This window comes from Eumetopias jubatus, unplaced genomic scaffold (genome assembly GCF_037043125.1).
Source record: "Eumetopias jubatus isolate StellerSeaLion01/CBP00866 unplaced genomic scaffold, mEumJub1_p1.0 scaffold_12, whole genome shotgun sequence".
In the NCBI taxonomy this organism is placed as follows: domain Eukaryota; kingdom Metazoa; phylum Chordata; class Mammalia; order Carnivora; family Otariidae; genus Eumetopias; species Eumetopias jubatus.
In genome coordinates, this window is record NW_028274818.1 from 94,552,500 (window position 1) to 94,616,828 (window position 64,329).

The 64,329-nt window shown below is 56.2% G+C and overlaps 8 protein-coding genes across 15 annotated transcripts in view; 3 read left to right on the forward strand and 5 right to left on the reverse strand.

Annotated features, from left to right (window-relative positions):
* Positions 1-305: 305 nt before the first annotated feature.
* ZNF668 (zinc finger protein 668) lies at positions 306-9,075 on the reverse strand. Of its 3 annotated transcripts, none has more exons than XM_028110260.2 (3): positions 8,980-9,075; positions 2,294-2,963; positions 306-1,742 (listed from the first exon to the last, which is right to left on the reverse strand). In XM_028110260.2, exons 2-3 carry the CDS (start codon positions 2,944-2,946, stop codon positions 530-532), a joined length of 1,866 nt encoding a protein of 621 aa, XP_027966061.1. In that variant the 5' UTR covers positions 2,947-2,963; positions 8,980-9,075; the 3' UTR covers positions 306-529. The 3 variants fall into 3 exon arrangements, with proteins under 3 accessions (XP_027966061.1, XP_027966060.1, XP_087885223.1); XM_028110259.2 differs by having other exon boundaries at positions 2,294-2,968; XM_088029097.1 differs by lacking the exon at positions 8,980-9,075 and adding an exon at positions 3,223-4,425 and having other exon boundaries at positions 2,294-2,972.
* Positions 9,076-9,728: 653 nt separating this feature from the next.
* Positions 9,729-20,956, forward strand: ZNF646 (zinc finger protein 646). Of its 3 annotated transcripts, XR_003610411.2 has the most exons (4): positions 9,729-10,120; positions 11,190-16,602; positions 17,894-18,360; positions 18,793-20,956. XR_003610411.2 is itself a non-coding variant. In XM_028110039.2 (3 exons), exons 2-3 carry the CDS (start codon positions 11,262-11,264, stop codon positions 18,013-18,015), a joined length of 5,463 nt encoding a protein of 1,820 aa, XP_027965840.1. In that variant the 5' UTR covers positions 9,729-10,120; positions 11,190-11,261; the 3' UTR covers positions 18,016-18,515. The 3 variants fall into 3 exon arrangements, 2 of the variants coding, with proteins under 2 accessions (XP_027965840.1, XP_027965841.1); XM_028110039.2 differs by lacking the exon at positions 18,793-20,956 and having other exon boundaries at positions 17,894-18,515; XM_028110040.2 differs by lacking the exon at positions 18,793-20,956 and having other exon boundaries at positions 9,729-10,018; positions 17,894-18,515.
* Positions 18,778-23,606, reverse strand: PRSS53 (serine protease 53). The gene is made up of 10 exons (XM_088029098.1): positions 23,549-23,606; positions 22,324-22,612; positions 21,720-21,985; positions 21,441-21,595; positions 21,056-21,275; positions 20,137-20,287; positions 19,807-20,051; positions 19,578-19,723; positions 19,126-19,342; positions 18,778-18,887 (listed from the first exon to the last, which is right to left on the reverse strand). The coding sequence occupies exons 1-10, from the start codon at positions 23,604-23,606 to the stop codon at positions 18,778-18,780; spliced, it is 1,857 nt and encodes a 618-aa protein (XP_087885224.1).
* Positions 23,607-24,996: 1,390 nt separating this feature from the next.
* VKORC1 (vitamin K epoxide reductase complex subunit 1) lies at positions 24,997-27,131 on the reverse strand. Of its 2 annotated transcripts, XM_028110048.2 has the most exons (3): positions 26,822-27,067; positions 25,944-26,053; positions 24,997-25,455 (listed from the first exon to the last, which is right to left on the reverse strand). In XM_028110048.2, exons 1-3 carry the CDS (start codon positions 26,992-26,994, stop codon positions 25,247-25,249), a joined length of 492 nt encoding a protein of 163 aa, XP_027965849.1. In that variant the 5' UTR covers positions 26,995-27,067; the 3' UTR covers positions 24,997-25,246. The 2 variants fall into 2 exon arrangements, with proteins under 2 accessions (XP_027965849.1, XP_027965851.1); XM_028110050.2 differs by lacking the exon at positions 25,944-26,053 and having other exon boundaries at positions 25,267-25,455; positions 26,822-27,131.
* Positions 27,132-34,223: 7,092 nt separating this feature from the next.
* Positions 34,224-38,437, forward strand: BCKDK (branched chain keto acid dehydrogenase kinase). 3 transcript variants are annotated; one of them, XM_028110281.2, is made up of 13 exons: positions 34,225-34,318; positions 34,663-34,740; positions 34,903-35,282; positions 35,381-35,449; positions 35,541-35,651; positions 35,970-36,017; positions 36,098-36,217; positions 36,300-36,398; positions 36,595-36,668; positions 36,965-37,093; positions 37,184-37,273; positions 37,730-37,888; positions 37,981-38,437. In XM_028110281.2, exons 3-13 carry the CDS (start codon positions 35,088-35,090, stop codon positions 38,123-38,125), a joined length of 1,239 nt encoding a protein of 412 aa, XP_027966082.1. In that variant the 5' UTR covers positions 34,225-34,318; positions 34,663-34,740; positions 34,903-35,087; the 3' UTR covers positions 38,126-38,437. The 3 variants fall into 3 exon arrangements, with proteins under 3 accessions (XP_027966081.1, XP_027966082.1, XP_027966083.1); XM_028110282.2 differs by having other exon boundaries at positions 34,228-34,318; positions 34,696-34,740; XM_028110280.2 differs by lacking the exon at positions 34,663-34,740 and having other exon boundaries at positions 34,224-34,318.
* A 3,829-nt stretch (positions 38,438-42,266) lies between these two features.
* On the forward strand, positions 42,267-52,488 carry KAT8 (lysine acetyltransferase 8). Its single transcript, XM_028110117.2, has 11 exons — positions 42,267-42,497; positions 43,831-43,905; positions 43,989-44,164; positions 47,781-47,834; positions 47,935-48,099; positions 48,895-48,984; positions 51,155-51,295; positions 51,395-51,488; positions 51,609-51,759; positions 51,899-52,053; positions 52,315-52,488. The coding sequence occupies exons 1-11, from the start codon at positions 42,287-42,289 to the stop codon at positions 52,377-52,379; spliced, it is 1,377 nt and encodes a 458-aa protein (XP_027965918.1). The 5' UTR covers positions 42,267-42,286; the 3' UTR covers positions 52,380-52,488.
* Positions 52,489-53,222: 734 nt separating this feature from the next.
* On the reverse strand, positions 53,223-56,480 carry PRSS8 (serine protease 8). Its single transcript, XM_088017118.1, has 5 exons — positions 56,396-56,480; positions 54,513-54,675; positions 53,912-54,183; positions 53,655-53,821; positions 53,223-53,531 (listed from the first exon to the last, which is right to left on the reverse strand). Exons 1-5 carry the CDS (start codon positions 56,478-56,480, stop codon positions 53,223-53,225), a joined length of 996 nt encoding a protein of 331 aa, XP_087873244.1.
* Positions 56,481-59,462: 2,982 nt separating this feature from the next.
* PRSS36 (serine protease 36) overlaps positions 59,463-64,329 on the reverse strand; it is a 10,817-nt gene continuing 5,950 nt past the window's right edge. Inside the window, exons 7-15 of the mRNA XM_028110030.1 lie at positions 62,779-63,019; positions 62,541-62,670; positions 61,845-62,101; positions 61,599-61,762; positions 60,994-61,231; positions 60,720-60,861; positions 60,181-60,446; positions 59,983-60,104; positions 59,463-59,741 (exon numbers count right to left, since the gene is read on the reverse strand). Coding sequence (XP_027965831.1) covers positions 59,463-59,741; positions 59,983-60,104; positions 60,181-60,446; positions 60,720-60,861; positions 60,994-61,231; positions 61,599-61,762; positions 61,845-62,101; positions 62,541-62,670; positions 62,779-63,019 — 1,839 coding nt within the window. The remainder of the gene's footprint in view (positions 59,742-59,982; positions 60,105-60,180; positions 60,447-60,719; positions 60,862-60,993; positions 61,232-61,598; positions 61,763-61,844; positions 62,102-62,540; positions 62,671-62,778; positions 63,020-64,329) is intronic.

The window sequence follows — 64,329 nt, forward strand, 5'->3', positions numbered from 1 at the left end:
ACTCAATAAAAGGTTTCCACGATGGGCTAAACAAAGATAAATAGATTTGTTCATTGTTGGACTTATCAATGACTTTAATACACTTTTGATCACCAACAATCCCCAAGAAGAGCATAGGGAATTTCCTGTACTTCCTTGACCAGGGAACTCTTTGTCAGGACATTCTGAAAATATACATTGGGAAACAATGCAGCCAAAGACCCTTCTAGTTTCTAATCTGTCAATCTAGGGGTCTCCACTGAACCTTACCCCATGCCCAAACTCCCACTCCCTTTCCCCCAACCAAAAAACAGAAGACAGCCCAGTATCAAAGTGAAATGCTTTAATGAGTGTTACTCAGAACCACACGTGTCTCTCAACAGCGCTGCCCGCCTCCATTGTCCCCAGCTCTTTGTTGGCAAGGAGAGCTAGCTGCCTGGGGTGGGGGGGCAGGGATCTGGAGTCTAAAGAGTGAGCTGGGGCAGAGAGGTTCAGGAGACACCCTGTGAGGTCTGGGCTCTTGGGAGTGAGGTGGAGGGGGCGATGGGCCTCACGCGGGTCCCTCTTCAGGCATTCCTAGCAAAGCCACAAGGGGCTCGAGGGGCGTGGGGGTCCCGATGGGCACAGGGTGGGTGCGCTCGTGCTTGCGCAGGTCGCTGGCACTCAAGAAGGCCTTGGGGCAGTGGGAGCAGGTGTAGGGGCGCACAGAGCTGTGGGTGCGGCTGTGTTTGCGAAGCCCTGCCCGGTCAGAGAAGCTCTTGCCGCACTGGGTGCAGGGAAAGGGCCGGAGCTCTGGGTGTGAGCGCTCATGCCGTCGCAGCAACGTCAGCGTGGAGAACGTCTCCTTGCACTCCCGGCACACAAATTGCGGTGGCTTCTCATCATTCTCCTCGCCCCCCACCTCGCCTGCTCCCCCCAAGGGACCAGGAGCCTCCCCAACCCCAGCATCTTGGCACTCCACATGTTCCACCGTCATGCCCACCACTTGCCACTGGGTGGCCATCACACCACCTGATTCCGGGGGCAGCCCCAGCAGCCCTGCTGGGGGGTCCCCTAGCCCTGCACCTGCTGCCGGGGCCGCGGGGCCCTCGCCTGCCACGCTGACTGGCAGTGCCAGCCCCACTACCAGCTCCTGCTGTGGGGGCGCCCCTGCGGCCTCGCTACTTCGATGGGTCCGCTCATGCTTCCTCAGGCTTGATGATACCACGAAGGACTTCCCGCAGGCGTTACAGTGGAAGGGACGCTCGCCCGAGTGCACCCGGCTGTGCTTAGTGAGACTGGCTCGCTCGGCGAAGGCTCGCCCACACTCCTCACAGCGGAAGGGCCGCTGGCCCGAGTGCACCAACGCATGGCGCTTGAGGTCCCAAGACGCCACAAACGTCTTGTCACACTGCAGGCACTTGAACGGCCGGTCACCCGTGTGCACCCGCCGGTGCATGGCCAGGTCTGCGGGCTGCCGAAAGTCTTTGCCGCACTTCTCGCAGCGATAAGGCTTCACGCCCTCGTGCGCCCGCTGGTGGCGCCGGAAGCTCGAGGGGTCGGAGAACATGCGGCCGCAACGCGGGCACAGGAAGGGCTTCTCGCCGGAGTGGGTGCGCTCGTGGCTCTGGTAGGAGCTGAGCTGCGTGAAGCCCTTGCCACAGGCTGGACAGCGATAGGGCTTCTGAGCCGCATGGATGCGCTGGTGGCACGTGAGCGAGGATGAGCGGGAGAAGCTCTTGCCACACTCTGAGCAGAGGAAGGGGCGCTCACCGGTGTGGGACCTGTGGAGGACGGAGGACCGGACGTGAAGGTGGCAGGCCTATCACCTGACCCCTGCTGCCTGTCTGCCCTGTACAGTAGGGGCTCCTAACATCCTCGGGGAACACAGGGCTGCACCCCCGGAGTCAGAAACCTTCAGGCTGGGTGTCTAGATCCCAGATAAGACCCCCTCTCTGCAGACCAAAGGCCAGGTTCCACTCCCACCTACGGGCCTCCACCAGAGATCCTCTGGGTGGCACGACTTCCGGCCCTGCCCCCTATCCAGCTGTCCAGGGACCCAGGCCAGTTAGATCCCAGCAGAATCCTCCAGGGCTGGCTTCCAACACAGTCTGCCCCGCCCCCCGCCCAAGCTGGGGCACCCGCTTCTCGCGTTCTTTCACTCGGCTCTCCCTGCAGCCCCGCCCCCCTCACCTTCCATTGGCTCTTTTCACTCTGTGAGACTCAACCCCTGTTCCCATTGGTCACAGGGCAGCCTTGCCCCACCTCCGCCCCATTGGCCGGCTCTTCCCGAAGCTCTTCCCAGCCGGGATCACCCACAGCACAACGCCCTCACCGCTCGTGGTTGCGCAGGTCCTTGAGCTCCGCGTAAGCCTTGCCGCAGCGCTCGCAGCCGTATGGCCGCAGGCCCGCGTGCGTGCGCCGGTGTTTGCGGAACACCGAAGGGTCGGCGAAGCTCTTGCCGCAGTCGGCGCAAGCGTAAGGCCGCTCGCCTGTGTGACCACGCTGGTGAATCTTGAGCTTGGAGAGCGCGCCGTAGGCCTTGGGGCAGTGAGCGCAGCGGAAGGGCAGCTCGCCAGCGTGCGAGGCCAGGTGCACGCGCAGGCACACGGGCTGCATGAAGCGGCGGCCACACTCGGGGCAAGGGAAGGGCTTTTCACCAGTGTGGCTGCGGCCGTGACTGCGCAGCTCGGGTGCCGTCTTGTAGGCCTTGGGGCACAGCGGGCATGCGTAAGGCCGAGGCTTAGCCGATGCACCTGACACCTTGTCCCCGCCAGCATCCTCTGCTTTGGGTTCTGTCTCCGGCTTCAGCTTCGCTTCCGCCACCTCCTCTGCGCAGTCTACAGGACCGTGTGTGGCAGCGTGACGTGCTGCCCTAGGCGCATTTGGAAATGTCTTAGTACAGGACAGGCACTTGTAGCGGCGACCCGAACGCTTGTAGCCGGGGGCGGGGGCGGAGGACCGGGCCTCCGCAGACTCCACCTCCATGGCTCCAATGGGCGGAACTTCTCTAGGAAAGACGCAAAGTTACACTCAAGCCACATGCCTTTGCCGTTCTCCAAGGCCTCTCCTTGCTAAGGTCTCAAAGGGGGGCTCTGTCTTATCTGCATTTCTCTCACCAGGGATGGCCATATCTTTCCTTCTAAGCATTCCTGGCTCTTACACTCTGCCCTCGAGTTTCCTCTCTGGTCTGTTCATTGATGAAAGAAGTTGGACCAGGTAACCTCAGGGGGGCCAAGAGAGGTTGGCGTCATCAAAATGCCCCCAGCCTCTGGGCTTCTTCAAATGCTGTAGCATTCCCAGAAGGCCCAGGTTCCATCCATCTCACCATCTTCCTTCTTCAGCTCAGAGGCTAAGGCCTTGTGCCAGGGCACAGGGTCCTCTGCAGGGCTGCAGACACAGAGGCTATCTGGATATGGGTCTGGCCTGAAGGTTGCCAAGTGCCCAGGGAAGACAGAGGTAGGTCCAGAAGAAGGCAGAATTAGTGGGCTAACTGGTAATTGGCACTGTCTGTCTGAAGCGAAAGGTCCTCAGTGTATGTATTTTGTCTTTCCCCTCTGGTTAGTCAGAGGCAGCAACTGTTTGCACACAATTCTGGCCTTGCACAGCTGGAAGGGACTCCACCCCAGGCAGGAATCCTGGTCCACCCTCTGCTCTGGAATTGCTGTTGGGCTCATGTTCCCAAAGCTCTGGAAATGGGGAACTCATTACCCTCAAGGCAGCTTGGGCCACTGCTAGCAGTTAGAAGTGTCTCAGTCATAATATGTCTGATTTAGCCTGGCCTCCTGGGGCACCCGCTCTAGTTAGGCCCCTTCTTTCTCATTCAGTGCTTGGACACCCTCCACCCAGCTGCTCCTGGGGATCATGGCTGGGAGGAAATAGGATTAATGGCTGCATTAGTCTTAACACCAGCTCATCCTCCCAAGGGGATGAAAAGAAGAGGATTATGGGCAGATCCACTTAGGGAGTACTCAGCAGCAGCTGCTGGGGGCGGCCAGTGTGAGGGGGTAAGGACGCTGCCATAGGCAGGGGAGGGAGCCAGGTGGGTCCCGAAGCTAGGCTGGGAAGAAGGAGACCTGAGTCTAGTGCTCCTTTCTAGGCCTGTTTCTTCATCTGTATACCTCAGGGTTTGGTGGCTTCCAAGTTATGACCCACGGGGAGCCCTTGGGGTAAGTGGCAAGGGCTGCATCTTTAGAGTCAGTGCCCTTATGCCCAGTGGCCCTGCCCCAGTCCCCTGCCCCTAGACGCATAATATGCTTTGTGTACAGGCAGCCAGAATCTTCATAAAGTATCATGTCATACTTTGTCCCCTGCTCAGTAACTTTCCATGACTTGCATCACACCATGCAAGCTCCCAGGTCCCTCCTGGCTGTTACAAATCCCACCAATCCTTCCTTTGAGCCCCACTTCCCCAGGATGCTTTTCCTGCATCTCCCCTATGGTTTTTGGCCCCAATCCCACACAACTCTGTTCTAACCTCAGCTCGTTCCCCCGCCCCGCCCCCCCCCTTTTCCCACCAAGTGCTGGGGCTGGAAGGTGAGTTAAAGGGCATGAGGCCTAACCTTCCCCATGGCTTGAATTCCCCCTAGAAATTCCAGCGGATTCTTCCCTATCTCTAGATGAGGCAGTCACACTACCTCCTTTCCAGACCATCTCTGGATAGTCTGATAAAGTTTCCCTTTAATAAAAATTATAGCTCCTATAGCACTTGCTAAATAAAAGGCAGTATCCTAAGCTCTTTACATGTATTAACTCAAACTTCACGTCAACACCACGAGAAGAGTTCTATTATATAGATTCCTTTTCTACAGAGAAGGAAACTGAGGCCCAGAGAAACAATGTAGCACTGTAGTTAAGTGTCCCATCTCTGAGGCCAAACTGCCTGGCTTACAATCTTGCCTTAATTAACTTCCTAGCTGTGACCTTGTGCTATGGTACCTCGATTTTCTCATCTGAAAAATGGAGGTAATAATAGTACTTACTTCACAGTGTTGGTTGAGTTATATGAATAACTGCCCTCAATTATTGAGAGTCTTCTTAGAGCCAGACACTTTGCTGAGCGTGCTACCTTATTTCTCTCACAGCTTCCTGAGATAGAGATTCTTGTCCTCATTTTACAAACAAATGAACTGAGGTTCCAAGAGGTTTAGTGACTAGCCCATGGTCACAAAGCTAGACTCACAGCTGGGACTTGAATTCAGGTGTTTAACTTGCCTTGAGTTACTGGGATCTTTATCAGCTGTCTGGGCCCCCCAGATTTGTCTGCTGCCTGGGCCTGCCCTACGCTGACCAGACCCAGAGTTCAGGCCACATCTTCATGTTCTCTCATCCCTGTGGAACTGCCTTGAGACCAGAACCAGCACCCTTTATGTTTCTGTGTCCCTCTCAGAGGGCCTGACCCCTGGGTTCTAAGCTCTGGGTTTCAGTGTTCCTATCTGTGAACCAGAAATCAGAGAGCTGGAGGTGTACATCTCTCCTCCTAAAGCACTTCCTTGGGGGAAAAGGTAGGGAAGCACCAGGTTGGTTGCAGCAGGTGCCCAGCTCCATGAAGAGCAGGGGACCACGTAGGCTAGGCCCCTATCTAAAATCCCACCATGAGGTCCTCACTTCATGGTTTACCAAGGACTCTTCCACCCACCACTCTCTAGACTGATGTTTCTCCCAAGTCAGGTCTGTGAACACTCTGCGTGAGGATAATCACCCAGAGAGTATGGGGCTGGACTCAGAAATCTGTACTTTAAACAGGCTCTTGGGGTCATGACAGCCAACACTTAACACTTAAGAACCAAAGACATGGGCGCCTGGGTGGCTCAGATGGTTAAGCATCTGCCTTCGGCTCAGGTCATGATCCCAGAGTCCTGGGATCTAGTCCCACATCGGGCTCCCTGCTCCTTGGGAGCCTGCTTCTCCCTCTGCCTCTCTCTCTCTCTCTCTCTCTCTCTGTCTCTCATGAATAAATAAATAAAATCTTAAAAAACAAAAAAACCCCAAAAAGAACCAAAGACATATCCTTAGGTCTTCACAAAGCTTCTAGGAGAGAGGCATTTTTACTAGGCCTCTCTTCAGATACGGAGATTCACCCCCCCCTCCCCCCCGTAAGGGAAAACACTTGTATAAGGACACCAAGCTAGTCAAGAGGCCAGACTCAAATCCAAGTCTTCAGGCCCCTGGGCTGGGTTCTTTCTCTACTAGTCTGTATTTACTTCAGGTTTATGAACCAAATCAGGAGATTTTCCACTGCTCCTAGAACAAAGACCTGTATCTTTTCCATGTGGAAGGCTACCTCACCTCCCACTCCTCTTTGTGGTCTTACGAGGCTCCACCCACACAGGCTCCCTTTCTTTTCTAAAAGAGCTATGGGGCGCCTGGGTGGCTCAATTGGTTAAGCATCTGCCTTTGGCTCAGGTCATGATCCCAGGGTCTTGGGATCGAGCCCCGCATTCGGCTCCCTACTCACCGGGAAGCCTGCTTCTCCCTTTGCCCCTCTACCTGCTTGTGCTTTCCCTCTCTCTGTCAAATAAATGAATAAAATCTTAAAAAAAAAAAAAAAGGCGAAATTCCTTCCCACCTCAGGGCCTTTGTACTAGTGGCTCCCTCCACCAGGACCACTGTTCCCCAAAGATCATTGTGTAGCTATCTCTTTGATTTCATTTGGGCCTCAGCCCCCTGTCACCTCCTCAAAGTAGGCTTTCCTGACCACTTTTCCTTCTTTTTTTTTTTTTTTTTTAAGATTTTATTTATTTATGTGAGAGAGAGAGAGCTTAAGGGGGTAGGGTCAGGGAGAGAGAAGCAGACTCCCTGCTGGGTAGGGAGCCTGATGTGGGACTCGATCCTGGGACTCCAGGATCATGACCTGAGCGGAAGGCAGTTGCTTAACCAACTGAGCCACCCAGGCGCCCCTCCTGACCACCTTTCTTTATGCTGTTTCTATTCTCGCTAATCACTATCTCCTCCTCTTTAGTTTCCCAAATGGTGCTCATTAAGATAACATTCCCTGCAAGCTTACCACGGGCCAGGTCTCATTCTATGCATTTTGTGGGTACTCCTCAAGCTAAGCCTCACAACTGCCTAGAAATTTCTTATGGACTGAATGCACGCATGCACAGAGGATATAACAAGAGGGTGGATATCTACAGGCCAGGAAGAGAGTCCTCACCAGGAACTGAATTGGCCAGCATCTTGATCTTGGACTTCCCAGCCTCCAGAACTGTGAGAAATAAATTTCTGTTGTTTAAGCCCCTTAAGTCTGTGTGGGGTTTTGTTGTTGTTGTTGTTATGCATAGCCTGAACAGACTAAATTAAACAGTATTATTTCCACCATTTTACAGACAAGGATACTGAGGCACACAGACATGACGTCGTGGCCACAACCAGTGTTCAAAACCAGGTGGTCCGGCTCTCAAACTTCTGCTTTCTGTCCTGATTGTTGCTTTGGTGCACTTACACATCTTATGGCTGGATTATTAATTCTCTGCCTCCAGCACCAGGGTCTAGGCTGGCAAAGAGCCAGGAACCTTCATTTTTTTGGTATCCTCTACACCTAGAACTGTGGCTGATGCCCCAAAACAAAGTGAATGAATCAACCTCTGAAACAGAACTCAAACCCACGTCTATTGCCTCTGCCTCCTCCATAGTAGGAGTTTGTGAGAATTTCTGTAAACAATTATTTATTAACTGAATTTCTCTGCCTTTCCAAGTTCACAAGGTCCAAATATCACCCAGTATCCTACAGTGGGTTCATTGCTCTGGTGAGGGAGGCTTGTCTTTGCTTCACTACTGGCTTAGGAGGGAGATGCAGGCCTGCGGCCTGAACATGCCAGAGATGCACTGATTTCATTCCCAGACAGCTTAGGCTAGGACCCTGTGAGCTGGGATGAGGTAAAAAAAGAATTACTTTTTATCCCCCCTGCACCTTGGTCTCCCCATGTGTAAACAAGTAGACATCAATAAGGCCTCACCGGCCATGAGACCTGGTGAGATGGTGAATGGGGAACTGTAAACCGTGCAGAAGTGAGGGCTAATCATCTCCTAGGCCTCCAAGCTGGTCAGTTGACAACCTAATCCTAACCTACTTTTTCAGCCTCAGCTCCAGCGGCAGTGTCCCCCTCCCAACAGCAAACTAAGCCCCAGCCTCAATTCTCAAAACTTTCTCACCTAAATGCATCTCCACTTGGAGTTCTCGCTGCCTCGGGAGCCCTTGCTTACCTTCTCCCACGGGAAAAACTCTTTTGCATCCTTCAAATACCCCCTTCCTCAGTGCCCTCAAGAATGCTTAATAGGCAGTAGAGGTAAGGACGCCACGGCGCTTTGGGCCTCAGTTTTCTCATCAGTAAAATGGGATCTCTCAGGTACGTGGGAGTTTGAAGGGCTTTAAGGCCTAAGACACGCTAAGGGGCCTAGAGCTGCAGAAACCCTGCGCCTCCAGTTCCCAGCAACTATCTACACGTCGGCGCCCCCACCAGACAGCCCCGCAGGGCAGATCCCTGGGCTGACTCGTCTCGGAAGGCTGGGAAAACGTGGCCTCGGAGAACGAGTCAGGAAGGAGTGAACGAAGAATGAGAGATGAACAAATGAATGGGCCAAGGGCCGGACGCTGGACAAAGGCCTGCAAGATGGCGTTCTCTAGGACCGCGGGAGGGGCGACTAGCACCTCGGCCGGGGAGGGGTGCCGCCGGCGCCGGGGACCTTGTGAGGCGGGCCGCGCGCCTGGGACAAAAGCCCGCAACATGGCGGGCTCTAGGACCCCCAGGGCCCGCACCGTGCGAGGCTGGCAGCCGCGCCGGCCGAGCCCAGGAGTCCGCAGCAGACGGCCCGCGGGGACAGCCGGCGGGTTCTAGGACCCGCTGGGCCGGAGCCCGCCGGCGCCCTCCCGGGGCCGCACTCCTCCCGCCCCGCCCGCTTTGCTCGCGCCAGGCCAACTCCATCCGTCCTCTGCACCCACAGGGAAACTGAGGCCTCTCGGACTGCGTCCGCGCTGGGGCGGCCCGGGGGTCCCCGCGGCTTCCCGCCGGCATTTCCTACCTTAACGAACTTGGGTTGGCTCCGTGGCGTCAGCGGCAGCTGCTCTCGCCGACGGAGCCCGGGACACTGCCAGGGAGGGGCAGGCGCTAGGACCCAGTGGGGGGAGGGGGAAGGCGGGGCCCGCAAGCGGAAGTGGGCGGGAGCTTCTCCCGCCCGGGAGGAAGGCAAAGTTGACCCGAGCAATGCAGGCGAAGGTGGCAGAGAGACATCTTGCAAGGGTTCTCTGTGGGTGCTAATGACAGGGGACGCCACACAGGTTTACGGTATACACCGGGCTATTGCTAGCTTGGGGCCAAGTCACCAAGAAGAAGGCGGGAGGACAGAAGGGCCATAGCAAGCTTTGTAGTACCCAAATCCGCTTATATTCCACCACATTTCCCTCAGCAAGGAGTGAATGAAACTCCCTCCATCCGTCTTGGGAAGGTTTTCAGGGAGCTCCACGAAACGTGTCGCTAAAGTACCGAGGCCAGAGCAGCAGAACGCATTTTTTCCTCGTCTGCTTTCAGCTAATATGCACCGGAACAATTTTCGCAGCTCTTGCCGGAAGTGTGGCTAAGACTAGTGGCAAAACAACCCAGCGCTTTGACCCCCCTGGGCGGGGTCACAGTCCCGTTTCAGCTACCTCTCCCTTAGCCCCGGAAGTGTGTCTGTGTAGAACCGCTGCTTGGAGGCGGCACAGGAAGTGTTCTCGAGGCAGAGCTTTCGAGGGGAACCTTTTGCGGCTAGGACACTTCCTGTTTCCTAGTAACAATAGGAAGTGTCCGCGGAGCTGGGGGTGGACTCTGGCTCCGGCCAGCTGCGCCCTCTTTCCTCTCCCTCTTTCCTTCTCCCTTTTCTCCTTTCCTTCTTTTCCTCCTTTCCCGCCTCCCAGGAACCCTGGCGAAGTGTGCGTGTGTGGGAGCGCGAGAGCCCCCCGCAGCCACCCCTTGGGGCGCGCGGCTGCAGTTAGGGTGAGGGTCCCAGTGCGCAGGCGCGCTCCCGTTCGCGGTCCCCAACGGACTCACCCGCGGCGGGAACGAAAAGGGGCCACCCGAGCGAGGTAGGGGTCCTGAGAGGAAATTGGCCGAGGAGATGAGTGAGGCGAGAAGACCTGGTTGGTGGCTGATCAGGAGAAGGGGCTCGAGCGAAGGGGCTTTGTGAGGTGAGAAGTCGGGGAGCAGGTTCAGTGAGGGGGTTTAGATCCGGAGATATGAGTTGTGTGTATAGAGGTCCCATGGGAGTGAAGAATCAGAGTCAGCGAAGGCCAAGGTGATGGAGGAGGCATAGGGGCCTGCTAGGGAGAGAGTAAGGGCTTTGGAAAGAAGATTGCCCCAGTCACTGGGTTTGCTCCTGTGTAAGCTGGGATAACAGGCGCTGCAGTGTGTTTCGAGGATTCAGTGACACAACGAATATTCTTTACTTAACACAGTGCCCCACACATGGTAATGCCCACTTAGCATGTGTTGATGTCACCATGCATATTTTAAGAGGAGACAGAAAAAATGAGAAGGGTAAGAAAGAAAAAGGTAGGGGGTGAAGAACAACCAGAAATGAGTTGGAATTTCCAAGATACAAGATAATTTGGGTTCAGGGGAAGTAGGTGAAGGAAGTGGCCAAGAGAGTCTTAGGAAAGAGACCTTGTGACCCTGAAAGGAATAGGGGAGGTGGGGGAAAAAGCCAGCCCTTTCTTTGAAAAGGGTCTAACCCTACCTCTCAGGTCCTCAGCTGTCAACTGAAGAAAAAGACTGCTTTTCAGTGTCTCTAGGCCACTCTGTTTAGCGGAGGGGTCAAGGAGAGAGGATTGGACTTCGCCCATTTGAAGGTCCTAGAAAAGGTTCAGGTTTCCTTTTAAGAGGTCACAAGAGATAGGTTGGTTGGTTGTTTCCGAATTATACAGAGGAGAGGGTTAGGGACAGTAGATTTTTTGGATTTGGTCTGATGAATAGAGGTAGGTAAGTCTGTGATCAGAGATGAGGTTGCATCCCTCTAGACTTCAATGTCCTTATCTCTGTCTCTAGGGATGAGTTAGGCCTAGGGGAGCTTCCATATTTGGGGAGCTTTTGTGCAGGGAGGCCTTAAATGATGGATGCTTTCAGATCTAGCAGAAAGCAAGTCCCTGGGCATTACTGCTTGGGGACCATTTCTGTGACCTCTGATGAGCTTGTTGCTTGTAGAGCCAAGAGGCAAAGTTAACTCAGGCCTTCCTTCTGACCACCACCCCCTCTTCCTAGGCCTCCCAGAGGAAGATGCTGCTGCCACCTGCCTGGTGTTCCTGAACCTCCAGGTTTCTGCCACACTGCCCCATGGAGGACACGCCCACCTCACTCAGCTGCTCTGACTGTCAGCGCCACTTTCCCAGTCTCCCGGAACTGTCCCGGCACCGCGAGCTGCTCCATCCATCTTCCCAGCAGGACAGTGAGGAGGCAGACAGCATCCCTCGGCCCTACCGCTGTCAGCAGTGTGGGCGTGGCTACCGTCACCCAGGGAGCTTGGTCAACCACCGGCGGACCCACGAGACTGGTCTTTTCCCCTGTACCACCTGTGGCAAGGACTTTACCAATCCCGTGGCCCTCAAGAGCCACATGAGGACTCATGCTCCCGAGGGCCGCCGTAGGCGCAGGCCTCCCCGCTCCAAGGAAGTCATTCCGCACCTGCAGGGGGAAACAGCATCCTCTGACTCTAGGGACCAGAGGCTTAGCCCTGGGGAAAGCTGGACAAGCCAGAAAAAACATGCCGAAGAGACATCTGGCTGTGAGTCTGGGCCTGACCCCAGGGCAGCTCTGAGCGCTAGGGAGGATCCACCCACCAGACAAAGAGAAGGCTGGGAAAGGCAGCCAGATTCTGAGGAGGGTGCAGAGGGCTGGGGGCCCACTACCAGTTCTGCCAGAGCCACCCCGCTCCCCACCGCAGCCAGCAGCCTCCTTAGCAATTTGGAACAGTATTTGGCTGAATCCGTAGTGAACTTCGCCGGGGGCCACGAGCCCCCTCAGTCAACTCGTGCTGAGGAGGAACGGCGGTACAAGTGCGCTCAGTGCGGCAAGACTTACAAGCATGCCGGGAGCCTGACCAATCACCGCCAGAGCCACAGCCTGGGCGTCTACCCTTGTGCCATCTGCTTCAAGGAGTTCTCTAACCTCATGGCCCTGAAGAACCACTCCCGACTCCATGCCCAGTATCAGCCTTACCAGTGTCCTCACTGTCCCCGTGCCTTCCGGCTCCCCCGAGAGCTGCTGGACCACCAACAGTCCCATGAGGGTGAAAGGCAGGAGCGGCTATGGGAAGGGAAAGGGACGCCCGCCACCAATGGGCACGTGGAGGAGAGCAGCCAGGACCAGCTCCCGACTACACAGATGCTGAACTGCTCCGGGGAGCGCAGCGCCTCTGGGGAGCTGGAGGACGGTGGCCTAGAGGAGTACCGGCCTTTCCGCTGTGGGGACTGCGGCCGCACTTACCGCCATGCTGGGAGCCTCATCAACCATCGCAAGAGCCACCAGACAGGTGTCTACCCCTGTTCCATCTGTTCCAAGCAGCTGTTCAACGCGGCTGCCCTCAAAAACCATGTGCGGGCTCATCACAGACCCCGGCAGGGAGCTGGGGAGGATGGGCAGCCATCAGTGCCACCAGCCCCCCTGCCTGGGGCTGATACCCCCCACAAAGAGGAAGAGGTCCCTGCCACCACCCTGGACCACCGCCCCTATAAGTGCGACGAGTGTGGTCGGGCTTACCGCCACCGGGGGAGCCTGGTGAACCACCGCCACAGCCATCGGACAGGAGAGTACCAGTGCTCACTCTGTCCCCGCAAGTACCCCAACCTTATGGCCCTGCGTAACCACGTGCGGGTCCATTGCAAAGCTGCTCGCCGCAGCGCAGGCCCAGGGGCTGAGGGTCCCCCCAGCCACCTCAAGGGAGAGCTCCCTCCTGACCAAGTGGAAGCAGAGGCAGCCCCACATACAGATCAGGGGCGTGGGTGCAAACACGAAGAGGAGGCGGCTGCGGCCGATGTCCCCCCAGCAGCAAATAGGACAGCACCACAGATCTGTAGCGTGTGTGGGATGCTCTTTGAAGACCCTGAGAGCCTTGAACGTCACGGCCGGACCCATGGGGATGGGGAAGACAGCAGGACAGAAACCAGGGCGTCCCCTCCTCGGGCATTTGCTTGCCAAGATTGTGGAAAGAGCTATCGCCACTCAGGCAGTCTTATCAACCACAGGCAGACCCACCAGACGGGGGACTTCAGCTGTGGGGCCTGCGCCAAGCACTTCCACACCATGGCCGCCATGAAGAACCATTTGCGACGCCACAGTGGGCGGTGGGGCCGACAGCACGGGAGGCGGGCCAGCAGTGCTGGCAGTGGGGGTGAAGCCAAACTCCCGTCAGGCGGGAACTGGGCCCAGGACTTCGTGGGAAACAGCAAGGGCCTGGACTGTGCGCGAGACCCTTCAGGGGGAGGTCCTAATGGAACCGCAGGCAGCTCGGAAAGCAATGAGGGCTGTCTGCAGACTGAAGCCGAAAGGGCTAGATGTGGGCTCGAGCGGGCGGAGGCCCGTATCCAGGGTGATAAAGAGAGCAGGGGTACTGAGGAAGGGCTGGAAAGGAAGGAGGCCTGTTTCCTAGACAACTTGGACATCCCAGGCAATGAGGAAAGCAATGGGACTCGCTTCTGTGATGGTCTCCCTGGGGTGGACGAAGACCGGAAACGAGCCCCTGGCCAGCCCAGCTCCCCGCACCACTCTCCTGTCACTGGCTGGCAGGCGGAGGTCTCCCACACGTGTTCGGACTGTGGGCATTCTTTTCCTCATGCCACCGGCCTGCTGAGCCACAGGCCGTGCCACCCCCCGGGCATCTATCAGTGCTCCCTCTGCCCGAAGGAGTTTGACTCTCTGCCTGCCCTGCGCAGCCACTTCCAGAACCACGGACCCGGGGAGGCCGCCCCTGCACAGCCTTTCCTCTGCTGCCTCTGCGGCATGATCTTCCCGGGACGGGCTGGCTACAGGCTTCACCGGCGCCAGGCTCATGACTCCTCTGGCCTGACCGAGGGGGAGGAGGAAGAGGGGGAGGAGGAAGGAGCCGCAGGGGCAGCCTCCACCCGGAGCCCTCCGCTGCAGCTCTCGGAAGCAGAGCTGTTGAATCAGCTGCAGCGGGAGGTGGAGGCGCTGGACGGAGCTGGTTATGGGCACATCTGTGGCTGCTGCGGTCAGACCTATGATGACCTAGGGAGCTTGGAGCGTCACCACCAAAGCCAGACTTCTGGGAACACCACAGACAAACCTCCCAGCCACTTAGGAGAGTCAGGCGATGCCATGGGAAGGGTTGCAGGTGACGACCGTGTCTTTGAGGGCACGGTGACCTCTCTCTCTGGGGAAGGTGGGGACACAAAGTCTGGAGAGGGAGTGGGTGCTATGGTTGTAGACAGCCTTTGCATGCGGGGGGAGGAAAGTCCGCCAGAGGCCCAGCCCCGCCCCTTCCGCTGCAACCAGTGTGGCAAGACCTATCGCCACGGGGGCAGCCTGGTGAACCACCGCAAGATCCACCAGACTGGAGACTTCATCTGTCCCGTCTGCTCCCGCTGCTACCCCAACCTGGCTGCCTATCGGAATCACCTGCGAAACCACCCGCGCTGCAAGGGCTCCGAGCCCCAGTTGGGGCCCGCCCCGGAGGCCGGAGGCAGCAGCGAGCCTCGGAACGTGGCAGAAGAAGGGCTGGGGCAGGCAGATGGCGGAAAGCTCCAGGAAGAACTTAAAGTGGAGCCCTCGGAGGAGGTGGCAAGGGTGAAAGAGGAGGAGTGGGGGGAGGCCACCGTGAAGGGGGAGGAGGTGGAGCCGAGGCTGGAGACTGCAGAGAAGAGCTGCCAGACCGAGGCCAGCTCTGAGCGGCCCTTCAGCTGTGAGGTGTGCGGCCGGTCCTACAAGCACGCTGGCAGCCTCATCAATCACCGGCAGAGCCACCAGACTGGCCACTTCGGCTGCCAGGCCTGCTCCAAAGGCTTCTCAAACCTCATGTCCCTCAAGAACCACCGGCGCATCCATGCAGATCCTCGGCGGTTCCGCTGCGGTGAATGTGGGAAGGCCTTCCGCCTGCGGAAGCAGCTGGCCAGCCACCAGCGGGTCCACGCCGAGCGGGGCGCGAGCGGGGGCACCCGGAAACTGACGCGGGAAGATCGGCCCTTCAGGTGCGGGCAGTGTGGGCGCACCTACCGCCATGCCGGCAGCCTCCTGAACCACCGGCGCAGCCACGAGACCGGCCAGTACAGCTGCCCCACATGCCCCAAGACCTACTCCAACAGCATGGCCCTGAAGGACCACCAGCGGCTGCACTCAGAGAGCCGGCGGCGGCGAGCAGGGCTGTGCCGGCGGGCAGCTGTGCGCTGTGCCCTGTGTGGCCGGGGTTTCCCTGGCCGGGGAGCTCTGGAGCAGCACCTGCGAGAGCATGAAGAGGAGACCAAAAGTGGTCAGAGAGGCACGGAGGACAGTGAGGGGACCCTGGCCGATGACCAGGGACTAGAGGAAAGGTCGGGTGGTCCTGAGTCAGTTCTCCAGCTGGAGGACAGAGCCAGGAGGCTGCGGGAGCAGAGGCCGAGCCCCACCGGGGCAGCAGGTTCAGAACCCACCGAGCCGGGACCCGGGGACGTGGGGAATGCCGAAGAGAGGCAAGGAGACGGGGGGCCAGTGAGTCGCGGTGGAGATTGGGTTCCTCGGGGTCATGTACTGACCAAGCCAGCAGATGAGTCAGAGGATAGTATCCCCAAGAGTCCTTGCCATCTTGGCAACACCCAGCCCAACGGACCTAGTCTGAGTTCTGTGGCTGGCTGGCACAGTGCAGACAGCCGACCTCAGCTCCAGCCCGAGAGTCCCCCATTTTCCTGCAGCCGTTGTGGCAAGACATACTGCCAGTCGGAAGGCCCTTTGAACCGCCACAGCACCCCCGAGACAGACTGCCACCATTGCCTGCCCTGCTCCAAGGAGTTCTCGAACCCTGTGGCCACTAAGAGCCACAGCCGCAACCACGTAGCTGCCCAGACCTTTGCCTGCCCCGACTGTGGTAAGGCTTTTCAGGCCCATCATGAACTAGCCAGCCACCTGCACACTCAGGCCAGCGGCCTCAGTCAGATGCCACCCCAGATACGGGAGGCCACAGGACCTGAAGGTGGGACTGTGGAGGATGAGGTAGATAGCCCCGGCCAAGGGGAAATCCAGAAGTCCCCACCGGAACCCCCCAGGGCCCCAGGAGAGAATGCTGGGAGAGCTGATGGGGGGCAAGGAGTAAAGTCCACAGTGGCTGAAGACGAGGAACGGCCCTTCCGCTGTGCCCAGTGTGGGCGGTCCTACCGCCACGCCGGTAGCCTGCTGAACCATCAGAAGGCCCACACCACTGGACTCTACCCCTGCTCCCTCTGCCCCAAACTTCTACCCAATCTGCTGTCCCTTAAGAACCATGGCAGGACCCACACAGACCCCAAGCGCCACCGCTGCAGCGTCTGTGGCAAGGCCTTCCGGACTGCTGCCCGGCTGGAGGGTCATGGGCGGGTCCATGCACCTCGGGAGGGGCCCTTCACTTGCCCTCACTGTCCCCGCCACTTCCGTCGCCGAGTCAGCTTCCAGCAGCACCAGCAGCAGCACCAGGAGGAATGGACAGTGGCCAGCTCTGGTACGGGGGCATGAATGGCTTGGGCAGAGGACAGAAAGGTCCCAGAGGAGGTGGGCACAGAGTGGGGGTGGGGGGGCGAGGAATGAGAGGAGAGGGTCCTATGGCTTCCAAGAGGTGTCGGGGGGCAGGGGGGCTTGGATGTGGAGAAGAGTAGTTTGAGTATCCTGCCTTGTGAGGGCTGAGATTGAAACCCTGGGCCAGGCCAACAGCATGGTGGGTTGGACAGTGGGGTGGGATAGGGTGTGCGCAGGGGCAGAGGCAGCTGCTGTGCAGGAGCCGAAGAGGAAGGGCCTTTTTGTTTGGGGAGGGGAGGCGAGGCAGCTCTCTGGCTACTACCTCTGGGAACTCCCCTGATCCAGCCAGTAAAGGAATGATTTCCAGAGAAAAATATGGTCTAGGTGGTGCTCTTTCCTTGAGGGGGGCAGGGAGCAGGAGAGTGAGGAATGGGGCGTGGGAGGCACCCCCAGACTAGACTGCTCTGTGGCTTTTGTGCTGACTTGGCCAGGGAAACCGGGCCACCGGTTGGCCCCCAGCTCCCTGTCCCTCTTCCCTGCATCTTGTCTCTGGTCCCCCTCCTCATTTCTTGGAAACTAGACCTTTGGTCCTTTGCTACTGATACTGCCCCATGTCTCTTCTTCCCCTTATTGAACCCTTTCTTTGCTGCGCATCTCCTTTTAAGGAGCCAACCAAACCACTCCTTCTACCTGCATACCCTCCTTCCCACCAACACACCTTTAACTGGAGAACTGAGTCACAGATAATTGTTTCTTTGAAGCCAGGCACAGCTGTAGCAACAACAGTCATTAGCCCCTATCTCCCGTCCTCTATCAGGGGGAATCTCCCTGGAAAGTCACTCCACCCAGCCCAGCTGGAGGATGAAGCTGCGGGGGAGTGGGGCAGCCTGTTGTTGAGCCCTGGGCTCACACCTTCAGCCTCCCCTAGAGATGTATAGGCCTTCTCCCAGGACCCATTCCATTTAGCGGCCACCAAGGGTGGGCGTCTCTGAGATGGCAGGTCCTTGACCAGAGATTGTCAGGGAAGGAGGGAATGGTGGGTGAGAGTCCCCTGAGAGAGCTGACGAGATAGCTTTCAGGGTAAAAGATTTCTTGTGACCTCAAGGGAATGAGCAAGAAGCCAGTTAATCAGGCCTGGAAAAGTAATTGGGAGTTCTCATGCAGGCCTCTGGGGCCATGCGGGATGGCGGCAGGGTGGCCTGCAGGCCTAGGGAATGGGGTGCAAGCTGTGTGGGGTTTGCCACCCTCAGTCAGTGACCACCTCTCTTTCTCCCCAGGAGTCCCAAAGGCACCAGCAGCGGGGAGAGGGGACTTGTCATTGCCCCCTCCTCCCACCCCCACGACCTCACTTCTGGATCCTTCACCCCAGTGGCCTGCAGACCTCAGCTTCTCCCTCTAAACTTCAAGTCTCCAAAGATCAGAATACGGGCGGGGGGGGGGGGGTGGCGGGTTGCAGGGAAAGGCTTGATCTCCATGTTTTGCTCAGGAGTAGTTAGGCATCCCCATCTCTCACTCTCCTCTCCCACTGTGCAGAGGGCCCAGATCTGGCTTCTTGCCCAAGGAGGGGCTAAGGTATTCCTCATGTCCTTGTCCTTGAAGGCTCTCCTTTCCCCAGCCTTTGTCACTATGCTCTTCCCTATGACCAGCCCTGCAAGAAACCCGGTGCCAGGCTCTGCCACGATGTGGGGCCACGGTCACCAGCCAGATTCCAACACCAAGGAGAGGCCGATTCAGAGAGCCACAGGTGGGAATGTTGCCTGTGGAAGGGGAGCCTTTTGCTACAATTTGTAACTTATTTTCTAAAGTCTATTTTGTAACAATTTATTTAAGTTTTAAAAAAAAAGGAGAATTGCTCCCCCACCCCCTTAAAAAAAAAAAAAGAACGAATTTTCAAAGTAAGTGGCTGGTGTGATCATATCTGAGGGGATGAATAAGGAAGGCTGGGGACGCCTGCATCGCACAGCAGAGCTGGGTGTGGGGGAGCATCCACAGGCGACATCTCCCTGTGCTGCAGGGTGGGGAGTAAGGGCAGCTGCCGGTCCAGGCAGGCTCCTTCCCAGAGCCCGCTGGGCTGTTGGGCCCACCCCAGTGCCTGGGATCACGGGGGGCTGCGGGGGGGTGAGGATGGGAGAGGGGCAGGGGCAGTGACGCAGGATTTGTCTCACTGTGTCTGCAGCATCCCAGAGCCACCTGTCAACAGCCAGCTGGTTTGCCTGTCAGGAAGAGGAAGGAGGGTGGGGTTGGCCTCATCCTCAGAACTTTCCTCCCTCCCTGGAAGAGGAAGAAGGTACTACTTAACCCCCATGACAGATGAGAAAACTGAGGTTTGAAGAAGTTGAGAGGCCTGCTCCAAGTCACAATGATGAAGAACCAGAATTTTGTCCACTTACCCCCCGCCCGCCGCCCTCCGGGGCAGCTAGAGGTGGGTCAGAACAGATCTTTTCCCTGGATTGAGAGAGCATGGGTCTGGAGAGGGACGGGTCAGCAGGGAGGCCCTAGGGCCACATACTCGTGTTGGCGGAGCAGCTCTCGGGCTCGGCCTCAGGCTCCGGCTCCTCAGCAAAATAGACCTGCCAGTCCAAACTGCTGACCCAGTTCTCATACGCAGGGAGCGCCACGAAGACCGCAGGCCTTGCGGGGCCTTGGCAGGCATCTCCAAAGCTGTGTAGCCCAGCCAGGAACCATGTGCCCCTCACCTCGTGCACCAGGGGTGCCCCGGACAGGCCCTGTCAGGGGGCAGGTGACACTGGGTGACTTCCTCTTCTCCCTAGGCCGCTGTGGGGGCAGAAGGGGCTAGGGGCCGGGCCGAGGCTCTGGCTGTTTGGGAGCCAGTTGGCAGAAAGGCCCCGTTTCAAGTGAGAGGCAGGTCTGGAGGCCAAGCCTGGCAGAAGGTCTGTTCGTGAGTTACAGGACAAAGATGCCAGGGGTTGGTGGGGTAAGGTTTGGGGGACCAGGGCTCACCTCACAGTGGGGCGGCTCACCCACAACACTGGAACACACCATCCCTGGCAGAATGGGGACGCTGTCGCTCCCAAGAGTTGCATGCAGCCGGTTGCAGGCCCTGGGCCCCAAGAGGGTCACAGGCACTGTCTGAGGGGATCTGGCGCCTGTAAGGCCAAGGGAAAAGACCCAGCTGCCCCAGTGGCTTCTGAGATGGATGGACGGTTGCTGGTGGGCCTGTCCTACGTACCTGCTCCGTGGCGGGGCAGCCCCAGGACCCAGCCACGTTCCCCATCGGGCAGATGGTGGTCGGAATAGGGCAGGCAGAGCGGCCGAAGGCTGGGGCCTAGTGTCACGGGTTGGGCCAGCAACAGGAGGGCCACATCGTAGCCCCCCTCTGGGTGGGTGTAAGCCCCATGCAGGACGAGTTGCTTCAGGCCCCACTCCTCTGGTCCGGCCCCCAGCCCGATGCTCCATTCCTCTGGGGTCTGGCGCCTGGGCAGAAGCAGCATTGACGGCATCGGGTGGCAGGGCTGCCGACCAGGGCGGGGGACACAAAGGCAAGAGAGACACGGCTCACCCGATGAAGCAGTGGGCAGCAGTCAGCACGACCTCCTCTGACACCAGGGCTCCGCCACAGGCCAGCTTCCCCTGGTGCTTCAGCCTGGCCTCCCAGGGCCATGTGGAGGGGGCTCCTGCCTGGGGACCTTCTCTCCTCAAGGATCCACAGGCTGGAACAGACGGGATGACATCACCTGCCTTCTTGCTAAGTGCTCCCTGCATGCCTGGCCCTGTGCTAAGCACTTCCCACGTACTATCCAATCCTCACAATATCCTTTTAAGTTGGATTTTGTTACCCTCGTTACTGAAGTAACCACAGTCCCAGAGAGGTTAAGTGACTCTCTAGCTCGGCAACCACAGGCAGGTAGCCAACTTGAGACACAAAAGCCGGGGCCCAAGCTTTTACACCCCGATTGTCTGGCCTCGTGAGAGTGGCCCCCATCTGTCTGCACCCCTCCGGGCTTGGACTGGCCCCAGAACTCCTGGCTCACTGGTACTTCTCTTACCATCAAGACACAGCTCTGTCCTAGGAATTCTTTCGCATGCAGTTTGCGTGTCAGTCGGCCTGGCATCCCAGGGCGTGGCTAGAATTTTGAGTGGGAGCCCTGCCCTGTCCCATCTCCCTGGGTCCCTGCTTGGAAACCTGCAGTTTGCTCCCACAACCTTCAATTAGATCTCAGATCCCTCTTCTTACCTAAACTCTAAATGCACGAAGTTCTAAAGTATCTTCTGCCTCTCAGCCCTAAATGGGGCCGTTCCTCTCTTAAGGGCCGAAAGGGGCCTCCAAAGCCCCTTAATTAGCCCCTGACTGTATGTGAATGCCTTGTCCCAATCCTCTATTCTGAGCTCAAATTTCCTTCACTGTGCTGCCCAGAAGTCCTTATGACGCAGGCCTGGGCGTCCCCGCCTGTCCCACTGCTAACGCCCCCTGCTCATACCTACACAGCTGTCCTCGTCACTGATCTCCGGGGTCCCCGGGTTCTGGGACAGGAAGGCCGCCCCCTGAGCTCGAGCCTGCAGCCAGGAGCTGTGAGCAGCCGTGCTGGTCAGCAGCACAGGGGTGTCTTCTTGGGCACAGCTTGATGCAAAGCTGATGATCCCAGCCTGAACCCAGTGTCCGTCAGGCTCACGGCACAGCACGGGGCCCCCAGAATCCCCCTGGAGCCAGGCAAAGGAGTCAAGGGTGGACAGTTGAGCCCCAGCCATGGGCAGACACCCTGTCCTCTAACAGTGGCAGCCCACCCATCCCTGTGGACTTGAGCACCGAGCCCACGGCTAGGCCCCCTCCCCTTCTGTTCCCTTGCCTTGTCTCCCGCATCAGACCTGACAGGGCCCCTGCACCCCAGGCTGGGCGCCCCCGCACAGCATCCCCGGCCGAGCTGGGTTGGCCAGCAGCCGCTGGTGCAGCTGGTTGTAGAGGCAGTTACACGTGGGGCGGCTGATGAGACGCAGGCGCAGATTCCGCAGAGTCCTGGGAGCTGGCACGAGAAGGGGGGTTGGGGGGGAGCAAGGGAGACAGCAGGCGGACAGTTGGCAGCTGGGGCTGTGTGACCTTGGGCGAGCATAGTGCCTCTCTGGGCTTCAGGCTGGGCCACCACTTACCACCATTGGTGTCCTGATCCCAGCCAGTGGCCCAGCAGGAGGTCCCAAAAGGAAAGCGATGGGTAGGTTGGGGCAGGCAGAGGGGTGTGTGGGCCGTGGGGTGGGCAAGTCGTAGCAGGGCCAGGTCTGAGCCCTGGCTGTAGTGGTTATAGGCCCTCGGCAGCTGCAGAGCCGTCACCCCCACCTTCTCGGCCCCTGGGCTCAGCCCCTCACGTTGCAGAGAACCCAGGACAACTGACCAGGAGTTCAGTTCTGTCATTGCTGCCCTGGAAGGGGAGGGACAAGGCCGAGGCACTGAATGCAAAGGGGGACAGTGACACCATGGGAGACACTACTGGGTAGGTGAAAGATGGGCAGAAATCAGCCCAGAGCTTTAAGCCAGGTCCTTCCCTCTCCCAAAACTGTTTTCTCGCTTGTAAGGCTTCTACCACAAACGGTTCAGATTAACTTGATAACGTGTACCGAGCACATGGCACACTCTCAGTAAATGGTACTTTGTTATTCTAGGGGCAGGGGTCAGTTTTACGGGGTTTGGGGACATATCACCCACTCCCCACCCCCCCGCAAAAGCCAGAAACTCAGCTTGACCCCAGCCATGACTCACTTTTCAAAGCAGTGAGCAGCAGTGAGGACCCAGGTGTCGGCCACCAGGGATCCACTGCAGATGTGGACCCCCTGCCTCCTCACACTCGCTTGCCACGGCCACTCGCCAGGTACTGTGATGCCCTCCCGAGGCTCAGGGGGGCCAGGGCCACGCTGCCCACATACTGTAAAGAGGGGTGGATCAGACTGACAGAAGACCCTGGTCCTGCCCTCACCACAGGCCTGAGCCAGATCCAAGAAAGGCCTGACCCCATGTCCCCAGAGCTTACCGTGCTGAGCCGCTTGAAGACCTGGGAAGAGAGAGACACAGGTGAGACGGGGGAGCCTTACCTGCTGGGCCCAGCCTTGGTGGAAGGCAGAGGTTGGGGGGGATGGGCCCCAGGTCCTTGTCTATGACTGTGCGGCTACCTTCCCAGCCCCTCCCAGAATGAAAATATATGAGGTCAAGAAAGAGCTTTTATTAGAACCTATTCAGAGTGTACACTCAGTAATTAATTCTCCTCCTTCAGCTGTGCTCAGCAACTCCTAGGCCTGAGAAGCAGGGCCAGGGTTCAGCTTGGGACGGGTGCAGCCCTCCTCCAGGCTTCAGAACCCCCAACTCCAGCCCCCGCCACTGAGTCAGGGAGGCGGCCTATGTATGTGCAGAGCATTAGCTTAATTGTGCCCTCAGCCTCGATGCCTAAGAGGAAGGATTAGAGGCCGACGTCATGTCCAAGGGGGGGAGGGCTCCAGGAGATGGAGACTCACCCCACCCCTGTTCTGACGACTCAGACTCCCCCACCTTTCCAGAATCTGCCGGAAACTCTACCAAAGGATCCCCTGCCCTGCCTGTGTCCCATCACAGGCACATCAACATCTGGGCCAGGAGAGGCCAGGAGAGATGGGACAGAGAGATGGAGAGACAGAGCCAAAGGGCTCCCAGAACCTGCCGAAGGTCATTCTGGAAGTAGAGAGGCAGAGAGGGACACAGGGTACACACAGGCACAGTGACTACAGGCACAGACTGTCATCTGGCCCGAGAAAGTACCACCCGTTTTGTCACAGGTGGCCACATCCACCTCCCCTCCTCCACAGCCAGACACAGGAACATCAGCGAGGGCCGACTGTCGCCCCGCAGGCACGCGCCCTCACCCACACCGAGCTGCAAGGCTGCTGGGACAGAGGGCGGCTGGCCCCTGAACGCCCCCCATCCCACGCCCCTCCCCGCTCACACACGGGTGGCTCACCCTCGACGAGGACCACTGCTCCCAGGATGAGCTGCCCTGGTCCCCAGCTCTGCTGCATGCTGCTCCAGGCCACTCTGCCGCCCGTGGTGCTCCGCTTTTCGGAGAGGCCACCTGGGTCTCCCTAGCTCCACCTCTGCTCCGCCCCCGGTTGGCTAAGAGTCAGGTGTCATTGCTTTTCCTCAGGCCCGGAAGGGAGCCAGCGGCTCCTAGCTCTGGGGCTGCGACTGTGTTACCCCAGGCTCTTCACCATCCCTCCGTGCGGCTCAGCCGTGGCCAGACTGCGTGGGTTCAAATCCTAGTTTCCCTAGTTACTGCCTGAGCGACCTCGGACAATTAGCCTGTCCGTGAACTCAGAATTGCTGAATGTGAAAATGCCCGGACCAGAGCCTGACATAGAGTAGACTTTGCCCCAGCGTGGAAGCTGTCCTCTGGGGACTGGGAAGGGCACTGTGGGCAGACTCCCAGGTCTCACTTTATTTCAGCTTTCCCACCTCTCTCCCAGGCCCACGTGCAGGTGGGTCACACATACCTTCTCCCACCTTGCTTCAGAGGCCGCGTGTGCAGGGCTGGGGACTGAAGACCAGGGCTCTCTACCGGCAGCATGACTGACAAATCTCAGCACCTCTCTGCTGCCTTCCCAGGGCCCAGGGTTACAGCAGCGCCCACCTTTCTGGCAGGTGGTGGAAGACTCAGTTGGGAGGGAAGAACACTCAGGGCGCACCCTTTTTCTCTTCCCCACTTCTAACTCAGGCCGGCCCAAACTGCTCAGGAACCCTGACCGCAACACAGAGACACGAGCCAGATGGCCCTGATGGATCCGAATCCCGAGGGCTCCTTAACCCCCTCCCTGGCACCAGCTGTGTGATCTTAGGTAAATTACTCACCCTCTCTGTACCGCAGTTTCCTCATCAAGATAGGGATAAGAGCATCTACCTCATACAACTGGATATGTAAGGGCTACATGAGTTAACATACGTCATGTTCTTCAGCAGTGCTTGGCATGTGGGTAAGGTGCTTAATAATATATCAGGAAAAATAAAACAAATACTCAAAACGTGTCCCTGGTCCCCCAGGGTTGCCAAGGCTGGCTTGGGGTGGTGGATAAGGCAGCTGGAGGGGTTAAGGTTAGACCATAGGAAGAACTTCCCGGCTAGCATGCACAGAACTAGAAGGGTAGTTTGCCCTTGCAAGTGTGTGCTTGGCCCTCCCAGAAGAGAAAGCCTGGCTCTCGTTGGGCAGCAAGGACGAGCTGCCAGCCTGTTTTTTTGTGGGTGGGGCTGATGGCGCCCCAAGTCTTACTCCACACCCCGGAGAAGGGACTAACCACCCTTTCCAGGCGGGCCCTCCACTCTCCCTCGGACTCACACCCTTCCAAGTCCAGAGGAGGCAAGACTGGGGGAGGCCCAACACTAGGGTCCCTCGCAGACAGATGGCTCAGACTTAGCCAGTTTATTTAAGAAATTTTATTGCTCAGAACCTTCCCTCCTTGGGCAATGGCAGGAGCTTCGGAAACCAGCCCTTGGGGACAGAGCCAGAGGCACTAGTGTGGAGGAAAGAGTGGCACATTTGGTCCATTGTCCTATGTGGGAGTGTGGTGGGGTCGGGTTGCAGACTCTTCTAAGGACCCGGACATGGCCCCCTTGGGCAAGGCTCACATGCCAAAGCAGGGCATGAGGTCAGCCTGGCTTGGGTGAGGGCTCAGTGCCCCTTGACCTTGCCCTGCGGTTCCTGGACCTTCCGGAAGCTGAGCACCACCAGGCCCACATTGATGGCATAGGTGGTGATGCAAACGATGCAGAAATCATAGAGTACGAAGAATAGGATCCAGGCCAGGTAGACAGAACCGACAAGAGACACCAGGGAACTCAGCACCAGCAGGAGAGATGCCCAGCGGGCCCGGAGGCAACCTGCAAGGCAGACAAGGCTCAGGCATGGGCTTCAGGGACTGGCCATCTCTGGAACACTGCCTTGACTTTATGGTACCACCCAGATCTTGGGGGCTGCTGGGGAAGAGGCTCTGATGGGCCCCTCACCAGGCCTTGGTTCTCCTATCTGTTCAATGATCCTTGGAACCCAAATAGTGAATTTTCCTGCTGAGCTCTGCATGTGATGAAAGAGAAGCAGTCCTTGGAGTCCCGTCAGAGAGTAACTTTTGAGATTTTTCCACAAAAGTGGAGTGAGTCCTAGGAAGTCTTTAAGGGCCCTTCTGGCTCTGACAGTACCGAAACCAAGGGAAAGACTCGTTAGTTCCCGCCCCCAGGAGGCTCAGTGATGAGCCGCTGGCTATCGGCCAGCTGGGTCGCCAAGACTGCAGGGGACCGGACTGGGCTGGCCCGGGGGGAGGTGGCCTGTCAGGAAGAGGTGGGGCCTGCAGGGAAGGGGCGGGGCCACTCACCCAACAACAGCTGTAAAGTGTAGAAGATGCAACCGAATATGCTATTGGATTGATTGAGGATGCTGTCCTGGCCGAGCACGTGTTCCACCAGTCCGAAGCCCCGGCCCCACCTGGTGGAGGGCAAGACCCAGGTTAGGAGTGGCAACGCAGGGCCTTGGCCCTGTCCTGGTGGGGTGATTTCCAAAAAGCCACCTAGGCTGGCCTTCCCCTTCCCTCCCCACGCCCTCCTGAGTCCAAGGGTCAGTGAGCTCCTGGCTGGCCTCCCTTTGGCCGCGACAGGATTCCATGTCACTGTCCCTGTCCTCCCCTATCCCCAGGCCAGGCCGGGCCTGGCCATGGCTCCACCATATGCCCCTCTTTTCATCTTAGACCTTCAGTAATTCTTAAGATGGCAAAGTAGGTAGAACGGTTGACCTTGCTTTACAGGGAATCAGGTGCAGACTCTCTCTGCCCTGGACCCCTAAATCTCCAGCTCCCTGGCCGCCCACTCCTCTCCTCTGTATTCGGTCAACCCCAGGCCCTCAAGCATAGACCTGGACACCTTATCCCCAGTCGCGGCCATCCTCAAGACCTCAAAACCATCACCAGTCCCTATACGCTATCCCATTCCCCCTTCGACCCCGGTTACCGTTATTCCTTGGCGTCAGGATCTCCGTGCTACTCCCCAGAATAACCACAGCGCCCAGCACTACCTGCACCACCGCGCCCCCGCCCCAGGCCCCACACTCCTATCTCGGACACACACCGTCTCCACCCAGGCAACGCCCCCTCGAGCAGCCCCGCCGCCGTGCGGCCGATCCCCAGCTCCAGAATCATCTGGCAACCTGGCCGCCAAGACGAGCAGCCCAGCCTCTCGAGCCTGCCACTCCCGCGCGCACCTGGAGGAGAAAACGCGCGAGCAGCTGATGGCGGTACCCACGTCGCAGAGCGCGCGGTAATCCCGGTCCCGGGCGCGCGCCGCCTTCACGTGCAGCGCGTAGAGAGACAGCACTAAACCCGCAAGGCACAGTGCGAGCCGCACCCATCCGGGGTTCCCCCAGGTAGCGCCCATGTCGTCTGGTCCCGCCCGAGGCACCCGCCGCAGGGAACCAGCCACGGAGCAGGGGCAGGGCAGGATGTGGCCACGCCTTCTCCCGCCCCTCTGGCCGGGCGATTGGCCTTCCGGGTCTCGCACTCCCTCATCCAATTGGTTGTTCCTACGACTTTGACAGGCGTTCTGTGGCAAGGTAGGAAAACAGAGAGGAACGCCGGGATTGGAAAACCAGATCAGGGACGGGTAATTACAGAGCACAGGGCCTGCCAGACATAATGGGAGTTGTAGTCGGAGCGGCCGCAATGCCTCGAGGGAAATGGAGTCCCCGAGGTTTTAAAAATTATATTAATGTAGCTAACAGCATAGCGTTTACGCTATGCCGAGCTCTGTTCTAAACTTTGGAACATCCAGGGACTAGGGACAGGCGGACCAGGGAATCCAGCGAATACTGCCATCCGATCAAGAACCAGCATTTTCACTGAAATTATTACTTCAGATACTCTTAGGCCTCTAATCTCCAGTCGTCCTATCTTGCTCAGCTGTTCTCTCCTGCCTCATCAGCGCCGCCTGCAGGCCAGTCTCTCTCCCTCTCTTCCTCTCGCTGTTAAATTCCCCGCTCTATTAGCACCTCCACACCCTTGACATTATCCTAACCTATGTTCTGTCGTGGCTCTAACCTGGCAAAACCTGAGTCTGGATCAACCCAACGGTCCCTCTTTTCCAAGCCTTCGGTGGGCTAGCTGCGCGCTTTCCCTCGCAGACATCCCATCTATTGATGACCCATCTCTCCTACACCTCTCCTTCCTTCTCATCTGCGTTGAAACTTGCTTGCTTCTCTTTCCCCATTTTAGAAACAGTAACAAATCTCCCTTCGCAATCAAGGTTTTGGGAAGATTTTTACACTTCCAGTCTGTACTTCCTCACTTCTTCCTTGCTGCCCAGCACACCATAAACTAGCTCCTCCCCCAGAGGGAGGAGCTGACGACTAACGACTGACGTCACCTCGATGCTAAATCCACTGGGTATGTATATGTGTGTGTATATGTATATGATCTCTACACCCAATGTGGGGCTCAAACTCACGACCCTGAGATGAAGAGTCACATGCTCCTCCTACTGACCCAGCTAGGTACGCCTCCAATGGATTTTTTTTTTCCTACATAAAGATTATATTTTTAAACTTTTTGCAGCAAAAGGAAATTGTAGTATTTGTACAGTATCCAAGTGAATAAAGAGCGTGCCTAAGGCTATCTCTGATCTGGTTCTTTCAGGGCCCCTCCCTGGAGTTCTGCTCGATTGGTGTGGGTTGGGGCGGGTTACCTTTCTTGGAAAGGGAGGTGTGGCTGCTCTGGCATCTGGCCCTACCAATGGATATTTTTGAGTTCTTACCATGCTTGACCTCTCAACGGTATTAGTCACTATTGCACACTCCTGCCCAGGAACTCTCTTTCTCTAGATTCTGTGATACTTCACTTTCCTACTGGCTCCTCTCTCTCTGGCTGCTCCTTCTCAGACCCACTCTTTTCTTTTTTAAGATTTTATTTATTTATTCGACAGAGAGAGAGAGGGCGGGAGAGGGAGAAGCAGGCTTCCCCCCAAGCAGGGAGCCCGATGCAGGGCTCGATCCCAGGACCCTGGGATCATGACCTGAGCCAAAGGCAGACGCTTAACAACTGAGCCACCCAGGTGCCCCTCAGACCCACTCTTCTTCCAAGGCAGCATGATCAGCAGAATAATGGTTCCCAAAGATGCCCAATGTTCTAATCCCAGTGACTCGTGGATATGTTAGGTTTCATGGCAAACAGGAATTAAGATTGCAGATGGAATTAAGGTTACTAATCTGCTGGCTTTAAAACAGATTATCCTGTGCAACCAATATAATCACCTAAAAGTGAAAAAGGGCAGGGGAAAAATAAGAAAGGGCAGCAGAAGAAGGGAGTCAGAGGGAGGTGTGACTGCGGAAGGAAGACGCAGAGAGGATGCAGTGTTGCTGGCTTTGAAGATGGAGGAAGGAGGTCATGAACTAAGGAACGTTGGGTGGCCTCTAGAAGAAAGAAAAGGCAAGGAAATGGATTCTGCCCAAAAGTGTCTGGAAAGGAACTGTTGATTTTAGCCTGGTAAGACCCTTGTCAGACTTCTGAACTGCAGAACGACAAGAGAATAAATTTGTGTGGTTTTAAGCCACTAAATCTGTGGTGATTTGTTAGAGCAGCCCTAGGCCTGTGTCTCTTCTCCCTTATCCTATGGGGTCACATCAGCCCTAGTCAGTGCTGGAAGAGACTACAGAGTGGTGCGAATACCAGAAGGTGGGAATCATTGAGGACATACTGCTGTTCAACAAATCATCACAAAAAAAGAATGGCTTGAAACAAAAGCGGTCATTTAATTTTCTCTTAACAGATTTTATAGGTTGAGAATTTGGGAAGCGAGTTTTGGCTGAGAATTCTGGTTCCCATAGTTGCAGTCAGATGATGGCTAATACTGGAACAATGGGAGATTGAAGTAGCTGAGGGCTAACCTAGGAATTCTTTCTCTTTCTCTTGTAGTCTCAGGATCCATAGAGTCTCTCTGTAGGGGCTAGTTTGGGTTTCCTCGCAGCATGGCAGTCTCCACGCTACAATAGCCAGCTTTTGAAATTGTCCTGAATGATTTCCATTTTCTAGCATCCATATCATTCATTGTGTGGTCTCTTTCCACACTAGACAGGGCTGACCTGGGCCCATAGAATAATCCAGAAAATATGGTGTGTCACTTTCATGGCTAAGTCATAAGGAGATTGTGGCTTCCATCTTGCTCCCTCTTAGATTGCTGGCTCTGTGTGAAGCCAGTTGCCATGTTAGGAGGACACTCAGGCAGCCCTAGGGAATGGACCACTTAGTAAGGAACTGAGGCCTTTTGCCAACAACCAGCATGACCTTGCCAGGCATGTGAGAGAGCCACCCTGGAATTGGATTCTCCAGAATCAGTCAAGCCTTTAGGTGGCTCTAGTTTTAACCAACATCTTGACTGGAACTTCATGAGAGGTCCTGAGCCAGAACCACCTAGCTTAGCTGCTTCCGGATCCCTGACCCAAAGAAACCGTGTAAGATTCTAAATGTTTATTGTTTTGAGCTGTGATGCTGTGGGGGTAATTTGTTACACAGCCATAGATGATTAATACAGGGCAGTCAGACTGCTTGCATGGCAGCTCAGGATTCTAGTACAAGGGCTCCAGGGAGCGAGGGGGAAGCCGTATCATCTTTTATGATTTAGCTTAAAAGTCACACAGTAGGGTGCCTGGCTCAGTTGGTGGAGCATGTGACTCTTGATCTTGGGGTTGTACGTTTGAGCCCCACATTGGGCATAGAGATTACTTACAAATAAAGTTTTTTTTTTTTTTTAAAGTCACATAGTATCCCTTCCACTGTAACACAAACGTCCTCAGTTCCAGGGGGAGGAACATAGAACTCCATCTCTTGATTTGAGAAGTGTCAAAGTCGTATTCTAAGAAGTTCATGTGGCGTGGGCCATTTTTGGAAATACAAACTGCCACATGGGACAGCATTATTTTCTCCCCTGTCTTCTCTTACTCCCTACAGGTCATGGCTTCCAACCTCTTTGCCCTGAGCCTACATCTCTCTCCTGGGCTACAAACCCCACAGTGGGATCCCCTCTTGGCTGTCACCACCTGGATGCCTCACAGGCCATTCAGATGCAATGCAATGCACCCCAGAGTGAACCCCTTAAACTTCCCCAAACCTGTTCCTTGTCTGGGGTTTCCCATTTTAAACACGGCCCCTTCATCCACCCAAGCCACCCCTCCTGGATTACTCTCTCACTCCCTTTAATCTATGCAGACCACTACCTGGTCCAAGCTACCTTCACCTCCTGCCTGAATAAATGCAGTAGTCTCCTCACTGGCCTCCCAGGTATCCTTGTCCCTCATCCACAGATTGATTCTCTACACCACAATCAAAGTGATCCTTTCAAAAAAAAAAAAAAAAGAATGATTGTAGGGGTGTCCGGCTGGCTCAGTTGGTAGAGCATGCGACTCTTGAACTTGGGTCATGAGTTCAAGCCTCACTTTTGGCCTAGAGCTTATTTTAAAAAAAAAAATGATGATGTAGTTCTGTCACTTTCTGCCTTTCAATAGCATCCCATTTCAATAGCTCAGAAAATAAAGCCCCAAATTTCCTTCATTTTTTCTTTTTTTTAAAGAATTTATTTACTTATTGAGAGAGAGAGAGAGAGAGCACAAAAGGGGGGAGGGTCATACAGAGAAGCAGACTCCCTGCTGAGCAGGGAGCCCGATGTGGGACTCGATCCCGGGACTCCAGGATCATGACCTGAGCGGAAGGCAGACGCTTAACCAACTGAGCCACCCAGGCGCCCCTGGTCTTACATTTTAGAAGAGAAGAGAAAAGGGGCGCCTGCGTGGCTCGGTCAGTTGAGCATCCAACTTTTGATTTTGGCTCAGGTCATGGTCTCAGGGTTCGTGGGATGGAGCCCCACAGTGGGGCTCAGGGCTCCATGCTCAGCAGGGAGTCTGCTTGAGATTCTCTCTCTCCTTCTCCTTCTGCCCCTCCCCCCGCTCTCTTTCTGTAAAATAAATAAATCCTTTTAAAAAAAGAAATGAAAAAGTGCGCAATTGGGGCGCCTGGGTGGCTCAGTCGGTTAAGCCACTGCCTTCGCCTCAGGTCATGGTCCCGGGGTCCTGGGATCGAGCCCCGCATCGGGCTCCCTGCTCGGCGGGAGGCCTGCTTCCCCCTCTCCCGCTCCCCCTGCTTGTGTTCCTGCTCTCGCGGTGTGTGTGTCTCTCGCTCTGTTAAATAAATAGAATCTTAAAAAAAAAAAAAAAGAAAAAGTGCGCGATTAATACAATCAATACATAAAGTATATAATATGTTGTTGGTGACAAATGCTACAAATAAAATAAAAAGTAGAGCAGAGTGGGGAGAATGGAGGTGACTGCAAGTTTAAATAGGATGGTCAGGGTGGTCTTCATTCAGTTGACATTTGCGCAAAGGCTTGAAGGAGGTGAGGGGTAAGCTATGTGGATATCTACGGGAAGGGTGTTCCAGGCAGAGAGAACAGCCAGTGAGAGGCTCTGAGGTGGGCTGTACCTGGTTTGTTTAGGGAGCAACAGGGAGGGCCAGTTTGGCTGGAGCCGTTGTGTGTGTGTGTGGTGGGGGGGTAAGGACGGAGAGAAAAGAGGGGGGCAAGTCTTTTAATCTTTCTGTAAAGGGAGAACAATAACAGTACCTGCCTCAGAGAGTTGCTATGGAGAGAAAATTAATACAACCCAGGGCTCTTGGAAGAGTGCCTGACCAGCGGTGAGCTCTGCAGGAGTGTCAGGAAAGCCCTGGGTGCATGTCCACCCTCGGCCGCTAGGTGACAGCGACGGGTTCAGGCGGCGCGCCGCTCGAGCGAGCCGGGTTAAACGGGGTGAAGTCCTGCCCGACGTCTTCCGCCTCTGTGCCACCGTGACAGCTCCCCTCTCCCGGACGCGCCGCGGCCACGTGAGCACGGAGCTCTGGCACACTGCAAGCACTCCCAGTCCTCTGCTTCTCGGCGCGTGCTGTCCTCGCCCCCGGAACCACCCTTCCCTCTCCCTTCTTCCCACCGGCTCAAGCCGAGCCCGCCTCCGGAGCTGAGTCGCCGCCCGGCCTCACTCCAGGATATTGCCAGGATGCTGGAAAAGAAAGGGTGGGAATGGTGTGGGGATGAGGGGGCACAGAGAAAATCCAGAGACTCAGGGAGCCCTATCCTCATGGTCTACGGAGACCTTCCCCCAATTCCTCAGGCAGGCCAGCCATGGTAAAGGGTCCCACCTCTGCTGAAGTTTAAAGACAGCCTTTGGGCTCCAAAGATGTTGCCTGCTTCATTTAATCTTTTTTTAATTTAAAAATTAAAAAAAATAGGGGGCACCTGGGTGGCTCAGTCGGTTAAGTGTCTGCCTTTGGCTCAGGTCATAATCTCCGGGTCCTGGGATCCAGTCCCATATCTGGCTCCCTGCTCAGCGGGGAGTCTGCTTCTCCCTCTGCCTTCCACTCCTCCTGCTTATGCTCTCTCTCTCTCTGACAAATGAATAAATAAATAAAATCTTAAACAAAACATATTAAAAAATAATAAAACTAAAATTAAAAAATTTAGAAAATATATAACCATGGTAAAGAAAAATCCAGTACAAATACAAGTACACACACACACACACACACACACACACACACAGTAAGGTCTCTCCTCCATCATCTCCTGCCTGGAAAAAGTAAATTGTTTTTTCACTGGTCTCTCTGCATTTGGTCTCACCAACACCCAATCTCCCAAACACTACAGCCACAGGGTTGTGTCTAAAGAGCAGATCAAATTAAAACCCTTCAGTGACTTCTTACTATCTCAGGACAAACGCAGACTTCTTGCCCTTTATGATCTGGTTCTGGTCACCCCATTCGGCCCCTCTTCTTCCTAGACTCCATATGGCTGCAGGTATATCCTCAGATTATCCAGGCTGTTCTCTGTCTTGTCATGCCCTTCCCACTACGGTTTGGGCACCTGGCCACGACCTACTCAAGCTGCACCTGTACCAATGTCCCAGACCCTATTTGATGCTTCCATCCCGTGCAGCCCTCATCAGGATTTATGACACTGAAACTGTCTTCCTCTGTGGGTCAGGGAAGAGTCTACTTAGTTGATTCAATGCCCAAGCTCCTCTTCTGGCACTGAAAAGTCACCCAATCAGAGTGACAGGCACGAATGAGTAATAATAACACACTCACATAGTGCTAATTCCATGCCTGGCACTGTTCTAGGTACTTTACATATATAAATTCATATACGCACACAACCCCAAAGTTGATAGATCCTAATTATACCAACACAGAAATTAAAGCATTGAGCAGTTTAAGTAAGTTGCCCCAGACAGTAAAAGTGGCTGAACTAGGGTTTGAACCAGCAGTCTGGTTTTTCCACAAATGAGTCAAGAAATGGAAGGAGAAGGATGGGACCGCAGGGAAGGGAACCAGGTAGGGTTTGGTCTGTGTGCTTCACATCTAAGGGTCTTCCCGCCCTCTCCCATTTCGCTCCCAGGAAGCCCATTTTATAAGGCAGGAGACAGAGACCCAGGGAGACCACAGATAACTCCGAGAGACCTGTAGAAGGAGCCGTGGAATTTATTTGGGGGTCCAGCAGCAGGGGCATAGCTGGGATGGTCTCGCTCCAAACTACAGCTCCCAGGAGGCACCGGGCCCCCAAGGCCACATGACGTCACGGCGGCAGAGGGCGCAGGCGGCTCGGCTATCCCGGCCGGTCGACTGTTGGGCCGTTCCGCTCGGCCCTCGGCCCTGGCCCTGGCCCTGGCCCCGCGGTAAGTGGAGCAACCGGCGCGGACCCTGCCTGCGGAGGCTTGGCGGCGCGGGCTCGTAGCCTCCGCCATCGAGCTGGACCGCGGAGTGCGCGTGGACGGGGATGGCATCTACCATATAGGGGGGATGCGGGCCGAACCAAGTGACCCTGCGGAGGGGGAACCCAGACGGCGACTCCAGGGCCGCTACTTCGATGCAGCCCGCCCCCGGGGGCACAAAGCTGTGTGTGCCACACACGGGCAGGCCACGCTCCTGGGGGGCCCGGGTCTGAGGGTGTTGGGTAAGGGGTCAGCCCCGCCCCCTGAACGAGGGTGCCCAGAACCACCGGGAGGGGTGTTGTTTTCAGGCTGGACGGGTCTGAGGATCCCCTCCCTTCCAGGCACCAGATAGAGCGTCAAGTTGAAGAATAGCCCGGGAAAACAAGGTTGTACAGGCTTGGCCTGTATGTGTTTGGGGAGGTGGTTGAATGGGTGGGTCGAGATTGCCCAGGTCTGATGATACCAGTGCCACGTGGAGAGATGGTGCGAATTGTTTGGATTCGGATCCTTACAACTCCCCTCTTCCCTCCCCCCCCCTCCCCCGGCAGATGGGAGCTGCTCCCTGGGGGCTGAGCTTGTCAGCATCCTTGACCTGCAGTCGCTCCTGAAGTCAGAAAAGAGCCCCTGCCCACCCAACACCCCCCTTGCCCCGCTTTGGGGTCGCCTCGGTGTATCTGGTCCTCTGCGCTAGCGGCCACCTAGTCCAAAAAGAAACAAAGGAGCAGAGAGGACGATGATACTGGCGTCCGTGCTGGGGAGTGGTCCCCGGAGCGGACCTCCACTCCGGCCCTTACTGGGGCCTGCACTCTCGCTCCGGGCCCGCTCCACATCAGCCACCGATACGCACCACGTGGAGATGGCGCGGGAGCGCTCCAAGACTGTCACCTCCTTTTACAACCAGTCGGCCATCGATGTGGCAGCGGAGAAGGTCCGGAGCTGGAGTGGGTGTCCGGGGAAGGGGTGGGGCTGATGTGGTGGGGGCGGGGCGTTGCAGATCCAATGCTCAAAGCCCATCTGCCCCTCCAGCCCTCAGTCCGCCTCACTCCGACCATGATGCTGTATTCAGGCCGCTCTCAGGATGGCAGCCACCTTCTGGTAAGATTCCAGCCCCCTATTTCTGTGTTGGTTCCTGGAGCCCTGGCACAGCCACTCAGGCCCTGGCCCTGACTTCCCTCTTTTTTCCTAGAAAAGTGCCCGGTACTTGCAGCAAGAGTTGCCAGTGAGGATCGCTCACCGCATCAAGGGCTTCCGTAGCCTTCCTTTTATCATTGGCTGCAACCCTACCATACTGCACGTGGTAAGGTGGCCTCTGGGGGGCGTGGGTTTCTCTCGAGGGGACTGTAGATCAGTGTGCCCCCAACTGCCCAAGGGACATATTGGGAGACAGGACCAGAGTGGCAGAAACTTGTCTGCCAAAAGGTTTCAGGGCCAGAGGGCTCAGACCCAGGCCTTAAGAGGCCAAAGTTCCATATTCATTGAGGCTTAAAAGGCCATGATAGGGGTTTAAACCAAGTGAGTTGGGATGGATGGCAATCCCCATGGGTAAGCATGGGTGGCTGTTCTCTACCCAGGGGCCAACGGCATCCCTGTGAATTCCTACACCTCTTCCTTGCAGCACGAGCTGTACATCCGTGCCTTCCAGAAGCTGACAGACTTCCCTCCGGTGAGGGCTGGGCCAGGGCAGGGTGAGGGGCTGAGAGGTCAGGGCTGAAACATCCAAGCTCATGACTCTGTGGCCTATAGATCAAGGACCAGGCGGACGAGGCCCAGTACTGCCAGCTGGTGCGACAGCTGCTGGACGACCACAAGGATGTGGTGACCCTCTTAGCTGAGGGCCTGCGCGAGAGCCGGAAGCACATAGAGGTCAGGGGAGGCACAGTGGGCACCCGGGCCTATCGGGGGGCCTGGGAAAGGCACGGGGTTTCTGAGGCCCCACTCTTCACAGGATGAGAAGCTTGTCCGCTACTTCTTGGACAAGACACTGACTTCGAGGCTTGGGATCCGCATGTTGGCCACACATCATCTGGCGCTGCATGAGGACAAGGTGGGGTGCTGGGATCTGAGAGACCTAGCAGGTGGGGCAGAGGGGACTGAGCCAGGGTCTCCCTTGGGCTGGGGACTGGACCAATGGCCTGGGAGAGGCTTGGGGCTGCTTCAGCGGTCCAGAGAGATTGCAAGCATTTGGTGGCCAAGGTGTGGGTCAAGGTACTGCTTAGTCCTGACTTTCTTTCTCCTGCCAGCCCGACTTTGTTGGCATCATCTGCACTCGCTTATCGCCAAAGAAGATTATTGAAAAGTGGGTGGACTTTGCCAGGTGAGGCTAGAACAGCTAAGGGGGTGGATGTCTTCTGGGTGGGAAGGCTTGGGTCTGAGCCCTTGCCTACGGCAGGGTTTCTCAAATGTGGCATTTTGGGTCAGATAATTCTTAGGGGCTGTCCTGTGCCTGTTAGGATCTTTAGAAGGATCCCTGGCTTCTATTCAATGCAACTCCCGGTTGTGGCAAGGAAAAATATCTCTAGAAATTGCAAAATTCCTCTGGGGGTGGTGGGGGCAGAATCACCGCCATCTGAGAATCACTGGTCTAGGTTTGAACTTTGCTCCTATCCACAGACGCCTATGTGAGCACAAGTATGGCAATGCCCCCCGCGTCCGCATCAACGGACATGTGGCCGCCCGTTTCCCCTTCATCCCTATGCCGCTGGACTACATCCTGCCTGAGCTCCTCAAGAATGCCATGAGGTGGGCTGGCTGGATATGTTGGAAGGGGGCAGACAGGAACTGGGATGAGGCTGGGGTACCACCACCTACTGGTCTTTCCTCCCCGCATAGAGCCACGATGGAGAGTCACCTAGACACTCCTTACAATGTCCCAGATGTGGTCATCACCATCGCCAACAATGATATCGATCTCGTCATCAGGTTTGCCCTGAGTGGGAGTTAGGCTAGGATACGTGGGGGTTCCAGGCACTGTTTCTTCCTTGCTGCATGACCTTGAGCCAGGACCTGCTCCACTGGTCAGACAAGATACTCTCTGGTTCTGAGAATGCCATGAGCTGGGTATGAATGGATCTGGGGCCGGCTGCAGGTGCCAGGGCCCTATCCTTGTCAGCAACTGAGGGGCCTGGAGTGGGGAGTTAGGATGTTGGGTTGACAGTTAAGTGTAAAATCCCGTGAGAAGGTACAGCAGCCAGTGGCCCAGGCAGAAGTGAGGATGGAAGGATGTTGCTTATAAAAAACAAGGCCCCAGGGTCTAGGTGGATCACATTCCATCTTTGGGTGGAAGGGGCAGGAAGGCAGACTTAGCACTGTTTGTTTGGGAGGTAGTGAGGCCCCCACCAAAGCTGAGCCCAGCCCATGTTATCACCATCTTGCCAGGATTTCAGACCGGGGCGGGGGAATCGCTCACAAAGATCTGGATCGGGTTATGGACTACCACTTCACTACAGCTGAAGCCAGCACCCAGGACCCCCGGATCAGCCCCCTTTTTGGCCACCTGGACATGCACAGTGGCGGCCAGTCCGGGCCCATGCATGGGTGAGGCCCCGCCTGGCTAGGAGGGAGGGATGGGGGGGCCCCAGGAGACTCAAGCCTCTGAAGCCTCTGTCCTATGCCCCTGCCCATCCCAGCTTTGGCTTCGGGCTACCCACCTCACGGGCCTACGCGGAGTACCTCGGTGGTTCCCTTCGGCTGCAGTCCCTGCAGGGCATTGGCACAGATGTCTACTTGAGGCTCCGGCACATCGACGGTCGAGAGGAAAGCTTCCGCATCTGACCCCATATCCCTTGGCCTACTTGCCTGCCTAGCCTGGGCCCTCCACCCTGCCAGGACCTTCTGGGTGAGGCAGGGTGCCACCCTGCTCCACATGCTGCTGCATCTTGGGTCTTAGGGCCCCAAACAGATGGAATTACATGGAGCCCGGTGCCACCCCTCCTCTACAGAGGCCCACTGCTTCCCTGCCTCCAGGCCTTGGAGGAGAGGAAGTGGGGACCCTTGAGACCTCCAACACCAGCTCCGTTATTCTCGTTTCTGGGGAACCCCTACCTTGACCTGCTGTTTGTTATTAAAGTTCACATTTTGAATGCCCTCTTGGGCCCCGTGTGTGGGGAGGGCAGGTGGGCTTTTGTTTCCACCCTGTTCTGGTTCCCTGGGCCCTTGGGTTTAAGTAGCTCGTGTCCCAGTCTCGAACTGTCCAGACAGCCTGTCAGGCCAGGTATAGAATTGCCCCCAAATCTCTTTTCATTTAGCAAATGCTAAATTTCATGTAACAGATGTTTCTGGGTCCCAGGCGATATCAAAGGCCCAAGTTGGCCCAGCTTCAGGCCTCAGTTCTGACACTTCCCTTATTGAGTCACAGGTTCTGGAGGTGAAGGTTACCAGACTGGGCAACCTCCTGAGCCACCTGATTCCTGAGCCTGAGTGAGGTTAAAAATACTGCCTGCCAGTTGTGCCTGCTTCTGCCAAGAAAAAGGAACACACAAGATTATATCCCGGCATGCCCCAGGGGACAGTGGGGCCCTGGTAGGGGGGGCAAAAGAAAAGGGCTCCAGACAGCAGGTGGCGACCCAAGGGAGGGGGAAGAAAGGCCTGAAAGCCTGCTTGGTGGGACTGGTGATGGAAGTGGGGGGTTGAGGGGAGACAGGAATTGTATCTGGATGTCAAATGTGACTTACCAGGCTGAAAATCCTGCTGGCTCTGGCACGGGGGTGTTGAGGCTGGAATCTGGCCAGGAAGCATGGGCTTTCTCCTGTAGGCAGCAGGAATCCATGGACAGATCTTCAGCTAGAGAGGGATGTTTCCAGTTGGATTTCCCAGGAGAAGACGCTGAAAGGAGGGTTTGTGTCCATGTGATTTGTTGAGAAAGTGCTCCAGTTAGGGAGTAGGGGAAGCAGGAAAGGGAAGGGCAGGAGGCCAGACAAGGATGTCATCTCAGGCAAAAGTTCAGAGCCAGCTACTAAGTTCTGCCTTAGAGGTGGAGGCAGAAGAGCTAAGTTCCATAGTCATTGATGAACTCTGCTTGACAATCATCCGTTGGGAAGTAGGGGTGGGTAGGTACTTAAACTTTCAAGCTGAAAACTTCCCTTTGCAGTTTTGTTTTTTTTTTAAAGGTTTTATTTATTTGAGCGTGCGCAAGAAGGGGGGGGCGCCTGGGTGGCTCAGTCGTTGAGTGTCTGCCTTCGGCTCAGGTCATGGTCCCGGGGTCTTGGGATCGAGCCCTGCATCGGGCTCCCTGCTCGGCGGGAAGCCTGCTTCTCCCTCTCCCACTCCCCCTGCTTGTGTTCCCTCTCTCACTGTGTCTCTCTCTGTCAAATAAATAAAATCTTAAAAAGAGAGAGAGAGAGAGGAGGGCGAGAGGGAAAGGGAGAGAGAGAATCCCAAGCAGAATCTGCACTGAGCCCGGAGTCCAACGCAAGGCTCAATCTCACAACCCTGAGATCATGACCTGAGCCAAAATCGGAGTTGGACACATCACTGAGATCTCGACCTGAGCTGAAAGTGGGAGTCGGATGGACACTTAACCAACTGAGCCACCCAGGTGTGTGCCTGCCCCGTTCGACCCCCCAACCCCCACACCCACCTTTTCAACTTTTTTAAGGCAAAACGGCTCTCTTAGCCCAAGGGATAGTTTGACAAAGAGCCTCTGGCTTTTGAAAGCACATCAAAGGTAATCTGGATCTGAAGAAGCAACAAAAAGAAATTCCAGAGGGTCTGGGTGAAGCATCTACACAGTTCTAGAAGTAACAGATTTGCACATGAGAAGGAGGATTAGAGGGAGAATAGTGAGGAGGTTGGTGTAGTAACCTGGATCAAGGATTTATAAAGCCCAGGCTAATCCTCAACTAGAAAGGACAGCAACCCTGTAACAAGATGTTGGGTGAAGTCAAAAGTGAGGCACCAGAACCCTGGGTGGAGAGAATAACAGTCTTGAAGATGGGGGGTGGTATGGGGAGTGGGAGAAGGCATTGGAATTTTTTTTTTAAGATTTTATTTTATTTGAGAGAATGAGAGAGAGAGAGAGAGCGCGCACATGAGAGGGGGGAGGGTCAGAGGGAGAAGCAGACTCCCCGCTGAGCAGGGAGCCCGATGCGAGACTCGATCCAGGAACTCCAGGATCATGACCTGAGCCGAAGGCAGTCGCCCAACCAACTGAGCCACCCAGGCGCCCCTGAAATTTTTTTTATTTTTATTTTTTTTTTTAAAGATTTTATTTATTTGAGAGAGAGAGAATGAGAGACAGAGAGCACGAGAGGGAAGAGCGTCAGAGGGAGAAGCAGACTCCCTGCTGAGCAGGGAGCCCGATGTGGGACTCGATCCCGGGACTCCAGGATCATGACCTGAGCCGAAGGCAGTCGCTTAACCAACTGAGCCACCCAGGCGCCCGCCCCTGGAATTTTTTTTAAAGATTTTATTTTTTGACACAGAGAGACAGTGAGAGAGGGAACACAAGCATGGGGAGTGGGAGAGGGAGAAGCAGGCTTCCCACCGAGTAGGGAGCCCCATGTACGGCTCCATCCCAGGACCCTGGGATCATGACCTGAGCCAAAGACAGAAGCTTAACAACTGAGCCACCCAGGTACCCCTGGAATTTTTTTCTTTTTTTTAAGATTTATTTTAGAGGGTGAGGCCGGGGAGAGGGAGAGAGAGAAACCGTCTTAGGCAGATTCTGTGCTGAGCATGGAGCCTCACATGGGGCTCGATCTCATGACCCGAGATCATGACCTGAGCCAAAACCAAGAGTCCAACGCTTAACCAACTGCACTACCCAGGCGCCCCAGGGCATTGCAATTTTTTTTTCTTGCCTGACTTATTTCTTTGGATTCTTATGCAGCCAGACACTTGGCATTCACTGCCCACTCTCCCCCCAATTCTTTAATTTCCCCAAAGCCAAGTTACCAGTGCTTCCCATTGCCATCACCTCACCCCCAACGAACTCCACTATTTCTTGATCTGAAACCTGAGCCCCATCCTCAGGCCTTGAACATTCCACCCCGTTAGAATTGCTTTTAATCCCAGTAACCAATTTATAAGTCAAAGAAGATTCAGAGAATGGCCAAAAAGAATGTTTATTGAGCACCTACCGTGTTTGACACTGTGCAACACACTTATATACAGTAAAGAGACAGGTAAATATATGGCTTACCCTTTATATAGCTATATGGATTATACAGTTATATGTAATTTAACCTTTACGGTCGCTCCGAGGATGGACACCCTTGTACAATTTACCCGGAGTAGGGTCAGAACTCTGGATTCCTCATTCACTAAGCCCGAGACGCTCTCCAGTATGTCCCACTGCCTTTGACTAGCTTGACACCCTAAAGGGATGTCTGTTGTAGGGGACCTGGTCCTTTCTTTAGAAAGGTTTCATTCTATGAGAGCAATTTACTCGCTATCCCTGGACAACAGACGTCCTGTCTCCCTCACCCTGAACAAGGAAGGCAGCTCCCTCAATCTCTATAAAAGGGGTGATCTGGGTTAGTCTGGCGGAAACGGGCGGCGCGGGGGTGGGTGTTAATTCCAGGCTCAAAGCCCTAAGCCAGGCAGCCAGGGAGGCCGCTCTGGCTCGCCCGGTACCGGGTGAAGTGGGGGCAGCGCCTCCGGTAAGTGGCACATCCTGGCTTCCTCGGGTACCGGGCCCTTTAAAAAGATTGGGCTGAGTCATCACATCAGGAAAGTCTTCCTCCTCTTTCAACTCGGGGGTTCAGCCATATTTCCAGACGGAAAAAAAAAAATTCCAGGGCAATTGGCACAGAAAGGTCAAACTTGTCCGGGGGCCGGGGGGGGCGGGGGCGGTTGGAAAGCCGCACTAACCAATGAGCTCTTCCCACATCACAGACCCCACCCTCAAGCCGGTAGCGGCCTCCGCCACGCGTCGCTGACCCGGAACTAAAGGGCTGCGTGGCGCCGGATTCTGGCGTCATCTCCACTACAGCGATGGCGGCACAGGGAGCAACTGCGGCGGTTGCGGCGGCGGCTTCAGGGGTCGCGGGGGAGAGCGATCCCGGGCCCGGGGAGAATGCGGCGGTCGAGGGGACCGCCCCATCCCCGGGCCGCGTCTCTCCCCCGACCCCGGCGCGCGGCGAGCCGGAAGTCACCGTGGAGATCGGAGAAACGTACCTGTGCCGACGCCCGGACAGCACCTGGCGTGAGGGCGGGGCCCAAGGCCAGGGGGCGGGGTCTGAAGGCGGGTTCTCTCAGGGGCTGGGCGTCGTGAGGGCGGAGCTTGAGGGAAGAACGCGGAGTTTCGGGATCTCCCGGGCGCCGCCTCGTAACCGCAGTAGTCACCACAGTCACCGAGTTCTTCTAATGCTGTGTAGGGCTCCCATTCCACTTGCTTGTCCAATCTTAGGCTTCATTGCCTTTTCAGACAAAACCGTGGTTCCTTGCTGGTGTGTCTTGTCTCTGCGACTTCCTCTTCCAGCCCTCTTCTACAACTGCCAACGGAGAGGACCTACGGAAACACAAAAACGAGCTTCCCTTTTCCTCCCCCCCCATCTTCAGAATAAACCCCGAATTCCTTAGAATGGCGTGCATCTTTGTGACCTCTCTGGTTTCTAGCCACTCCTAGCAAAGGCCATTGCCGGAGCAGACCACATTGTACCCACTGAAGACCATATGCCTTTTACCGCCTGTGCCCGCTGCTTTGAATGCCCTTTCTTCCCTTTCTCCTGCCTGGTTCACCTGGCTAGCGCTTACTCAACCTTTTAACATACCATAACTCCTGTGATGCCATTGCTGATTTCCTTCAGGCAGAGTGAGTCGTTCCCTTCTGTATGTGCCTGCAACATTTTCTTCATACCTCAGTCAGCCATGGTATATGTGACATTATGTTGTCATTGTCAGTCTGCATCTTCCCCTATCAAAGTGGGAATTTCTGGAGGGCAGGGCATCTTGTGATTCACTGCAATGTCCTCTCTACCCAGCAATAACACAGCATAGGACCAGACACGCAGTGGTTGCCTTACTCATTTGTTGAATGGTCTGTCAGTTGTCAGGCACTATGCTAAAAAAGCTTTAGAGGCATTGACTCTCCCTCTGAGGTGGGCACTATTATCCCTATTTTGTAGATGAAGAAACTGAGGCTCAACCAAAATAATTTGCCGTTAAATAAAGGAAGTGGGGAGCTAGGATTATATATAAACCCAGAGCCAGCCCTCATGACTCCTGAACAAATGAACAACTGAGTATAACACAAGCATTGAATTTGAAGCCAGACTTAAACCCAGTTAAGTGTTAGCTTCTTAGCACTTTTCAAATACGTGAGCCTGGGTAAGTCTCAGTTTTTCATCTGCAAAGTAAGAGTAACAGCTCCAACCTGGCCCACTTCACAGGCAGTGATCGATGGAATGGCAGATGTAGGCAGGTGATGTTAGCCTATGTATGGCCCTGGCATCTGAAAACTGCTCCTCGGTGTGAAGGATCCTTCTTGTCCCATCCCTGTCTGCCTTCCTGATGATCCTAGCCTTTTTCTTTCACAGATTCTGCTGAAGTGATTCAGTCTCGAGTGAATGACCAGGAGGGCCGAGAGGAATTCTATGTACACTACGTGGGCTGTGAGTGACTTGGGGGCATCGGGCCTGGGTGGGGGTTGGGGAGAGGGGTGGAAGGGCAGCACCCTCATGGCCCATCCTCACAGTTAACCGGCGACTGGACGAATGGGTAGACAAGAACCGGCTGGCGCTGACCAAGACAGTAAAAGATGCTGTGCAGAAGAACTCAGAGAAGTACCTGAGCGAGCTGGCTGAGCAGCCTGAGCGCAAGATCACTCGCAACCAAAAGCGCAAGCATGATGAGATCAACCACGTGCAGAAGGTCCGGGCCCCCTCCCCTTCTCCAAGGCCCCAGGAGGCTCAGCTGCCTCTGCCAGCTCCCTTGAGTCCCAGTGCCCAAACCACAGCAGCTCCCGTTTCTAAAGCTCCTACGGTGTGTCAGGGACTTTACCTGTGTTTTGTCAAATATTCTTCACAGAAGAAAAATGAGGCTCAGAGAGGGCAAGCACTTGGCTGCAATCTCACAGGAAATGGCACAGCTGGGACTGGAACTCAGGCCTCCTGCACCACTAGCCTCCTTTGTCTCCTATTTGCTGTGCCACCTTAGACAAAGAATTGAAGTCCAAAAGGAAGGAAGAGAATGAATGATATTGGGCACTTGCTGCTGCCAAGCACCGTGCTGAGTCCTGCACGTATATAAGCTCATCATATCCTTCCTAACAATTAAAGTGCCACGGGGATAATGGTTTCTGTAGGTGGGAAAGCAGGATCAGAGAGGTTAGGTAACATGCCCAAGGTTACACAGCTAGTAAAAGGGTGGGCTGGAATTAGAATAATAATGGCAAACATTTATTGGCTTGTGAGCCAAAGTTTTAGGCTAAGTATTTTAATACATGATCTCCCTGAAGTTTCACAGCAACCTTGTGAGGTAAGCATCATTATTGTGTCCAGTTTATAGGGGAAGAACAGATAGGTTTAAGAACCTGGTCAGGAATTAGATTTGCCAACTGGATTGTCCGACTTCAGGGCACCAGCCCTTAACCATGACTTTGCCACGTCCTGGAAACTTGGGCCACTTGATCCAAAACCTGGAAGGATCCTTCTTGATCCAAAACCTGGGTATTTTTCCCCAACCCATGCCACCCCTGGGGGTTATTTCCCCCCACTCTGAGCCTCAGTTTCTTGATTTGTAAAATGGGGAGTGTAGATGAGACCGGGGTTTATTGAGTTCTCAAGCACTTAGACATTCATTAGTTTCAGCCAGTGTGACGTCTTCCTTCTGAGTGCTCATTGTGTGCTTTGGGCCAATGTTTTTTCCAGCTGTGGGGCATAGCCAAATTAGCTCAGTGGGTTGTAACAGGCTTTTAAATTTAAAAATGAAAGAGAGGGGCGCCTGGCTGGCTCAGTTGGTGGAGCATGCAACTCTTGATCTCGGGGTTGTGTGAGTTTAAGCCCCATGTTAGGTGGAGAGATTACTTAAAAAAAATAAAATAAAAATATGGGGCGTTTGGGTGGCTCGGTCGGTCAAGTGTCCGGCTCGATCTCAGCTCAGGTCTTGATCTCAGGGTCATGAGTTCAGGCCCCGCGTTGGGCTTCACGCTGGGTGTGGAGCCTGCTTTAAAAAAAAAGAAAGAAATAGGGTAAGATAGGCAATACCACAGTACGTTGCCCTTTATTAAAGGTAAGAATTATTTGTGAGAAGCTTTTATTTCAAGTACAGATACATGTACTGTGTATACACAGATAGGTCAACTGGTTTACAGTGCTGACTGCATTTCAAAAAAAATCTGAAATACCCTAAGCTAGAAAGACCCCTCAGGGTCTAAGGCAGCAGTGTCCAGTTGACCTTCCTGTGATTAGTGGAAATATATCTGTACTGTCCGATCGAGTAGCCCCACTAACCATATGTGGTGACCGAGCACTTGAAATGTGTTTGGTGTGGCTAAAAATTCATTTTGTGTTCAACTTAACGAATTCACATAGCCACACGTGGCCAGGTCTAAGTTTCTCTTAGTTCCTCGACCAGGTTGCGCTGGCAAATTTAAGTCTTAAAAATGTACATCGAAGCTGGTAGTTGGCAGGGCGGATGACAATGGGCCAGAGGTGATAAAATCAAAGGATGGATAATCGGCGAGTTAATAATCAGCAAGGTTCTTCGGAGCCTAATTAATGTTTAATTCTAAATAAATTGCAGCATTTAAGAAAAGTAGTGTTTTTGTAGTTCTTTAATGCATTTGCAGAAGAGGATTGTCTTTTATGAGAGTTGGGAAGTGGGTTTTTAAAGAGGCACATGAGGAGGAAAATCTTTCTTCTCGCATCTTTGCAGGGGTTAGGCTCGGAGTTAGACCAACCAGGGTCCTGTGCTCAATGGTGCTGGGTACCAGTTCTGTAACCTTGCCGCTCTTTGTGCAGTGTGGATAATGAGCACTCTTGTCTCAGGGGCTTTGTGAGGACTAAAGAAAATACTGCCTGTGGAGTGTTTGGCACTTGGAATAAATGGCAGCTAGCTAGTCCCCAAGGGCAGGTGACCTCACCTCTCCCTGCCTATTTACTTCTCTGTAAAATCAAAATAAAAAGGCTACATCTCAGGGTGGCCGAAACGGTTACATGAGGCCAGACAAGCAAAGTGCTTTGTGGAAGGGGGTCTGGGTAAAATGCTGACTCTTTCCTCCCTTCTCAACTGCAGGGCGAGGCTGCTGTCTCCCCTGGTGTAGGTCATAGGCCTTCTTGGGCCCTCTCTCCATTATCAGGCTGTGCTTGGTTGCTCCTACAGAGTCTGGCTGAGGAACAGGATGTGCTGGGAGTGTGACATGACTTCTAGTCTCTGCCTTCTAAGGACTTGGGAAAATCAGGGAAACTAAGTGGGAGCAGTCAGAGGGGATTGCTGTTAACCAGCGCGTTCCCGACTTGGAAAGGAGAGGGTGTGTTGTGTGTCGGAAGAATTCAGTCAGGTCTCCGGGAGGGGACGGGCAGGGCGCGGGCCGGGCGCGAAGCCTTGAAGGACAGGAAAGAGCCCAGTAAAAAATGATTACACACGATGGCTCACAAAACTGCCTCATCTCACACTCCCCTGGCTCACGCTCTGCTCGAGGTTGAGTAAGTGTTTTTTGGCGGCGAAGGAGAGGGAACTGCATGCTCACAGCACGAAGGCCACAGAAAGAGGGGCCTTGAGAGTGTAGACGTGGAGGGGCTGCGACTGGAGGCTGGGAATCTGCGGAGGCGTCGTTAATGGTCCAGACTTGAGATGGTGGCAGTGGCTCTTTGGAGTTGGACAGAGGAGAGTTCCAGAGAGGGACCGATTGCAGAGACATCAGGGAGGTAGAACTGACGGACCGTGGCCCTTGATTGAATGCCAGGCTGAGAGGAGGAGGAGCTACACTGAAGGTGATGCCCCCAGTGAGACGGGGACCCCGGGAGGATGTTAGGTCTGCAGGGAGGACGGGTTGAGTTCCTTTCCGGACACCTCGAGTCTGATGTGGCTGCGGGAGGGACCTCGAGAGCAGGCAGCTCCCTGGACCTGGTGCTCAGGAAAGAGGTCAGGTCACGCTGGGGAGTCCAGCACCAGTTCCTGCTATGGGCACGGAAGAGAAGATCCATTCTTCATCTGCCTCATGACAATTTTGGCAGAGCTGGATTGATCCTTTTGTATAGCCCAAGGACTGGAAGCGGGCCTCCTGCTCTTAGCCCTGTTCATCTGGCAAAAGGTCCAAACGTGGGCATCAGGGATGTGTGGGTGGGTGGGTGGGAAGGCAGGAGAGGAGCTTGGCCCAGCCAGCTTCAAAACCGAGTCAAACAAGTTAGCTGTTCGTGCGGTTATTAGTGTCATCCGGGGGATGAGGTCTGGAAGATAGGAGGGAAGCACCGGGCTCTGGTTCAGGGGAGGGACAGCTTGAGCACCACTTCTGTTCACCTCTGTTCCCGGCTCTGTCCTTGCCCAGACCTACGCAGAGATGGACCCCACCACAGCAGCCTTGGAGAAGGAACACGAGGCGGTAAGCAGGGGCCGGGCTCCTGCCCGCGGGCGCTCCCTCGGCCGCCTTCCCTTGCCCCGACTGAGCCAGCCACTGCCCTGCGCTCCCACCTTACTCACAGATCACCAAGGTGAAGTACGTGGACAAGATCCACATCGGGAACTACGAGATCGATGCCTGGTACTTCTCACCGTTCCCTGAAGACTACGGGAAACAGCCCAAGCTGTGGCTCTGCGAGTATTGCCTCAAGTACATGAAATTTGAGAAGAGCTACCGTTTCCACTTGGTGAGCCTGGGCCGGCTGGGCCCGGTGAGAGAGGCGGCCATGGAGGCTGCGGGCCCGAGGCAGCAGGGATAGGGAAGAGAGACAGGTCCAGCGGAGTTGAGTCCAAGGAAAAGCTGCCCGTGGCTCAAGAGACCCGGGTTCTAGGCCTGGCCTTGCCTCGGCTGGTGTGACCTTGGCCAACTCGCTGCCTTCCCCCAGGCCTCAGTTTCCTCTTCTGTGGAATGGGGACGGTAATCCCCGCCCTTACCACCTCCTCAGGTCACCCCAGACACTACATGTTTATCGAGGCCAGCCCAGTGCGAGGTTCCTCGGGGCAAAAGAGGAAGTGAGCGTAGCCCCTGAGCAATGGGGCTGGAAGGTGGGGACGGATGGGAGGCGTTGGCAGGGGTGGCCCGGGGGTGGGGTGCTGGGGGCTCGCAGGCTAGCGCAGCAGGGCGTTTCCCAGAGGGCGTGACTTGAGGCAAATGTGTGCGGTTTAGGGATTGCCAGTGTCATGGATGAGAGCCCTCCAGAGTCCTCCAGAGCTAGGCTGGCCTGAACTTGAGACCATCTAGCTGTGTGATATTCAAGCCAGTTACTTAGCCTCTCTGCGCCTCGGTTTCTTCATCTGTAAAATAGGCTCTGTCTCCTCAGGTAGTTGGGAGGCTTACGTGATGTAGGTGAAGTACGGAGCCCAGGGTCTGTAGATGGGGAAACAGAAGAGAGACCTGTTGCAAGCCACACAGGGTGGGATGGGGGCACCTAGCAGAAAACCTCAAGGTCTCAAGCCTTTGTCTCCCCGTCCCCACCCCCCAGGGCCAGTGTCAGTGGCGGCAGCCCCCCGGGAAGGAGATCTATCGCAAGAGCAACATCTCTGTGTATGAGGTCGACGGCAAAGACCACAAGGTGAGTTAGGGGGCCGGAAGTGCTGTGGGGAGGTGGGGGGAAGCACCTCCTGGATGATCCTCATTGTCGCTGAAGGGTAGAGGCCAGCCTGAGGACAAGCCCCCACCCGGGAGAGACCTGTGAGGTCATGCTTAGCCTGGCGCTTGGCCTGTGGTTGGTGCCCGGTAAACACCCGGCTCTGGGGCGCCAGCCTGGGGGACAGGGTTTCTGTTCTGTCCCTGAAGACTTTCCTCCTGATGGGGTGGCTTAGGTTGGGGCAGTCCTGGCCCAGAGTAGAGATTGTCATGCCTGAGGCTGCTTCTAGAAGCGCTTTCTCTTTCTGCCTGAAGGAAAGTTTTCTTCCCTGGGAGGGGACGGCTTTGTGTGACTTGCTGCGAGAGAGCTGGGTAGCTCTGGCCGCAGAGTTCCTTGTTTCTGGCAGGAGGACCTTGGTGGGGCAGGGTGGGGCATTTGGGGCCTTGCTTTGCTGCCATTGAGCACCTGGCCTTTGCCTGGTCAGTCTGGGAAGCTCTGACCAAATGTCCCTGTTTCCCAGGGAAGGGGACGGTAGAGGGTAAGGCCTAGAGGGCAGGCTTCTGAGGTGGCTCTTGCTTCAAACAGTGCTGTCATTGACTAGCTGACTGTGGACAAGTGACTTAACGCTGTTTGTTCCTCTTTCCTCATCTGTAGGACAGGAGTCATGGTTATGTTTACCTAATAGGATTGTTGGTGGAACAAATGAGCAATGTCAAGTACTTAAGGCATCAAGTAGGTGTTTAGTAAACATAGGCCTTTGTTATTATTGGTGACCTCCTTGAGTTCAGCCAGCCTTGAGGTAAATAGCTCAAGGGGAATATTGGCTCTTAGCCTGGCCTGGGTCCCCGTGCTTTGCCTTTCTGAGCATGAACAGGGGGAGTGGCAGAAAGGGCTCTAGCAGGAGACGTGGGTGTTCTCTCTAACTCTACCCTGTTAACTTTGAAGCCTCGGCCAGGGACTGCCTCTTCCCGGAACCTCAGTTTCCTCATGGGCTAGCAATGCCGGACTTCACAATTGTTGGGTCAAATAAGAGTGGATGTAAAAGGTGTCACAAACCAGAGGGTCTCCTGATCTGTGCCATGAAGCCAACATCAAGGTCTCATTATCCGTCCTGATATTGGTCTCTAGCCTGGGTAGGTGTTTGGGCCTACAGCAAGGAGGCTGCTGAGGCCCAGCAGAAGCGTGTGGCCAAGTGGGCAGACCACTCAGGCTTTGGAATCAGGCTCAAAGCTCATCCATCCAGCAAACATTTACCAAGCACCAGGCTTCATGCTTCGCCTCGTGCTGGGTATTGGGGATACAGCTACGGATAAGACAGAACGCACTTACCGGTTTGAATCCTGCCCCAGCACTCACCAGCCATGGAGCCTTACACCAGCCACTTAGCTCCTCTGAGCCTCACTTTCCTGATCTGAAACCTAAAAGTTAATGTCCCTGAAGATTGAACTCCTATTTAGCACTCAGAAGTGGTAACTGTTTGGGACCCCTGGCTGGCTCAGTCGGTGGAGCGTGCGACCCCTGCCCTCGGGGTTGTGAGTTCCAGCCCCATGTTGGGTGTAGAGAGTACATAAAAATAAAATCTTTAAAACAACAACAAAAAAAAGAGCTTTTCCTGCCCATGACTCCTGTTTCCATGCTATAACTTAAACAGACACCTTTGGGGCGCCTGGGTGGCTCAGTCGGTTGAGTGTCTGACTCTTGATTTTGGCTCAGGTCATGATCTCGGGGTCATGAGATCCAGCCCTGCACTCAGTGTGGAGTCGGCTTGGGATTCTCATCTCCCTCTGCCCCCCCCCCCCGCCCCATTCGCGCACACACACACTCTCTCTAAATAAATAAATAAATAAAATCTTAAAAAAAACAAAACAAAGCAACTCACCTTTTTGCACGGGGGTTGGGGGAGAAGCGGTCACTGATTAATCGAGCTCTCTGGTTTTTAGTTTCCCTGTCCATCCAGAAAATGACTGTAAGACTCCTTTCGGTTCTAAGCGCTCTTGTTCGGGGGGGGGGGGCACTTCTCAGCGGCTCGGCATTGGCTGCTCTCTGAAGGCGGGCGTTTGCAGAGCGGGTGGCGGCTGCTGCCCAGGCCTCCGAGAAGCTAGGTGGGGAGTTATACCTGCTCCCTGAGCCTGCTTCCACCTCCCCTGCCCCTCAGATTTACTGTCAGAACCTGTGTCTGCTCGCCAAGCTTTTCCTGGACCACAAGACCTTGTACTTTGACGTGGAGCCCTTCGTCTTTTACATCCTGACTGAGGTGGACAGGCAGGGGGCCCACATCGTTGGCTACTTCTCGAAGGTGCTGGATTGGGAAGCCCAGGTTGAGGGAGGGTGGGGACTTTGACCGGCAGAAGGGGCCGAACCTCCCCAGAGGTCCTGACCACACACATCCCTGTAGGAGAAGGAGTCTCCAGATGGGAACAATGTGGCCTGCATCCTGACCCTGCCCCCCTACCAGCGCCGTGGTTATGGCAAATTCCTCATTGCTTTCAGTGAGTGGTTCCTAGCCTGTGGAGGAAGGGGCAGCTGTGGTGGGGGTGCCATGGCGGGGGAGGGGGGGAGGCGCCAGGGCGGGGCAGGGTCCTCCGAACCCTCCTTTCCACCGCCGCCAGGTTACGAGCTCTCCAAGCTAGAGAGCACGGTCGGCTCCCCTGAGAAGCCGCTGTCCGACCTGGGCAAGCTCAGCTACCGCAGCTACTGGTCTTGGGTCCTGCTGGAGATTCTGCGAGACTTCCGGGGCACACTATCCATCAAGGACCTTAGGTGAGGGCCCTGGAACCCTTAAAGAGGGAAGGACTCTTCCAAGATTGGCCATGATCCCATGTCCTTGTCCCCTTTTGCTGTCCCAGTCCGACCCCACAAGGGAACTCTCCCCAACGTCCGTGCTAATCCCTTTCTGCAGCCAGATGACTAGCATCACCCAGAATGACATCATCAGCACCCTACAGTCCCTCAACATGGTCAAGTACTGGAAGGGCCAGCATGTGATCTGTGTCACACCCAAGCTGGTAGAAGAACACCTCAAAAGTGCCCAGTATAAGAAACCACCCATAACAGGTAAGTGGGGGGCTGCCCAGGGTGTGTGTGGTCAGGGGGTAGGTGTTAAGATCTACTGGGAGCCAAAGCTACCTTTTGACTGTTACATGATCCCAAACTGGTCCGACCAGCTCCTGGGACGGAAGCCTGGGGCAGGCTCCTCATTCCCAAGGTTTCCCTGCCCCCTCCCCAGGACTCAGTATGCCCTTGTTCTCGCCTAGAGGTGAAACCTGGCCCGGGCCCAGAGGCCCAGCCCTGCCTCTCATGCCTCTCTCCCCACAGTGGACTCGGTCTGTCTCAAGTGGGCGCCCCCCAAGCACAAGCAAGTCAAACTCTCCAAGAAGTGAGTGGGCTGCGCCCCTGCTGCTGGACCCGTGCCTCCCTGCCCCCCTCCCCCCGCCTGTAAATATGTACAGACCTGTTTCGTCATTTTTTTTAATAAAGTAAGTTCTGCCAGTGGTTCTGGACTTTGGAGGTGGGAGGGAGAGGCCAAGAGCTGATGTTCTTCGCTGCACATGTCACGCACAGCCAGTTGTGCTCAAAACATTTCACTCCTGCTTGTTCTTTCCGTCCCTCACCCCAGGCCCAAGCCCACGCCCAGTTCCAGTGGGGGCTCAGTCCTCCGGAGTCTAGGAGTCGGGCTTCAAGGAGGGCATGGCAGCCGATGGGGCAAGACTGGGGCCTTTTCTGTTCTTAAGAATATGCTGCCCGGAGGCAGCCCCAGCTCAGGAGACAGGAAGAGGGTGAAGGGATGGGGCTCATCAGGCAGAAGGAGCGCTCAGGGTGCTGGAGCCAGCCCTTCAGCAGCAATTAACTAGGCAGGTACCCAATCTTCTGGAAACAAAGCGGGGAGCCAGGGCTCGTTTTCATCGTTAAGGGTCCTCAGGGGCTCCAGAGGAGCCCAGCCAGCGGGTGGAGGTGGCCAGAGGTTCTAGCCAATACCACAGGTAGTAAAGCCTCTTTGACTGTGGGTTGTAGTCCCAAAGAACGAACCCAGAAGAGAGGGCTCAAAGATCAGGACGGTGCTCTGGGCTCCCACAGGTCCGGGGAGGAAGGAAGGGGTGGCTCGAGCCAGTCCCCCAGGCCCAGAAGATGTCAGGGAAGGGCCAGCTCCGTTCCCGGGCCATGCATCTGTCCTTGGGTGCAGTGTGGAAGTCCAGGAGGCAGGGTCAGCTCCCAGGATGACTAGCTTAGCAGACGAGGCCCAGGGTCAGGCCCAGTGGCAACAGAAGGACGAGCCCCTGTAAGCCCCAGGCTGGGGCCAAGCTGAAGGCCTGATGGTTGACACAGAGATGGCCATCGGGCTGGGACTCCTGGACCTGGGGCACCGCACGAGGCTGCAGCTCTGTCACGTGATAGTGAATCCAGGTGGCATAGCTGGAGGTCAGAGTGTACACGCCAGGCCTGTTGGGGGCCCCACAGGCATCGCCCCAGCTCACAATGCCTGCCAGGTACCAGAGGCCCCCCACGGGGCAGGAGAGTGGGCCCCCAGAGTCACCCTGAAGACAAAAGCCATAGAGTACTGTTAGGATGGGGCCCCGGGCCTCAGGTCGGCCATGCCAGCCCCTCTGGCCCTCATCTGCCAAAAGGCACTGGTCTCACTGGACCCCCCCTGCATTTACCTGGCAGGCATCCTTGCCCCCCTCCACGTAGCCGGCACACACCATGTCCTGCTGGATAAAGTGGGGCTCGTCAGGCTTGGCGTTGATGTTGTACAGGCAGTTACACGTCTCACGGCTGATCAGTGGTACCTCAAGTTGCTGTAGCTGCCGGGGGACCAGGAGGCTCACTGTGGGAGCAAAAGATGCTTACCTGGGGCCTCCTCCCCTGAGTCGGACACCCCCCCCCCCATGCCTCTAGACGTCAGCGCCCACCTCACCTGAGGGCGCCACGTGGCCCCATCCAGTGACAGTACATTGGAGGCCATTGGGGAAGGAGGTGTTGGCTGCAGGGAGGCAGATGGGCCGGATGTAGCGGGAGAAGGTGACCGGCCTCCCGAGCCGGAGAAGCGCGATGTCGCCCTGGGAGCCCTCCTGGCGGTAGCTGGGGTGAGAAATGACCTGGGCCACGGTGCGGACCTCGGCCTCAGGGGTGTAGGAGTCCAGCTGGTGGGCCCCCAGCTTTACCTCATAGTCTTCCTTGAGGTGCTCCCTGCAGGCAGAGGGGCCAAGGCTGGGACCCAGGAGACCTCTCCTAGTTCCCTGATCCCTGTTGGGGATCCCCGTTCCATCCACCCCCAGGTTCTGGTCCCAGGCAAAGGGCCTTTTCCATCCCAAACTGCATATTAGTTTTATCCTGTGACCCGTGACCTCTGGCCTTCACTCCTCACTGATCCTTTCGGACTTAATTATTGCTACCCCTGGACTCAACAACCCAAGAACTCTAACCTCCGGCCTGGGCTGATCCCTGAACTTTGACCTTAGCCCACTTTGACTCCCCCCCGGCGCCGCCCCCCTCCGCCCCCACCACCCGGCTGGTACCTTGGGAAGCAGTGAGCAGCTGAGAGCACCCACTGCTCAGACACGAGAGACCCGCCACACACGTGGGTGCCGTCGTAGGTGATGCTGACCTGCCAGGGCCACTGGCCGGCAGCTGCGCCAGCACCCCCGGTGATGCGTGCTTGGGAGGCCACACCACAGGAGGCTGTCCAGGGAGGAAGGGGAGAGGGTCAGGTCCCTCTGGGGCCCCCCGCACCGGGTTCCTCAGGCCTGCCGCTTCCTGTTGATCTGGTTTGGAGCTTGGGAAGTGAGCTCACGGGAGCCAGCCACCCTTCTGGCCCCATCCCACTGCTCAGTGGGCACGGCTGGTTCTGCCCCCTCACCGTCCTTGTTACCTAGCTCGGGTTTCGTCCAGCTTCCTCTCTCTCAGGTCCTCCTACCTTCCGTTCCGTCCACTCCTTACAAGTCAGAAGATCTTTATAAACCACAGATCTGATCGGGTCGCACCTCAGCTTGAATCCTTTCCTGGCTCCACACTGCCCTCCAGATACATTCCCGACCTTCCAGGACGCTACCACCTAGTCCAGCCATCCCTCCGGACACTTCCTGTCACACACACTGGGCCACACACTTGCTTGCCTCTAGACCTCTGCTTATCCAGGTCACTCTGCCGAGCACACCTTTCCTCATCCCTACTCAGCTCAGCAAACCTATTTGCCTACGGAGGTGATCCCAAACGTCAGCCTCTCCTTCAGCTGCCCTCACGGGGCTGGCTGAGTTGGACGATGCTGGGGGCTCCGGCCCCCCCACCCCCAACACCGCCCCCTCACACAACTGTTGTGCTGGGGTCTGTGACAGCACAGAATCCGGGCATTCCCCGCTGACGGGGCCTGGAGCAGACCTCCTAGTGCCCCGTGCCCAGCACACGGGGCTGGGCACACAGCCGGAGTCGTGGATGCGTGCTGAACAAACAAGAGGCCTCCCACACTGAGCATCTGGTTTCCGGGACAGCCTCACCCCCACGGAGGCTGCGGCCCTTGGGAGCAGGACCCGACAGCCCTTCCCAAAGTCACCTTCCTCGGAGCAGAGCAAACCGTCCGGCCAAGCTCCTCCTTCTGTCCTCCTAATAACGACAATAGCTACTAATGAGTGACTGCCCAAGCAACGCGCGGGGCCGCAAGAGGGCTTTCACTCACTGACTTTATCTCCCTGAGTCCTCACTGGGGCCCCAGGAGACAAACATCATCGACTTCATTCTGGAGGTGAGGGGACTGGCCAAGAATACACAGTGTGCAGTGAAGCGGGGACTGAAAACCAGACTCAGAGTCGCGTGGTGTGCCTTGGTTGGTTTTCCTCAAAGGTCGTACCTTTGGACTCAGACGTGGGTTTAAAATCCCAGCTATGCCTCTCAGTGGCTGTGTGCTCTTGGGCAAGTCACTTCTCCGTACCTCAGTTTCTTTCTCCAGAGAATGCCGGCTACCGTCCCCAACTTACAGACTAATGGGAGGATTTACACAAGGCAATAAGGATGGGCAAGTGGGCCCTACCGGAGAGAGGGTCAGGCACTCATGAAACACTCCGTTGGAATCTGAATCCAAGTCCCCTTCCTTTCCCCTCCCCCACACAAGCCTCACCTTCATCCCCGTCTGCTCCTGGAGGAAGAGAGAAAGAGGGAAGGGTAAACAGGAAAGGCCAGAGTTCCCAGACCCCTGAGCACCTGCCACTTCTCCAGAGGACTGTCCCCCACCCCCACTCCGCACCCCCCAGGAGGCCAAAGCTGAAGGGAGAGGGAGAGGCCCGGAGCTAGGGAGGCTGAAGCCGAGATAAAGGATAAGGGATGTGCCCAGAAAAGGGTTATACCCTTGGCCTATGTCCACCACCCCTCCCCCCAAGCCCCACATTCTCTGACCGCCGCAAATACTCACCAAGTCCGGACCGGAATAATCCAAGTAAAAGCAGAATGGCCACAGCCCCCAGCCACCCAGGCCCCAGGCCTGCCCTGTGGGCCATGGCCCAGGACCAGGGCCCCTGGGGAGAGACACCAGGCACCCTAGGGAAGGTACCTAGGGCTGGTTTCAAAACGCAAGTTCCAGGTATCGGCCCCAGAGGGAAGGGATCCTGGAATCGTGCTGGGAAGGGGAAAGAGACGTTCAAGGCTAGCTTCGAAGGCAGGAATAAGGTGCGAAGGGAGACGCTGGGGTCTCCGCAGTCGCCCGTGAGGACACGTCTCCAGCCGGGCCAGGCTACGCAGAGACCTTCCAGAGTGCTGGATCCCTGGAGAAAGGCACCTACCTGCCTGCCCCTCCCCTAGCCCCGCCCTCCTCGCTTAGCTCCGCCAGCTTTGCTAACACGGTCCTAAGTCCTTCCAGACCCCCGGGTGTGTGTGTGTGTGTGTGTGTGTCTGTTCCAGGCGGGAGTGGAAATCCTTGATAGCTAGACTCCCTAGAATGTGACCCCACCGCCCTCTGTCCCAGGTCTTGCAAGTCTCCCGGACCAGTAATGTCCCCCAGGTTCTGGCCCCGTCTTTGTTGTCCTGGGGCCGCTGTGCTCCTCCTTTCTTCCCCCCTTAGGCCGGGTGTCTGAGCCCAGGACACCTGGGGCCGCCCCGGACCTGCCATTTCAGGCCCTTCCATAGAGCCTGCAGCTGCATCTGTGTGTGGTGAGGTGTGTTGAGTGTGATGGCAATGCCGATCATCTCACAAATATTTCCCGAGTGCCTACTATGTTCCAGGCACAGGAGACAAAACAGACACCACCTTCTGCCTTCGCGGAGCTCACTGTGAAATAGGGCTGACAGCTCTGAATCAAATAATCACATAGCAATTACAGAATAATTTCAAGCTAGGCACTATGATAAAGAAGAATGGGGGCTCTGGGGCCCTGCTCACAGGAGCTTCGCATAGGCTGGCATCAGGAAGGTGCTATTAGAACTGAGGCCTGAGGGGCTCTGGGAAGGTGTTAAGGCAGATGGAGGAGAAGGGCGGTCCGGGGAGAGCCTTCTCAGGTGGACGGTGCAGGTGGCACAGGCTCTGGGGCCGGAGGCCCATGTGACCGGGTTGGGGGTCAGGTTCATCCTCTGTCCGTGTACGGGTCTATGGGCAACTAGGCATGTACGTTGGCTTCGAGCCTCAGAAAAACAGAGCCCCATTTCCCCACCTACTTTCCATAAGGCTAAGACCTCTTAAGCCAAAACTTCAGGGCCCCTCCTGGAGGGCAGGGAATTCCTGGAGTGGGTGAGGGGCTAGAGGCTAACTGCTGGGGAGGAGGGGGCAACATTGGACACTGCGGTGGGTTGGGCAGAGGGTTGGGTGTATTAAATGTTTGTGGGGGATGGCATATGGGTGACTGACTGGGTATGGGACCCAGGTGGGGATGTAATATTCTCTTCGGGATCTGGCAGCTAATGATAAGCCTGGCTCTTTAAGAACCTCTGCCTATCGGGGTGCCTGGGGGGCTCAGTTGGTTGAGCGACTGCCTTCCACTCAGGTCGTGATTCATCAATCGATTCATCGATCGGGGAGTCTGCTTCTCCCTCTAATCCTCCCCCCTCTCATGCTCTCTCTCTCTCTCTTTCAAATGAATAAATAAAATCTTAAAACTAGTTTGTCTTTGAAAAAGCAAACAAACAATAACCTCTGCCCGTCTCCTCAATCTCCCAAGAACTTCCTACTTCCCCTCCCCTATCCTCTGCCCACTCAACCCAGAGATGGTGACTCCGGCCCCAGAGGCGACCCCTCTGCTACTCTCATCAGCTGGCTTCCACCCCAAGCACTCCTTCCCCAGGTCTCCATTTGCCCCTTTTCTGTGCTCAAACATCACCTCTTCTGTGATTCTTTCCTAATCCCCAGCCAGGGGTGTCCATGTGTGCTCCCCATTACATTGGGAGCACTTCAGGGACTGATCTATCAGACCCCCAGACCCCCTGACTTAGTAGTTCGCAGGAAATGTGGTTGAATTCACGCAGGAAGGCGCACTACTAAATGGTGGGTGAGGGGGGCGCTTGGGTGGCTCAGTTGATAAAGCATTTCAGCTCATGTCATGATCTCTTGAGACCCCGGATCAAGGCTCCCTGCTCAGAGGGAAGCCAGCTTCTCCCTACCCCCCGCCCCGTGCTCGCTCACTCTCTCTCATGCCCGCACCCTCGATCTCAAATAAATAAATAAATAAATAAAATCTTAAAAAAAAAAAAAGGTGGGTGAGGGAGTGGGATGTACACACAAGGACACATGTTGGTGCTCAAACTCTGGGGACACCGGGCAGGCTGTGCAAGTGGGGGACCGTCGAAGGTGTGTACTGGGGACACTGGTGGCACATACCCCGGGGCATTCATCAGGGTGTGCACATGAGGGGGCAGCCGTCTGTGGGCATGGGAGATGCTAGGTCCCGGACTCCCAGACTGAGACCCTTCCCTCACCCTCACCGGCAGTCCTTGCTCTGAGGGGCGGCGGCGGCGGGAGGGGGGGGGCGGGGCGGTGAGGGCAGGAGGTCTGAGCTAGGGCTGAGGTGTCTAGCAGGTGCTAGAGATGCCGATTCCGCTGGGGAGGTGACGCACGCCCAGCTGCCACCCCACGTCCCCCGCCCTGGGGCGGGAATGAGGGATAGCTGCCACGTTATCGGGGACACATTTCCTGGGAGCCCAAGGCCTGACTCACAGAAGCCCGGGAGGGATGGGCCCAATTCCCGGGCTTCCCCCAGCCCCTCGGCCTGCCCACAGCAACGCCACAAGGCCACGTGCCTGTGTTTACATCTTTATTATCCGCTGCCCGCTGCCCCCAAGGCTCCTGAGCCCTCAACAGCCGGGCGCTGAGGCCCGATGACCCGAAGGCCCTGCAGCCCAGGTGGGCGGGGCGCTGCGGAGGCTCCGGCAGGGGAACAGAGCCGGTTGGGCCACATTCCAGCCGCGCTGGGCGGGAAGTGGAGGGCAGGAGGGGGTGGGGGGGGAGAAGGACGAGGCGCCCCCTCCCCCCCCCCCCCCCCGAGACCCAGGCCCCCTCAGTCCTGGATCAGGGGGGTTAGTAGCAGCAGGAATACAGCAGCCTGAGGGGAGCCTGGGGCGCTGGCCATGTAGGGGGGGCACAGGTCGCTGCCTTCAGGGGGCCAGTGGGGGTAGCCACTGGGAGGCAGGAAATGGGCCTCCCCCACTGTCTGGGAGATCCAGGCCTCTTCGGGGCCAATGGCAGCAAATAGCTCCCGGCTCCCCGGAACAGCCATGCCCATGAGGACCCAGGAGCCTCGCTCGGTCAGGCACAGGAGCGGAGGTGCCGAGGTCACCTGCGTATCAGAGCCAAGCCCCAAAGGGTCTCTCACCCTTCCTCCTGATTCCCTGCCCCTTCTTAGAGTCCAGCCACAAAGCACTGCTTGTTCCCATCCTTGGGCCTCCTGGCCCCTGGTCTCTCTCAGGTCCGGCCAGGAAGCACTGCTGCTTCCCACTTGGGGCCCAGCACTCAAGAATTCCAACCCTGTTCTCTCTCTAGGGTCCGGCTGCCCAGCACTGCCTCTCCCCTCCCTTTACCTCACATCTGTCCTCCTGACCCTCCGAATACAGAACACAGAGAGTCCCAGGGGGCAGAATGCCCTGATAGAGACAGTGACAGAGTCGTGGCATCAAGATGGAGACAGCTGCGGCCACCGGGACTAGAGAGGAGAGAGGGCTGTCGCAGGGATTCTGGCCTTCAGTCACGTCTCACCCCCCAGGGCCCCGGGCTCTCACCTCGGTCCCGGGGGTCCTTCCAGCCCAGCACCCAACAGCTGGCCCCCAGGGGGATACCCCCTGGGTGAAGGCAGATGGGCAAGGCTGATGGGGAGGGTTCCACCCGGGAGCTCAGCTCCAGGAGGGCCAAGCGGGGCCGAAGTCCCAGGTGCCGGGGCAGGCGGATGCTGATGACCAACCGGGATACCTGGTGGCCCTGTGGGAGGGGGCTGGCCCCTGCCTGGCCCAGGTACACTTCAACATAAGGCACTGTGGTAGAGCCTGGCCTGTTGGAACAAAGCCCAAAGTCACCTTCTCCTTCCCCAGTCGCTGTAAAGTCCTTCCCAGTGCAGGGGACAGGGCAGAATGAACTCCATTCATCAGGGGCAAGGTCACTCCATTCATAATTCCTCCTTCCAAATCTCTCTTCTATCTCAAAACACTTGTCGCAGTTCCCTGCACCATAAGAGCCCTAAAGGGAGAATATCCCACTATTTTAAGAGTCCTTTCGCCCATCTCTCCAATTTTTCCTTCTTGTCCAAGAGATGGGTGAGACCCACCTGAGGACACAGTGAGTGGCTGCCAGAACCCAGCCTGGGGCCACGAGGATCCCAGTGCAGACTCGATCTCCAGCTACGTGCACCTCTGCCAGCCAGGGCCACAGGACCCCCATCACAGCGGGCTCTGGTCTCAGGCCACAGGCTAGGGAGAGGAGGTGACCACTTAAGTGGGGGCTCCACAGCTGACCCCTGAAGACCCTACCATGGATCTTAGCCCATGTAGGAGACTCTAAGTCCCAAAGCCCTAAGGAGACTTTAAGCCCTGAGCCCTCACCACCATGTTCTGTGCGGGGGGGACAAGTCTGTGTCTCGGTCTCCTCCCCCTCAGGGCCCCAGTCCCAGTTCAGCTGGTCTTCGAGGGAGGCTCCCCCAGTCACATGGCTGATCCACCGGCCATGGGTCTGCAGGGGGTGGAAGACTCTGGGGCGTAGGCAGCCACTGGAGAGATCGCTGATTCCAGCCAGGAACCAGGTCCCCTCCTCCTTGCACAGAAGACTCCGATGAGAGTAGTTCTGCAGCAAGAATGTGTGCGCGTGGGTAAGAGGCTCTCAGAGGTCCTGGGGCTTTCCTGTACTCCACTCTCTCTCCATACTCAGACATAACACGTCCCACCGCCAGTACGGATCTGTATAAGTCAGCCCTCACTTTAGGATTCTCTTTAAACCTGGGGGTAACCAGAAGGCCCGACACGGCCCAGGGCCCATCTCAGGCCCCTCCCCAAAGTCCTCCAGGGCCAGACTCCGCCCCCAGCGCCTTCAGGACCCGCCTTAATCTCCGTCCCGGCCCCAGAGCCCTCGGCCTCATTCCCAGGCCCTCGCAGACCCTGCCCCCACCGCCCCCTACAAATTCGGTCCCGCAGGCCCCGCCCCCGTCGCTCACCCAGCAGCGGCCCGCCTCCTCCTCCTCCTGGTAGGCGGGGCAGAGCGCGTGCGGCGGGTCTCCCGGCGGCGGCACCGACGCCCCCTGGCGGCCGTACAGGCAGTGACACCACCAGCCGCTCAACAGCTCCGCCTCCAGCTGTGAGTTGGGGCCAGGCGCAGGCTCTGGAAGGGAGAAGGGAGGGAGCTGGCGCTGCGGCGGAGCCCCGCCCGACTCCGTCGAGCCCCGCGCGGGCCCCCTGCTCACCCCCGCGACCCCAGAGAGCCAGGCGGCAGCGGCTCCTGGGCAGGAAATAATGTTCTGGGTGAGGTAGGCACACTGGCCGCGGGGCCGTGCTCAGGTTCACCGGCGCTCGCAGCTGCAGCAGCGCCAGGTCCGAGGCGTCGTCCCACGAGGCATTCTCGTGCAGCACGAGGCGCGCCACCAGCTCTGCGCGCCGACGCGAGGGCAGCAGCACGCGCCAGTTGTCCCGGTCGCGGGGCGGGCCGTCTGAATTGATGGGGCTGCGGGATGGTGGAAACTGGGGACGTGGGCTGGATCCTGCACACTCAGCTCAAAACCACGCACGTCTCGCTTGGACTTTGGACTTCCAGAGAATTGGGCACTAAGCCCGCAGCATCCTGGATCGAACTTATAATGCCCCCTACTCGCCCCCAGTAGACAAGGACCCCGCTTTGCAAGCTGGATCCTACACCTGCCAGTGAGACCCCGCACTCCAGACCGATGTGCCCCTCCACCACCCCGACTCCTACCCTACACAGGGGATTGTGCCTACCTCACCCAGAACACGATTTCCTGCCCAGGAGCCGCTCCACCCCTCCACCCCTCCACCCTCCTCCTACCCTATACAGGGGAAGGGCAGGGGACAGGTAGATAATGTCTCAGGCCGATGCCGGGGGGGGGGGGGGGCAAGAACATGTCTGAGACTGGGTTTTCACTCACTCCAGAAAGCAACTGGCAGGTGCCAAGACCCAGCTTTCAGACACCAGCGCCCCATGGCAGGGTCTGGATCCTGGCACCATCACCTGGGCCTCCCAGGGCCAGGTCCCTGGCCTTGGGGCCTTGCCGCACTCTGAGGGGTGAGAGGCCTGGGTCAGGGGGCCTCCCAGACCCCCAGCAGTTTCCACCCCAACTCAAATCTCCCATGTCCAGCCACCATCTAGGGGTCCTGCTCCCTCACCTGGCAGGGCAATGGTGCAGTTCTCATCCCAGGGACCTGACTGGGGCTCCCAGGACTGGGTGGGAAAGGCAGGCCCAGGCTCTGAGCCTATCACCTGTTCCCGTATCCATGCCTCATAGGGAGCCACCGCAGTGAAGACTCCAGGGCGGTTCCTTCGTCCACAGCCAAAGCCAAAGCTGGTGATTCCCGCCTGGAACCATCGGCCACCTTCCTCACAGACCAGAGGCCCCCCAGAGTCTCCCTGGTGATAGATAATTCAGGGTCAGGGATCAGCCTGGAGAGCCACCCAGCTTATACTGGGTCACCTCACAAAGGTTCTACACCTCTTCTTCTTGCCCAGCATAGAGCCACCTTCTAGAAATCTGCCCTGTCAGAGCCTTGTCCTCTGCATTGCCTACAACTGTAAACAGAAGAAAGCCTTGTAAGGCAGAAAGGCTGATGAGCATTAAAGGCCGTGCTACAGAGACCTGCAGGTCTCATTCAGAGCCAAATGATTCCTGTTCAATAAGGCTCAAATAAACCCCGTTTTGGGTTTCTAAGTGCACCCAATTGTTAAAGTAAATCAGAGATGCCAACATTCAGGAGCAAGAGGCTATTGTTAGAAATAAGCTGTTAGAAAAGCAGCAAGGGGGCGCCTGGGCGACTCAGTTGTTTGATCATGATCTTTCATGGTCATGATCTTGGCGTCATGGGATCAGGCTCTGTGCTCAGCAGGGAGTCTGCTTGTCCTCCCTCTGCTCCTCACCCTGCTTGCACGCTCTCTCTCACTATCTATCTCTAAAATAAATAAACAAAATCTTTTTAAAAAATGCAGCAAGAAGGGATAGTTTGAAATCGAGTAAGCAGGAAGAACTACAATGAACAAACACTAAAACAACATTGTTCCTAAGACATCTTCTGTAGCCGAGGTCAGGCATCTCTGTGACCTGAGGAGGTCCCAAGGAGGGCTCAGAATCATTGAGAACTGTGCTGTGCAATATGGTAGATGTATCCACATGTGCCTATTTAAATTTAAATTTAGGCTAAATAAAATTTAAAATTCAATTTTTTAGTCATACTGAAAACATTTCCAATATTCACTAGCCAATGTGGCTAGTGACTACCATACTGAACAACGCAGATATAGAATATTTTCATCATTGTAGGAAGTTTTAATGGACAGCACTTGGTTTAGAGGAATTTGAACTGTTTGCAACCCTGTTCAAGAAGGGAACCTCATAACTGGGAGGGACCCTGAAGACGATCTAGCTTGACTAATCCTCATCACCACCATGCATGCTTGAGCGCCCTCAAAAATGTGTGCCATTGGGGGTGACTGGGTGGCTCAGTCGGTTAAGCATCTGACTTTTTTTTTTACAGGATTTTTTTAAAAAGCTTTATTTATTCATTTATTTATTTAAAGATTTATTTATTTATTTATTTATTTATTTATTTATTTATTTGCCAGAGAGAGAGTGAGAGAGAGAGGCAGCGAAAGCAGGGACACAAGCAGGGGGAGTGGGAGAGGGAGAAGCAGGCTTCCCACCGAGCAGGGAGCCCGACGTGGGGCTC

What these genes read in the sequence shown, in the direction of transcription:
- BCKDK (XM_028110280.2), top strand. Translation starts at nt 35,088, where the DNA reads ATGATACTGGCGTCCGTGCTGGGGAGTGGTCCCCGGAGCGGACCTCCA. An exon ending in AAGTGGGTGGACTTTGCCAG is followed by an intron (nt 36,669 to 36,964) that starts GTGAGGCTAGAA and finishes TCCTATCCACAG; the next exon opens with ACGCCTATGTGAGCACAAGT. An exon ending in GATATCGATCTCGTCATCAG is followed by an intron (nt 37,274 to 37,729) that starts GTTTGCCCTGAG and finishes CCATCTTGCCAG; the next exon opens with GATTTCAGACCGGGGCGGGG.
- PRSS53 (XM_088029098.1), bottom strand. Translation starts at nt 23,606, where the DNA reads ATGCAGCAGAGCTGGGGACCAGGGCAGCTCATCCTGGGAGCAGTGGTC. An exon ending in GCTGCCCACTGCTTCATCGG is followed by an intron (nt 20,052 to 20,136) that starts GTGAGCCGTGTC and finishes GCTTCTGCCCAG; the next exon opens with GCGCCAGACCCCAGAGGAAT. An exon ending in GCTGCCCCGCCACGGAGCAG is followed by an intron (nt 19,724 to 19,806) that starts GTACGTAGGACA and finishes TTGGCCTTACAG; the next exon opens with GCGCCAGATCCCCTCAGACA.
- ZNF646 (XM_028110039.2), top strand. Translation starts at nt 11,262, where the DNA reads ATGGAGGACACGCCCACCTCACTCAGCTGCTCTGACTGTCAGCGCCAC. An exon ending in ATGGACAGTGGCCAGCTCTG is followed by an intron (nt 16,603 to 17,893) that starts GTACGGGGGCAT and finishes CTTTCTCCCCAG; the next exon opens with GAGTCCCAAAGGCACCAGCA.
- ZNF668 (XM_088029097.1), bottom strand. Translation starts at nt 3,289, where the DNA reads ATGGTGAGATGGATGGAACCTGGGCCTTCTGGGAATGCTACAGCATTT. An exon ending in TGAAGAAGCCCAGAGGCTGG is followed by an intron (nt 2,973 to 3,222) that starts GGGCATTTTGAT and finishes TTTGCGTCTTTC; the next exon opens with CTAGAGAAGTTCCGCCCATT. An exon ending in GACCTGCGCAACCACGAGCG is followed by an intron (nt 1,743 to 2,293) that starts GTGAGGGCGTTG and finishes CGTCCTCCACAG; the next exon opens with GTCCCACACCGGTGAGCGCC.
- PRSS8 (XM_088017118.1), bottom strand. Translation starts at nt 56,480, where the DNA reads ATGGCCCACAGGGCAGGCCTGGGGCCTGGGTGGCTGGGGGCTGTGGCC. An exon ending in ATTATTCCGGTCCGGACTTG is followed by an intron (nt 54,676 to 56,395) that starts GTGAGTATTTGC and finishes CTCCCTGGACAG; the next exon opens with CCTCCTGTGGTGTGGCCTCC. An exon ending in GGGGCAAGGATGCCTGCCAG is followed by an intron (nt 53,532 to 53,654) that starts GTAAATGCAGGG and finishes TTTTGTCTTCAG; the next exon opens with GGTGACTCTGGGGGCCCACT.
- KAT8 (XM_028110117.2), top strand. Translation starts at nt 42,287, where the DNA reads ATGGCGGCACAGGGAGCAACTGCGGCGGTTGCGGCGGCGGCTTCAGGG. An exon ending in TGGAGAAGGAACACGAGGCG is followed by an intron (nt 47,835 to 47,934) that starts GTAAGCAGGGGC and finishes CCTTACTCACAG; the next exon opens with ATCACCAAGGTGAAGTACGT. An exon ending in TCGTTGGCTACTTCTCGAAG is followed by an intron (nt 51,296 to 51,394) that starts GTGCTGGATTGG and finishes ACATCCCTGTAG; the next exon opens with GAGAAGGAGTCTCCAGATGG.
- VKORC1 (XM_028110048.2), bottom strand. Translation starts at nt 26,994, where the DNA reads ATGGGCGCTACCTGGGGGAACCCCGGATGGGTGCGGCTCGCACTGTGC. An exon ending in TCGCGCGTTTTCTCCTCCAG is followed by an intron (nt 26,054 to 26,821) that starts GTGCGCGCGGGA and finishes GCCCTCCACCAG; the next exon opens with GTGGGGCCGGGGCTTCGGAC. An exon ending in CACTTTACAGCTGTTGTTGG is followed by an intron (nt 25,456 to 25,943) that starts GTGAGTGGCCCC and finishes TCTGCCTTGCAG; the next exon opens with GTTGCCTCCGGGCCCGCTGG.